Here is a 72,089-nt window from a genome sequence, read left to right as displayed (position 1 = left end):
CCAGGAGATGAGGCCACAGATGTAGTAAGAACAGACACCATTTTGAGAAATTTGGTTATGGAAAGGAGGAGAGAGAGAAATAGATGGAGTGGGGCGGGGAACTCTTTGATTTTGTGTTTGTTTTTAATGAGAGAAGACAGAAGGGAGAGGCAGAGATTGAAGACACAGGAAGGAGAAGGGATGGGGCTCTCACTCATTGAAGTACTTGTTAAGGTACAGGATCTGAAGCACACATAGAGTTAGCCTTCGGTGAAGGGGAACGCTCCTCTATTGTAAATCCTGACCAGATTATGGAGAGGGGATGGGATTCTGAGGTTTTCCTAGAATACCCCAGAAGAAATGGGTTCCCTAGATGCCAGTGATGAATTGCATGGTCTGCGTGACTCACCAAACCAACCAAAACCTGTGAGATTATGTCAGAGAGCCTCTGAGTCCACACTGTATAGAATGTTGGGAAATATCCATGTGATACTCTGAGAAGCTGGAATCTTGGTTGACATAGTTTTTCTTCTACAGAACATATAATGTTTTGTTAGTTACCAGTCTCAACTAGTCTGGAGACTAATATGTTGTGGGCAAAGAATTTGCATTAGTTTCTTCAGTAAGATATAGTTATTGATTATCCAGTCTTAAGCCAATGGGACTGTCAAAACTCAGGTAACTTGTAAGAGAGGACTTCAACCTAGAGACTACAGGTCTATATCCTGTGATGAGTTGAAGAAGGTGTACTGAGTTTCAAAGATCATCTTTCTGCCAACTTCCTCATTTCTACTGGATGTTCCTAATGACCTCCTCCCCCACCCCCCCACCGATTTTCCTTTTCCCAGGGATGCTCCTTCCGGCTTTTGGATACAAGTCTCTGTTGGATCCTACTTGTCCATATGCTTGGGCTAATAAATTTAATCTCAATTCATCTTATTCTTAGATTTAGCCCAGTCTGTGCTAAGGTATTCAAAGACTTTTCAGTGAACTGAATAATCCTGTCTACCATTACTATTAGTTACAAAATGTTAGGGAGGCAAAATTTTCTTTGTCAGCAGAAACCTTCCAAAAGATCTCACAAAGCTTTAGCAACATCTGCATCTCTTATAGAGTGTATGTTTTCTATAGTGATTCAGTTACCAAGAGTGGATTGGCAGCAGGATTTTGTCAGTGGCTGGGTGATGCTGAAGATCATCTCTGACCAGTCCTTGGAAGGCTTCATCGGTCTTCCAAATGTTTTCTTAACTCTCTCCACAGACTCCTTTAATCATGGCTGAGGTCTGGATGTTATGAGATTTATCAGGGACTGGATGTGAAATCCTGCACCAGGCACACAGTTAATATAATTTCTTTTACTTAGAATTCTGCTGTCTGTCCAATCTGGTTATCAATTCTCTTTTTCAAGACTGAGGATTAACAATAGAAAGAACAAGTTCAGATGTCCCCCTTCTCTGAATGATTCATATTGTGTTTACAAAGGAAACAGTTTTTCCATTTCTTTCAATAAACCTCCAAATATTTTGACAACAGGTTCCTCAATAGGATACCAAAATTACATGAATAAATGAATACAATTCACAGTCACCGAATATATACCAGGTACCACAGGTTTTAATATAATATACCTTAGCACAGACTCAAAAGGATTAGTACTAGGACTGAGCACCAAATTTAGGTTTCTTCTGTGCTACAGTAATTAACAAATGACCGTGAACGTCAGCCACCTGGATATCCCAGTCTCTATGCTGCTTTCCTTTTCATAGTGCAAGACAGCATTGGCTTGTTACAAAGAAATTTATTATAGCTATTTTAAACAACAGTCTTTCCAGTTGTTTCTTCTTATAATCACAGAAGAAAAATGAAATATCTATAAACACCGTCGGACTACATTTAAATGTAGAGGCTTAAAAAAAATGTTTTTAAGCATTAGGCAGTCCAAAAGAGTTCAGATTTTTCCTTCTATGCTTCCCCTGCCCTGATTCACTTTTTAAGTTAAAATATAGGGGCGCCTGGGTGGCTCAGTCAATTAAGTGTCTGCCTTCGGCTCGGGTCATGATCCCAGGGTCCTGAGATCAAGTCACGCATCAGGCTCCCTGCTCTGCTTCTCCCTCTGCCTGCAGCTCCCCTGGCTTGTGCTCTCTCTCCCTCTGTCAAATGAATAAACAAAGTCTTAAAAAAAATCAAAGTATAATTTACATATTATAAAATTCACCCATTTTAAGGGCATAGTTTGGGTCTTTATATTTTAACAAAAATAAAAATAAGTTAAAAAGTAAAACCACTTATTAGCTTTTTTTTAATTGCACAAAACATGAATATGGAATAAATTGAGAAATATTCCTCCAAAGACTCTAAACTTGGGATTGATTTATAGGTGTACTGATTCCTACTTTCCAGGATCAATTTATTCCCAGGTTATAGAAATGAATTTGGAGTAGAGAAAAATATTAAATATTGTTCACTTCATTTTATGAAATAAACACAATCCCAATATCAAATAGATACAGACAAGATGCCATAGCCAATCTTACTTTATGTGAAAATTTATAAACAAAGGATCTAATAAAATTTAGTAGTATGTAAGATAATAACCTATCAGGTGCAATGGAGTTTATTTTAGGAAAACAATGGCAGTTAAATCTAATATTAGGAATTACTGAAATAACCTGAATGAGTAAGTTAAGAATGGAATATGTTCATCTCAAAGAAGGTTATATAAGTATTTGAGAGAATCCTCTTATTTTTTATTTAAATAAAATAAAACTAAACTCTTTGTGATGTAAAAATGGAAAGAACATTCCTTAATGTGATAAGGCATATCAATTTGAAATCAATAACCTAGAGCCCATTTATTGCTGAAATTCAAACACATTCCCTTTAAAGTTAGAAATACATTAGGTGATCCTGTATCAATATTATTATTTAATAACAGTCTAGAATTTCTAGGCAGTGCTATTGGATATAAAACTGGATTAATAGAAAGATATTAGAAAGGAAGTCTCAACATGATTATTTTTGGATGACATTATCATACACTTATCATATATCATCATACATAGACAACTCAAGAGACTTGACAGAAAAATTCTAAGAATTAATTGAAGTTCAATGAAGTGGCAGGATACCCGACAACTACACCAAAAGTCAACATTTAAGCCAAAAAATGAGTTTAAATGTAATGAAAAAAGAAGAGGCACTCACAATTGCAACCACTATTTAAACTACACACCAAATACTTTAATAGAAAATGATCAATTATAGGATTCATAATATTCATGAAATAATCTCAGAGAAATAGTTTAGGACAAGTATAGACCTGTCCTAGTAATGAGCCCTAAGAGAGGAATGGATGTGTACGGAGTGCACAACTTCCTTAACATGAATTTATAAGAAGTGCAAAAGCAAAATTTTTTTAGGGGTCTCTTTGAGTATTCATCAAGGCATTCCAAAGTTATAACCATGCCTAAACGTAATTTGGTGAAAGCAGTCTAAGGGCTAATAATATATCTCAGAAGTATGGTTATCTGATGGTCTGGCTTGATTCAAAGACAGATTAAGATGAAAGCAGCACAGAATTGTCCTGGGACTAACGGCTGTTGGGATTGGGTGATGTGTACATTTAGGTTCATTATACTATTCTGCTTATTCTGGTCTATTCTTGTGTGTTTGAGATTCTCTATAAGAAAAGGTTAAAAAGCAAACTTAAAACAGCAGCTTTTAATATATGCTCAACTGATCCAGAGAGGGATTTCAGTGGCTCAATCACCTTCCTGGACTTATATACAAAATGTTGTCTATATGAATGAATGCGAATTTTTTTTTTTTTCTAGGGAGGAGGTCCAAAACTCTGATCACATTCCTAGGAGTCTATTTACTAAAATAAGAGCAATTGGAGTAAATGGCTTTCCTAACTTTTGGCCAACCCTCTGTGAGGATTATTTCTTTTGACTATTGTTTTTACTAGAAATTAAGAAATAGAGATTGAGGGCACCTGGGTGGCTCAGTTGGTTAAGCATCCAACTCTTGGTTTTGGCTCATGTCGTGATCTCAGAGTCATGGGATCGAGCCCCGAGTCAGGCTCTGCACTCAGCATAGAGTCTGCTTGTCCCTCTCCCTCTGCCTCCCCACCCTCTCCACTCACTCTTTCTCGCTCTAAAATAATTTTTTTAAAAATTAAAAAAAAAGAAATAGAGATTGTAAGGTTATGATCTCTTGCACAAACCCTGAGGTACAAATGGGACTTGCTGTGAGGGTTCTTGGAATCTTTGTGGAGGAAGAATTTATGATTGAGGAACCTAAGACTTGAAGGGAAAACAGAGTTGGGGGCGGGGGACTGAGGATGCACGTGAAGTCCTGAAAGCTGTTATAATAGGCTCTTAACCTATTAAAACAACATAAATGGGGCAACATGTTAAATAAAGCAAGCAAAAGTGACATTTCATAAGTCCTAAAAGAGTTAATTATGGGCATTATAAAATTAATTCCCATTTACCATTTCTAACTCTGCAGAACTTATTCATCATCCTCTATTGAGCTGCTTTCAAATTCATTTTGCTTTGCTGCTGATAATATGTATTCTAAAAAGCCCTCCTCCTCCCTGCCTCCCACTGCCTAGTTAGTTTCATTCTTGATCCCAATGTTCAAGACCTTTTAAGTTTTGTCACTAGAAGATGTTGATTCCCACCTCCCAGGCCCACGATGTTCTAGAGGCAAATAAAGTGAAATAGCACCTCTTAAGAATGTTCCAGGGCGCCTGGGTGGCTCAGTTGGTTAAGCGACTGCCTTCGGCTCAGGTCATGATCCTGGAGTCCCGGGATCGAGTCCCACATCGGGCTCCCTGCTCAGCAGGGAGTCTGCTTCTCCCTCTGACCCTCCTCCCTCTCCTGCTCTCTGTCTCTCGTTCTCTCTCTCTCAAATAAATAAATAAAATCTTAAAAAAAAAAAAAAGAATGTTCCAGTGCCCTCTTTTAGAAAAGACTCAGTCCTGTGATGATTTTTTTTCTCAACTTCCAAATTCTCACATACATAGAAAACTCCTACTCTGTCATCTGCTTTGTCTCCTTTCCTTTTATAAGTAAATGGTTTTTAATCAATGAATAAAATATGAAAGTCCAGCTGTGATGGTGGTGATGGTGATGGTGATGGTGATGATGATGATGATGATGATGATGATGATGATGATGATGGTAACTGATGATTACTCTGGGCCAGGCACTTTTCTCTGTGCTTTGCACGTATTAACACATGCAATTCTCACATCAACCCTACAAGGTAGTGTCAGAAACATTATCTGAAACCTAGTAATAGGGAAGAGCTAAGTTGGTGTCTTTCCAGGGCATGGCCAGGCTTGCAACTTGTCTTGATTTTTCTATTGCCTGAACAGACTATTTTGCAACTCTGCCCAGGCAGAGGTTAACTTGTAGATTTGTGTTGAGACACAGAGAATTTCTCTTGGGTTGGTGGGCCAGTGGAGGGGGGATGCGGTAATCCCAAAGGTTACGGTTCATTGCCCTCTTGGACATTAACCTATTTTTGTTTCTAACCCTGCAATCTTTTCTGAACATTTGTTTATTACACTGCCTATAAATGCGTATCTTCTCAAATGCTCTTTGGGCCAGTTTTACCATCTTACTGTTCCCTCATTAACTAATGATTTAAATAAAATCCATGACACAATCACTTTTTTAACCATTTGAAAATCATACTCTCAACACTAGGTGTGTTGCCTTATAACTTCTTAATGATTGTGTACTAGTCTATTGTGAGGACTTCAATCAATTTACTCAACTGATTTCCTCATTGTAGGGTACTGAGGTTACTTCCAATATTTTTCCTTTTAAGAAAAAATTGCTATATGAAATATTTAGTGTTCAGTTGTTCAATTATAACCATACAAATGGAAAAGTTTGTACCAGTTTATATTTCAACAGAACATGAGAATACTCACTTTCACATTTCACATCTCTCTTCCCTGAATGATTCTCAACAAGAGTGACTCATACACATAAATTAAAAAGGAGGGATTGATGAAAATGCATAACTAAAATTTTGAGGAAAGAGAATTTAGAATTGGGGACAATTTACTGCACTATGTATTAAGGGCAAATTCTATGATTTAAGAATGAACTGAGAAGGTTTGACAAGTTATTTTCTAACTAATCTTTTTTTTCTTTTAAAGATTTTGCTTTTTTTTTTGAGAGAGACAGACAGCCAGAGATAGCGACAGAGATCACGAGCAAGTGGGGAGGAGAAGGAAAAGCAGGCTTCCTGTGGGACTTGATCCCAGGACCCTGAGATCATGACCTGAGCTGAAAGCAGATGCTTAACTGACTGAGCCACCCAGGTGCCCCTTTTCTAACTAATCTAACATTTGTGCCTGGATGGCTGCCTACAGATAGGGCAGTGGATTATTCATAGAGAGAATCAACTTCTTTTCCTCCCTCATTTTTTTCCCTTCCTTCTTTCCCTCTCTCTCTCCTTCCCTCCCTTCCTTCCTTTTTTTTTCCGAAACACGTATCTAGATGCTTTACAAAAAATGGCTAATAAAAGCCACAAATTTTTATGTCATCAAGGAGGACAACAGTAATTTCAGTGTGGAAAATACAATATTTATTATGAACACCTAACTATGTATGGACTTGCACAAATAACCTAGAGAATACCTAATTTTTAAGAAGATTTTATTTATTTTGAGAGAGAGAATAGGGGTGGAGGGGCAGAGGTAGAGAATCTCAAGCAGACTTCCTGCTGAGCATGGAACCCACAGGGGGCCGGATCGCATGACCCGGAGATCATGACCTGAGCTGAAATCAAGAGTCAGATGCTTAACTAACTGAGTCACCCAGGCACCCTGAGAAAACCTAATTTTAAGCCATATTGTTTCGTTCACATCACCATAGTCTGTTTTATAGTGGAAGTTAAAACTTATTTCTTAAAGTTAAATAAAAAGGAAGAAAAAAGATAAGTGAATTTTAAAAGATTTTAGTAAATACATGTTTTGAAGTACATAGAACATGGCAATTTCCACTATCTTATCTATCTAGAACTTAATTCTATTTTCAAGGCATCAGAAATGTAAATTCTTGAAGCTTGTGGTTTCTTAAAGTCAACCGTGAAAGCAAGTCCCAAAACATTGCTATCACTACTGCTCGTTCTACAATCTTTTAGTGCTTTACAAGTATTTGTTTTAATATTTAGTGAGTGATGTCACTAAGCCCAGACAAAGAGTGCGTTACTGGAAATGTATTCAGGGCTCAAAGAACTAAGAGGAGGAAGAGAGGCAGATGCAAGGAAGAGAAACCAGTGCTCCCAGAAACAAGCGGAATGTGTTGTGTTCTTGCTACCGAAGAATTTCTAATAGAGTGAAAGCATTGACAATTTGTCTTGAACACCTTACAGCTTCCCTTTTAGTTCCAGAGTGATCTGGAGTTGGGAGGGAAATATATGTATATTAACTAATTTAAACTCGTTGATGACTTAATCTTGAACATGAACAAACTTAAGGGTCTGAAGGTAAATTAGGCAAACTTTGCCCCCATCTCTGAGATTCCCCAGGGAGGTGAGAACCATGCAGAGAAAGGAGAAGACAAGCAGTTGATTGCTGAAGAATCAGAAATTGTGGGAAGTAGTGCTCACATCTCACCAAATTGCTAACCTGGCATCAGACCTGAGTTTGAAAAAAAACACTCTTGGCATGCTATGCCAGGAACTTCATGTTGTTCTTCTCTTGTGTGTTTACTGAATTTCCGCTAAAAGCACTTAGCTCCTTCTGGTCCTTAAACACGGTCCAGGTTTTCATAACCATTAAGGTGAACAACAACAAGAAGGTTGCCAAAGTCGTTAAGCTCAGTGATCAAATATCCAGATGTTGGGGGATGTTTACCAGAAATTTTCCCTAATGAGCCAGACCATTTGGCACAGGTTACGGGTGTTGCTAGAAAGGCTTCCTTGGAAATTAGTTCAAGAATATCCTCTTTGACAAAAGGGCCGGACCCCAGGCCTGAGAAATTAAAGATTTATTTCTAATTGAGTCATTTTCAAGATTAAAAGACAAACTAAATTGAGTCTGGAGCAAGGGTGGAGTTTGAAGGGTTGAGTTTTTCTGCCAGCTCTAGAATATAGTTTTAGGACACATAAGTGGAGTTTTAATGCGTTGAACAGACTAGGTAAGTGAATAAATATGCATTGGTCTCTAGAATTCATACTTTCTCCAGCACGGGAATTAAAAGTACTTTGCATACCTATAGTCCCATGAAAAATATTTTAGCTGAAGAAAGGGGGGGGGAGGTATAGTATAATGATTTTTCCAAGCTTCTCTGTTTGATTTCCTTGAGGAAATCTGTGTTCTCTGAAGTTTGGTATTCACCAGACTCTGCCTGATGCAACACTCCTCATGTCTCCATGCCCAAAGCCCAGCCCAGGGTTCCAGCCCAGGTACGACAGGCCCTGGGGCGCCCACGGAAATCCTAGAGCTGCCACAGTTTGGGATCTCCTGGGTGTTGCCCTTGTAGTACTAGGCTGAAGAAGGATTGTAAGAGAGCCATAAGAAGAGATACTCTAGGGGAGACGCTGGGCCAATCCAGACGCCTGAAGGCTTTTTCTGAATGGGATTATATATAATGTGTTTGTACCCCGTAGGTATTGGATATGTAGTTATTTGTCCTGGGATGGGGTAAGAGTAGGATTTGCCTCTGTGAGAGAGGAGGTAAAAGTTGAGATGGCTTGTCTCAAAACAAGGATCTGAGTATGTTTTCTCCTAGGTCAGACTTTGGGTTTAACTTTACAGTCAGACAGTTCTTTACTTTCAGGGTTGCATTATACCTTCCTGCCTTTCGGATAACAGAGAAAACAAGCGTGAGGGTGGTAAATGGAAGCTAAGTGGCGCTTCTCCAACTGGGGAGCTGGAGAGAGGACTGGGGTTGCGGGGTGTGGTCAGGGTCGCTCGGGAGTCACAGAAGAGCCCTCCAGGTCAGTGTCGGCAGGGGAACGTGTCCCTGCTCCACACCCAGGGGAGGTAGCGACGCATCTCCTCCAGGAACACCAACTGGAGACAGACCTTCCATCTCCCGGCCCTTCCCAAAAGTCTTCTCTTCAACCTTCCACGATCTGATGTGAGACTCAGAAGAAAAGGCCAAAGATGTTTTCTTGTGAGCGGAGGGCTGGATCCAGGGGACACTTCGGGACATCCTTGGAAAAATGTAAAATAAAAAAGTCTGAGACCCACTGTGTCCAAATCATGTAACTTTGGATCCTGTAAGGTGAGCTCTGAAATGACAAGGCTCAGGGTGGGAGTGGCTTTCCCAACGGAAGTACCCTGCCTTTGGAGAAGCTCATCACCGAACCTAATTTGATTTTTCCGCATATTCCCTGTGTTCTTTTCATTTCTCGGAAACCAATTTCAGAGGTAAATAGCTGCCTGTCAACTTCACAAATTAAACAAATGTCATATAATTGTATAATTCTTCACTATTTCCCAATTCTTCTTCTTCTGATGCCTCAGACTGCTGAAGGAGTGCATTTATCCACATTAGCTTGTTAATCTAAATCCTAGGCAACCTAGTTTCCAAAGAAATTGACATTTATATTCTTTTAATGTGATATGGCAAATGGAAGGCTAGTATTTATTGTGGAAATAAGTATTTCAAGCACATGGGTTTATTTCCAATTTCCTTTCTTCTCATTATTTCTTATTTTTATTCTGATGTCTCCAGATTATTGCAGACTTTTTAAAAAAACTCTTTTTAGATTTAAGTATTTTCTGTGATGATTTCTAGTCCTGATCAGAAACACCAGATGAAATAGATAGATTTCAGGCCTTGTTTGGCATCGTATGTAAATATGAAGACCAATGGACATATCTTTTTATACCAGTTCCAAACAAATACTAATAAAGTTAGCTTAAAATGTATATTATTAGTTATAAACTCCTCAGGTTTGAAAAAAGCTGTTGAAATTGTTAGGTGGATTGCACAGCTGAATGCCAACAATAACAATAAAAGTTCTAAGTTGAAATAAGCTCTTTGCATGCATTCTTTCATTTAATCCTCACAATGCATCATGAAGTGGGTGTTTCAAATAAGGAAACTGATGTTTAGAAATTAAGTAACTTATCTCAATCACTCAGCTAATAGGGAGCAGATTCAAAGTTTGAATTCAGGTTTTTGGTACCAATGCTTTATACTCCTAGAAAGTCTCCCTAGCCAGAGTTAGAATAATTCATGTAGAAATATAGTCATACCTTTCCTTAAGATTCACTAGATCTCCTTCTTTGGTTTTCAAAGATTTTGATTCTTAATTTAAAATTTTGTCTATATGAATTACCATATATTTAGTATCAAGGAAATAGGCTGATAGATGGTGTGAGTATTCAACCTGATATCCAAAACTGTTTAAAGAAATTCATAAAGGGGCGCCTAGTTGGCTCAGTTGGAAGAGCACATAATTCTTTTTTTTAATTTAATTTTATTATGTTATGTTAGTCACCATACAATACATCATTAGTTTTTGATGTAGTGATCCATGCTTCATTGTTTTTGTAGAACACCCAGTGCTCCATGCAGTACGTGCCCTCCTTAATACTCATCACCAGGCTAACCCATCCCCTCACCCCCCTCCCCTCTGTAACCCTCAGTTTGTTTCTCGGAGTCCATAGTCTCTCGTGGTTCATCTCTCCCTCCAATTCCCCACCCCCTCATTTTTCCCTTCCTTCTCCTAGTGTCCTCCATGCTATTCCTTATATTCCACAAATAAGTGAAACCATATGATAATTGACTTTCTCTGCTTGACTTATTTCACTTAGCATAATCTCCTCCAGTCCCATCCATGTTGATGTAAAAGTTGGGTATTCATCCTTTGTGATGGCTGAGTAATATTCCATTGCATATATGGACCACATCTTCTTTATCCATTCATCTGTTGAAGGTCATCTTGGCTCTTTCCACAGTTTGGAAGAGCACATAATTCTTGATCTCAGAGTCGTGAGTTCAAGCCCCATGTTGGGTGCAGCTTTAAAAAAAGATTTTAAAGAAGTTCATAAAATTTGTCTTTGCAATATACCTAAGTTCTAATGTGTGGTTGTAATAGCATGATTAGAAACTGAAGCTACACTGTGTCTACCTACCATCTAACTATTTTTTTCTAATTCTGTATTTCCAGATGGTGTACATTTCTTTGTCTTATGCCTGACTTTTCCTGGGTAATTTTATGCAAAGGCCCAGGCATTTTTCATGTCTTTGAAATCAAATCTAGTTCAAAGTCCCTCTGACCTTAATGGCTTATTCAGTGAATGGCACACCCCGACCACTTGCAGAAACATGCTCTCTAGGTAACATGCCTCCTGAATTCATGGCTGGCACAGACGATGGTAACACAGCTTTCTTACTCTTTTCTTTTCACCTCATTGTATTATTCCATTCTGGATGCGTACGTATCTTCTTTGGCATTAAAAATTTGGTTGTGCCATTATTTATTTTTATTTATCAGCAGCTGAACAATCTCATTTATGACAAATCAGGATTCTAATTAGTTAATGGGATAGTATCAGATTCCAAGTGTATGTATTTTTATTCCTAATTTTGGTCCAGAAATAGAATTTAATGTTCAGAAGAATAAAATTACCTCAACGAATGTTCAGTACACAACACATTGACCATTATAGTTTCTTTGGCTGCTTTGAAGTTCTTTGGATATACATATTTGATTTTGCTTTCACATCTGCCACCAAGATCTGGTCTCATTCTGTTGGATCAAATAACCATTGTAGAAATTTAAAAGATGACCCTTTGACTTCTTATTGTATTTTGTATTATTGTTGTGCAATAAAGTTTATTTAAAAGAAAAGCTAATATAGAAAAGAACTCACGGGGGAGTATATCAGAATTAAATCTCATGTTCTTTGCAACTTCCCCAAGGCTAGTTTCCAACCTGCATTGTTTTCACAATAAAGCAGCTGATTTCACATAACATCTGTCGCTATGGTGACAAGAGGACAATGATAGCTGGAAAAGCTAATAGTGTTTTTCTAACTTGCCTTCTGGAATGTGTAGCAGACATGAAAGCAGGAGCAAAGGGATTCCTGCAGGGTGAGGTCAGTGATGAGCCCATCCAGTGAGGCATTGTCTCTCCTCCGAATCAAGAAGGACAAGAGCCTTTGCCAACCAATCCTTTCGCGTTTCTGCTTAAGTGTCCAGCATTTCACCTGTTTGACTGCCTGAATTTCTTGAGAAGAAATCAAAAGAGTAACTAACAATAAGCATTGCTAGGAAGAGCATGATGGAAGGAAAGAAAGAGGGATGGAGAGATGAAAACATAAGTGCTACTTGTCATGGCTCCAAATGATCTGAACCCGGGAAAGGGAGAGAAGGGGAGAGCGATTGCATCAAAGGGTAAATGGGGAGGAAGAGAAGAAGGCATGGAGGTGTGACTTGCCATCAGCAGCAGTAGTTACAACCCGTGTGACTAACAAGTTTAAAAGCATAGCTTTTTATATGGTAATCTACACGTGCCTCTGGCTGTGTAGCGTTATTGGAGCACAGATGGAAATATGGAAGGATACATGGATACATGTAAGCAGTTAGCATGGGTTACCTTGGAGATGGGGTGTATGTGGGGGGGAGGAGAGGAGAGAGGCAAATGGGTGCCAAGAAAAAATAAGATGAAGCATGTATGTGATCACAGTGTTGAAGTTCTCTAAAATTATAAAAAGATGTAGAAAGAAAGGAACTCTCCTTCAGACTTTGGAGGGACTTAGCACAGACAATCCCATGGCACTTGGTGAAGCGTGTTTTGCTCGGGCATGTCAAGGGAGGGGCTGATATGGCCTGAAGGACAGTATGTAGGCTGTTCTAATGCTGCCCCAATACTTAGTTGTAGATTCTTTTCCCACAATTTTCTTATGCTTTTTTCTGGGGAGTTGGGGTGGGGCTTGATGGTAAGATAGGGAAACCTTGGTGAGGTAATTTTCTGGAAAGGTAGCCGGCCAGCATTATAGCTAAAGGTGAAAACAAACAAACAAACAAACAAACACCACTGAGTGATTTGAAGAACGTATAAAAGCTCTCTGTTTAAAAAGATCTTACTTAGAGAGGCTGCTGGGAAGATGGCGGAGTAGAATGTCCCTGGGCTCACCTCTTGCATGTGGTCATCTAGAGAGTACCCATGTCAGCATAAATAACCCAGAAAGCAGTCCGAAAACTGGCAGAACAGACTCTCTGCAGCCCGCATAGACAAGAGGCCACAGTGAAGCAGATGCACCCCCTCCGATCGCTCTTGGCAAGATCTCATCAAAGCCGTGCCACAAGCCTGGCAGTGTGCATGTGGCCCAGACAAGGGTCAGCACCACTCCAATGTGAGTCCTGCCCCAGGGAGAGGGGAAGATAACCACACACCAATCTGACTGTGACCCCAGCAGTGGGCTAGGGGCAGGCAGCAGGCCCCACCCACCAACAAAAGCTTCTCCGGGGACAACACAGGGACAGTGCCTGCAGTCTGGTGCTACTGCATCTCTGGCAAACGCCTGGTCTGACTCAACTCAAGCCCAAGGCAGCCCCGAACCAGCCCACTAACACCACGGGCACCAGACTCTGCCCACAACAGGCAGAGAGTCATCACAGACAAGACTGAAGGCAAACACATCCCAGCCACAACGGTAGGACACCCCTGGAGCAACACACATAGGAGACCCCCCTGAGCACCAGGTTCTGGGGAACAGACATTGCACTGCAGGACCTCTTCTTCATAAAGCCACTACTTTCAAGTGCAGGAGACGTAGCTGACTTTCCTAACACAGAAAAACAGACAACGCAAGAGACAGAATGAGGAGACAGAGGAATGTGTCCCAAATCAAAGAACAGGACAAAATCAGAGCAGGAGACCTAAGTGAAACGGAGATAAGTAATATGTCTGATAGCGAATTTAAAGTAATGCTCATAAAGATACTCGCTAGAATTGAGGAAGGAGTGCAGGACCTCCATGAGACCCTCCACCAAGAGACAGAAGAGGTAAAAAAGAACCAATTAGAGCTATTGGACTCACTAAATGGAAATAAAAATAGACCATCTGGAATAAATTGCAAGCAAGAGGAAGTAGAAGAAAGGATCAGCCACCTGGAGGACAGAGTCGTGGAAAGTAATCAAACCAAGCAGATGAGAGGGGGAAAAAATACACAAAATGAGAATAGACCCAGGGAACTCAGCAACACTGTCAAGCATAACAGTCACATGATAGGGATCCCAGAAGGAGAAGAGCGAGAAAAGGGGGCAGAAGATTTGTCTGAAGAAATAATAGCTGAAAACTTCCTGAATCTGGGGAAGGAAAGAGAAATCCAGATCCAGGAGGCACAGAGAGACCCCAACACAACCAACCCAAAGAGGACCTGCGCCAAGACACAAAGTAAATAAGATGGCCAAAAGTAGTGATAGAGAATTTTAAAAGCAGCAAGAGAAAGGAAAGCAGGTACATACAAGGGAAACCCCATATGGCTATCAATGGGTTTTTCAGCAGAAACTCTGCAGGCCAGAAGAAAGTGGCATGATAAATTCCAACTGTTAAAAGGAAAAAATCTATAGCCAAGAATACTCGATCCAGCAAGGCTTTCATTTGGAATAGAGGGAGAGATCAAGTTTCCCAGAAAAACAAAAATTAAAAGCAAAACTGGCCACGTCCCTGTCACATATGATGCCATCAGCCTGTGGGTCCCAAATTCACAGCCCAGCCACCCTCCAGCCAGAGTCAGCATGCACAGCCTGCCACCTGCTCAATGCCAAGTCAACGCGCCTTGACCGCAGACTGACAAGGACTCAAACTGACACTCTTCCCCTCAAATTCCAGCCCCTGTGCTCAAGTTTGTGCACAAAAGTGGGCATAATTATAACAGCAGAATGAAGCAACCCAAACATCTAACTATTTCTGTGGAACATAGAATGGATAAAAGGAGTTGCTAGGCTGAGAACATCTCCAACAAGCACATCAAAGAACAATCCATACAGCATGATTCTGGTTAGTTAAAAAAAAAAAAACTGGGAAGAATAAAACAAGATGAAACCAGAGAGGGAGACAAACCAGAAGAGGCTCTTAAGCACAGGAAAGAAACTGAGGGTTGCTGGAGGGGAGGTGGTGGCAGGGGGAATGGGGTAACTGGGTGGTGGGCATGAAGGAGGGCACGTGCTGGAATGAGCACTTTGTTTTTTATGCAACTGATGAATCACTGAACTCTACCTCTGAAACTAATAATACACTGTATGTTAATTAATTGAACTTAAATTAAAAAAATAGGAACCCCCCCCCCAAATATCTTACTTATAAATGCCTAAAATTTCACTTACAGTTAGTAAATAGGTTTCAATTCATGGGCATCTCCATTCCATTGGTTGTCTCTGTCTAGTATGCCATTATAATTATGTATTGTTGTCTATCAAATCATCCCAGAACTCAGTGGCTTAAAACAACAATAGACATTTTATTATGACTTGACTTCTGTAGGTCAGGAATTTAGGAAGGGCTCATGTGAATGTCTCCCATGAAGGACACTCAGACAGTGATTAGGGCAGTGGGCGTCGGGAGCAGTTGGGGATTGACACGGCATCTCTCTCTCTCTTTTTATAGATCTATCTACGTCTATTGATTGATCAACTAATTTATCCATAGATAGTCTCTCTGCAAGGCTTCCTCATAGCATGGTGGCCTCAGGGTGATTGAATGGCTGAAGACTTCAAGGACATGTACTTCACCTTTAAGAGAGAGCATTTCTGCTAGGAAGGCAGAAGCTGCATCATCTTCTATGACTTAACCTTAGAAGGCCACCAGAGTTGCTTCTGCTACATTCTGCTGGTTACAAGTGAGCCACAAATCCGCCCAGACTCAAGAGGAGAGGAATTAGACTCCACCTCTTGGCTGGGAGGCAACAAGGTGCTGGAAAGCTCGTGGGAAGCTATGGCCATCTTTGAGAAGCACCATCTGCTAAAGGTGCTTTATTGAGAAGGGTTTCAGGCCACACCCATGGTGCATGGGAGCGCGGGAGCACTGGAGTGTTGTAGCGTGCGGTGGGAGGTGTGTGTCACAGGCACTGACGAGCCAATGCAGCCTGTGTTATGTATTTGCCCTCCTTGCATTATGCACTTTCTTCTCTCTAGCCCTTTTGTCAAACAAGTGCCCTTGCTAATAATATTCCCATGTTATTTTCTTCTTTGACAAAACAGATTAAGTCTGCAAACAAAAAAGACAAGAACAAAACAAACTCCCCCCAAATCCAGGGTGACTTAGAGGATGCAGCATGGCAAGAGAGTAGGTAGAAAGAGTTTGGGAAAAAAATAGCCAAAGGCTGGCTCTGGAAGATGTCATAGGAACCTACTGTTGTAAAGCTGTGGAATGCGGAGAATATCTGTAGATTTTTCGGGTACAGATTGCAGTGGGGTATACTTCTTAGACAGGAAAAAAAGAATAAGTAACAAAATTTGAGAGAACTTTATACAGAAATTAAGAGCTTCAGTATGACAAAAGAAAACATTAAAAAGTCAGAAGACAATCAGATAGGTTGGAGAAAAAATGTTTGCAATACACATAACAAAGGATTATATTTCAAAGAGCTTCCAGCAAATGTGCAGGCAAATGATAAACAGCCCAATAAAAATATGACCTAAGGATATCAACAGGCAGTCCACAGAAAAGAAAGGGAAAATGTCCAATAAATATATGAAACTTCGTGATCTGGAAATACAAATTAAAAGAAAAGTGAGCTACCATTTTTAACCATTAGGTTCCAATATTAAAAATAATGACAATATTGGGGCACCTGGGTGGCTCAGTCAGTTGAGCTTCCAATTTTGATTTCATCTTGGGTTGTCGTCTCAGGGTCATGGGATCGAGCCCTGCGTCTGGCTCAGAGCAGAGCCTGCTGGAGATTCTCTCTCTCATCTCCCTCTGTCCCCTCCCCCCCGCTCACTCTCTCTCTCTCAAATAAATAAATAAATAAAATCTTTTAAAAAAATCATGACAATATCAAGTGCTGGCTAGGGTATGAGGAACTCACTAACATTGTTGGTGTGATTGTAAATTGCCAGAATTTACACAAAAGTAATCTGATATTTTTATTAAAATTGAAAATGTATATGTCTTTAATGCCACAATGTACACGTTTGAGAATATATTCAGCAGAAAAAATTATTTGCTTATAAATTTAATGCATATATTAAAGAATGTTTATTATGACAATTTTCTTATTTACAAAAACCAGAAAAAAATTAAAGGCTTGTCAAGAAGGTAGTGATTGAATTTTTTAAATTATGGAATTTTAGTCTATAGAATACTATGTAGCCAAGTAAAATATCGAGGTGTATCTCTACATATGTCTTAAACATATATCGATACAGAATAAAGTTAAAAAGTTACAGAGTAATATGTATGTGTAGATTCTATAGTTTATAATATGCATAACAAAGAAAATGATAAATATATGTGCATATGATTAGTTAAATAAAGGAACTATAGAGGGACTCACTTGAAATTGTTAGTGGGATTAACAAAGGGTTGTTAATGCCTACTTGGGGAGACAGGAAGGGAAACAACTTTCCTTTATAAACATCTTTATCTTTGGAAATATTTCTGGAAGCATGTATTGCTGTTTAATCCAAAAGACTAAAGAAAAGGAATGGCTAGCTTAGCTCCAGTGCAAATAAATACCTATTGAATGAATAAACGAATTTCTTGGATCCATCCCCTCACTTATATAAGTCTGTTTTCTGCTTAGAGGGAGTCTGGGATCTCTACACTGAAATCCCCCCCACTTTTTTTTTAATCATAGTGATCAGGGGCGGCTGTGTGTCTCATTCGGTTAAGCGTCTGCCTTCGGCTCAGGTCATGATCTCCGGGTCCTGAGATCGAGCCCTGCATTGGGCTCTCTGCTCAGCAGGGAGTCTGCTTCTCCCTCTGCATCTCCCTCTGTGCTCGCTCTCTCAAATAAATAAACAAACAAACAAATAAATAAATAAAATCTTTAAAAAAAATAATACATCATAGGGATAATACTTCTTGTTCTTCCCATGAGGAAGGTTATTCCAGTAAATCAGGTTTCTATTTTGATAATTCAAGCCTACATAGGATTGTCAAAATAATTCTAGCAAAACAAAAAACACATGAAACAAATGTAAATGGCTCTGCTTTTTCTGTATGTAGAGGATCAAAGATTTGCGGCATAGATTTTTCCAACCTGATTCAGTTCTTTGCCCAAATTAACTAGAAAATGCTCATTTCATGCAATTACAGATCTTTATTGCTTTTCATTATAGAATGTTTTCCTTAAGGAATAGACCGTTTTTGAGGAAGCCTAATTTTCTGCAGTGATTAAAAAAATTATAACACTTCATCTTTTCGAAAATTGAATTTGAACAAAATCCAAGAACAGTTTAAAATTCAATTTCCTGCCTTGGAGACTCCGTCAATACCTACCACCTACCCAGTAAAAGTCTATGTTTCTTCTCATTGTGTTTTGATCATCTGATTATAACAATGGCTTAGTTTTTGATGGAAAATCTTGTTTTTTCTACCCACACGATTATCTCTATGTGAACCTAGTGGTCACTAACTACATTCATTCTTTAAGGGGGGCGGGGCAGGGTGCCTCCTTCAATGTTCTTGCCTCTTCCTTAGTTCCTATTACTAATGTCACCAGCTTGGGAGTTCTTTATCACTCACCCAGCAAGGAGCAGGGTCTTCGCTGCAGATAATATATGCACCTGCACCTCACCTCCTAGGCTGCTCCGTGAAGGCAGAACACCCTCCAGACAGAGAAGCGTCCCATAAGCTTCTGCTTTCCCAATTTCTAGGTACCTGGTCTGGAGGCACTACAGAAAGGCTGTGCCCCTTCAGGGAGGGAGAGTTCACTTTATTCTCCCACCTGCAGACAGGGTGTAACTCAGGTGGCTTTGAGAGTGTTCGGTGGCAGGAAATGTGCTAAAAATGCAAGGTTTTTTAATTATTTTATTTTTTTATGTGTGTGTGTAGGGAATTTTTCCAGGGAGAGGGGCTTAATTTAGAAGGTCTTCACAACTGCCAGATTGAGGAGACACGCAGCCCTCCCGTGACAGTGATAGGCAGCCCGTAGGAGGCTCAGAGCCAAGGGGCAGACTGCGAGCTGCACATTTTTCTCTGGGGACAGACATTTCTCAGAGAGATCGCGACTCAGAGGGAACTACTCTAATTCTGTGTAATTAAGGAGTGAGATGGAGCACAGAAATCCAACTGATGCCGTTTCAGTGTATAAGATCCAGATTTGGAACAAGTACGGGAAGCCTGAAAATGTTGGGATGCTGGCATCAAGTGTCATCTAATGAGGAAATGACCATTCCGATGAGACCAGCCTGAAAGAGAAGATGAACAGGGCACTAGGCAGGTGCCCGGCAGAGAAAAACAATTCAGATCAGACCAGAAAAACGATAATTCCTTGAACCGTATCTGACTAATGATTTTCCTGATTCCAAATGAGAAGGGATTGAAAGTTAATAGAAAAACCCCAGGATATTTAAACTGTAGTTTTAATATATTAACATATATCTTCACGCCTGAATTACCTTTAAAAATAAGCTTTATGTAATTCTCCATTTTGTGTGTGTGTGGAATTATGCATTCGCATCTCCCTCCTCAGGGGTAGGTCAAACGGAAGCTGTCTCGGTCAAGAATGTCCTGCGGGTACTGAACTCATAGAGAAATCACAGCATCATGCACATTGGTGCTGCAACAGACTGCCGGTCTCACCCACACTGGGCCCTCAGCGCTGCCTAGTGTTCCTCTCAGATGGGGTCACTATGAAGCCCCCTCGCCCATTCTTGACCTACATGCATGGGCCAGAGAATGTAGGGAAGTGATGAAATCACAGTTATTAGCCAGACCATACTGGCTGATCAACTGAGGAAATAAGTCATAAAATTCAGTTCGAATCGCATGTATACATTCTCTAAGGCCAGATCTTAAAGACCCACACTTGTTACTTACAGATTCCCATTCAGTAGTAGGTCTGCAGTGGGAACCAGAAATTAGCCTTTTACATAAGAATCTCAGGTGAGGGCGCCTGGGTGGCTCAGTTGGTTGGGTGACTGCCTTCGGCTCAGGTCATGATCCTGGAGTCCTGCATTGGGCTCCCTGCTCGGCAGGGAGTCTGCTTCTCCCTCTGACCCTCCCCCCTCTCATGTGCTCTCTCTCAAATAAATAAATAAAATCTTTAAAAAAAAAGAAAAAGAATCTCAGGTGAATCCAATACAAGTGGTCCATGGCCCATCATTTGAGAAATGTTGCCTAAAAGAAACTCTGGTTCCTGAGCTAAGCAATTTGCAGACTTATTAGTGAGTGAGCAATTGAAATTTCATGGTAGCTATTTCCAGTCTATGTGTGTAGAAATGAGCTGAGATACAGGTGTTGTCAAGAAGCAGAGTTTTTTGGGCCCAGTTGGCCTGTCACTCTCCAGGCTGCCGTAAGCATTTCCCATGCCCTATATTGTTTTCCTTCTTGGATTTGCTAAATCAGACTGCTATAAATATGGAAAAGAAAAAAAAAAAGGAAGATTTTTCATGCACATTAAAAATAATGCCCCAAGGGGCGCCTGGGTGGCTCAGTTGGTTAAGCGACTGCCTTCGGCTCAGGTCATGATCCTGGAGTCCCGGGATCGAGTCCTGCATCGGGCTTCCTGCTCAGCAGGGAGTCTGCTTCTCCCTCTGACCCTCCTCCCTCTCATATGCTCTCTCTCTCATTCTCACTCTCTCAAATAAATAAAATCTTAAAAATAATAATAATAATAATAATGCCCCAAGTTTACTCTCCCCACCAAACCAAGTAAACCAATGAAAATAAAATCTACAGTAGGCAGAAAAGGGTGCCACCATACAGTAAAAAGAGGTAATGGGAATAATGATAATGTCAGCAAAAATGCACTGTAGAAAAAGAAGGGTCAGCCTTCAGGGCCCAGTGATAACAGGACTCTGTTTTCTCTATGGGTAAATGCCCGTTTAGCCACTCAAGTTAACACCATATATAAGTACTTGTGTGTTAATTTTCTCCTGAGTATATACTTAAAATTGACAAAAAATTTCTTTAGTGTGTTTGCAGAAACATGAAATCCTCGCTCTTCTGAAGAGAAGATAAACGGACCAGAGGCAGGATACTTTTTGGAGCTCACACTTCTGGAGCCTCCCTACAAAGCGAATCAAGGAGATTTATTCTTCTTGGCCTCTAGGTTTAGGACAAATGTTTTTCAATTGGCATGTCCCTAAAACGAGGTAATTTAAAAAGCTGATTTTAAAACTCTTCTCCCATCTTCTAATTTTGTTAGAGTAGGCAGTTAGACATGAGCAGGAGGGGAGAAAGGAGGGTAACACAGGGACATTTGCCAGCGACTACCCACCCTCGGCCCAGAGACCCATCTCCCTTGGACCAGCCCCTTTTGCTATTTAGCGCACACTGATAAGCACAGGCTACGTGCTCCAGGGACTTGCCCAACTTTGGAGCATGCGCACTTAAGAAAGACTATGTCTGCTAGAAACCCCAGGGATATTGTAATATCATTTTCACTGTGGTTTGGGCTCCTCTGTGGGTTGTGCTTAGGCGCTCATGGGAAGATGACTATCACAGACTTGCGCACAGGGCTGGAGGAGAGGAAACCAAGGCCGACACAAGGGTGGAGTGATAATGACAAGATGGGAGGGAGGAGACCCAATCACTTATGGGGAAGTTTCCTTCCCCATAAAATGGAAACAATGTCTACTTTGATGTTTGCCCTAGGATCACACGAAAGAGAGTTGCCAGATTTAGCAAATAAAAATAATGCCAAGAGGCGCCTGGGTGGTGCAGTTGGTTAAGCATCCAACTCTTGGTTTTGGCTCAGGTCCTGATCTTAGGGCTTTGAAATTGAGCCCTGTGTCGGGCTCTTCTGCACTCAGTGGGGAGTCTGTTTGAGATCCTCTCCCTCTCCCTCCACCTCTCACCCTCCCCACTAAAATAAATAAATAAATCTTAAAAAAATACAATGCCAGTATAAGTGAACCCCATGCAATATTTAGACTATACTAATATTAAAAAAAAATGTTACTTATCTGAAATTAAAATTCACCTGGAATCCTTTATTTTTCTGTCATTCTTAGAAATAGTATGTGATAATAGCAGCCGTTTGTTCAGTGCCCTTCATGTGCCGGGCACTGCTAGGTACTTGGATTGCTCCGGCTCTATGGTAATAGCAGTCAAAGGTAGTTATTTCTAACCCCATTTTGCATCTAGGGTGGAAGTTTTCCAAAATCAAATAGTCAGTAAATAGCAGAGTTGAGGTTCAAATCCACCATTTCCTGCTGTTTCTTTAGTTGATGAAAGCATTTTGAAATTGGAGAATACCCAAGTGTTTATTATTACAAATGGTCTCTGGTCATCACTCCTATCCTGGGTACAGCAGAAGGCACTGGAGAGAGTAATGGGAATATGGAGATTAAGAGGTGCCACCGAGTGTAGGAAAAAGCCTGTATTTTCTTCTCAACTTCCAGGGTGATGGTCTTGTGCCAGGAAATCTGTGTTTCTAGGGATACCGAGGCAAGGGCGTCGGGGCTCTCTAACAACATCACAGTGTGTGATGCAACACATGGGATGTAATGTATCTACTGTCAAGCCCATGCCAGGGCAGAGATTTGTTGACTAACTAGACTTAAAATAAATTGTTATGCAAGCCACCATATTGACATTTTTACCTTCTCAGTGACCTTACATATAACCAGAATACCCTAAATAACAGCTACCTTTGTCTATTGCAAATGACAACTAAACAAAGATGCCATCAGGGATTTTTCTCATTCCTCCCTTACCCTCCCCCACCAAACCCATAACTTCCAATCTTTTGAGTACACTCAGAACTTCATTCATTCATTCATTCATTCAGCACTTATATAGCACTTTCCAGATACTGTTCCAAGCACTTTACCAATATTACCCCATTTAATTCTCATGTAAGGTAGGTATTGTTATTACCCCCATTGAAATTTGGAATGGCACCCCAGGTTCCTGCTAGGATCTTGTGGTGACCAAAACCTCTCCCTCAAGATGTCTCTGCCTCAATCTCTGGAGGCTCTGAACGTGTTATGTTGCGTGTCAAAAGGTCTTTTTACACGTAATTAAGATTATAGACTTTAAAATCGGGAGTCTATCCTGGATTTTTGAGGTGAGTCCAATCTAATCCTATCAGCCCTTAAAGCAAAGAACCTTCTCTGACTGGAGGCAAATAGATGCAGAAGGAGACATCAGGGATGAGAAGCATGAGAGGGACTTGATACACTGTTGCTGGTCCTAAGATGGAGGTCGCTGCATGATGAGTAGGGCAGCTGGCCTTAGGTGGCTGAGAGGGGCTCCCCACTGACAACTGGTGAGGAAACTAGAAACTCAGACCTGCACCCACGAGGAACAGAAAGGTGCCAACTACCTGAGTGAGATGGAAAGCAGCTTCTCCTAGATAAGGGAGCTTCAGGTGAGAGCTTCAGATGAGTGCTCAGGCTGGCCTTCTGAGACACAGAGCAGAGAAACCTGTTGAGCTCCTGTGACCTGGCCTAAGGAAGGGGTGGGATAACACATTCGCATTGCTTAAGCCACTAAGTTCGTCGTAATTTCTACAGCAGCGAAGAAAACTAATATAGAGGTATCAGTTTAGGGTACTGTTTTTTACATTTTAACATTTTACATTTTACATTTAATTTAATTTAATACATTTTTTACATTTTTACATTTTAATACATTTAATACATTTAATATTTTACATTTTTACATTTTTACATTTTAATTTTAATACAATTTACATTTTAAATTTTACATTTTAATATGATATGTGGCCATATCACCCTCAGCTGACCAGAGTATTTAATTAAGTAGAATATTTCACTTTGTAATGATTGTGTTAATGAAGTGCTCTTTGTATTGTGCAGTTGAAGAGGCTTGGTTTACAGTTCCTCAGATAATGGATTCCTACCCATTTCTCGGACTCATTCCCTACATTATTGACTTGCTTGGAAGGGGAATCGAGCTCAGAGAAAACTCTACAGAATGGAAGAGGGAACGTTCTTGCAATGTTGAATCAGGCATGACAGCAGAGTGAGGGAATTAAGAGCACAGATTCTCAGCCTGAGTCTGGCTTTAAACTCGGGCTTGATTACCTACTAGCTATGTGACCTTGGGGAAGTTACCTAACATCTCTGTGTTTGGGTTTATCTTCCAAATGTGAGCAACAAGAAGAGTACCTAGGGTTGGTGTCACGATTTAATGAGTTAACATATAGAGAGAGCTCTTGAAATATGGCCTCAGAATATGCACAGATGATCTAGGTTTAGCTGTATCATGAATCTTTGTTGCAGAAGGCGAGGTGGAGATGGCAGTACACCAGATAAGGAAAAGCTCACAAAGATTTGTAACCAGAGAACTGGAAATCAAAATAACAGGGAGATACCACTTTAAACAAATTAGACAAGCACAAGTGAGAGAGCTGGATAGCGCCAGTGTTGGGGAGGATGTGGAACATGGCTACCACCCTCAGTACTGCTGCTAGGAGTGAGATGTGTGCAGTCATTCTGGTAAGCAACCAGCTACTACTTAGTCAAGGTAAATAAATACACCCCCTATGCCTTAGCTGGGATTCTTCCAGAAACAGACCCCAAGATGAGGATTTGAAGGGAGGTGATTTATTTGAGAGACGAGCCCAGGAGACCCTGGTAGGGGAGAGGAGACGTAAGATAGAGAAGGAAAGGCACTCAATAAAGGGTATGTTTTCAAGCATGTCACCACTGTGGGTTCATGGAGCTTGACTGGGGGATTCCAGGAGCCAGTGTAGAATAAGAGCCTCAGAGTTTGCTCACTGGAGGGATTTCACTTGGTTGAGGGCTGCTGAGAAAGCCCACAGGCAAGGAGATGCAGATCCTGGCAGTGGGCAGTTGAGGAGGCCTGTGTGCTCATGCGTGCGTGTACGTGCACGCAGTGGGGAGACCAAGCAGATGTGGGTATGGCACTCATAGAGACTGCCATGAGGTTGGCTCAGAATTCCACTCCTGAGTATAAGCTTAAAGGAATGATTACCAAGTTCCATATGGGATATGTATGAGGATGTTCTTTGCAGCATTACCTGTGGTGTCAGAAAGTTCTAGGCAAACTGAGTGATCATCACTGGGAGAGTAAATAGACACAATGTGGAGAATGGGCACAGGGAGTATTATGCAGTAGTTAAAAATAACAGATTGGATTATACATAGCGACATAATGAATCTTAAAAATGATCTGAGGTGAGAAGATAAATAGAATGAGATCTGTAACACACACACACACACCAATGAACATTTTATAGCAACACAATCAAAAAAAATACACATAGACATGTTAAAATTGTTTTCTACAGGGGAGTCGAGGAAATGGAATTGGCTATGAGAACAAGATAGTAAATAAATTATTGATTTAATTAATTTTTTTTACAACACAAAAGGGGAACCTTGTATAGATGGTTGATGATAATGTGCTACGGACCAAGGAATATGAAGAATTCAACAACCTGACACCCGAGAGATAGAATGTACATTAGTGATTTCTGATCATCTCCATTTCTCTAATCCAATGTGCCTGTGTGTTGGGCTCCCGGACTTGTGTCTCCTCAGTGGTGAGTCCATGGCATGAGGAGGGGGACCTGGGAGAGGACAGCAGAGGCTGCAGGACTGAGGGGAAAGGGCAGGGAATTCTCACACGGACCAAGGTGAAGTTGGGGTAGAGGGGTTGCCTGCATATCCCTACCTGAGGGCTAGAATGCAAGCCAGGTTAAGCATAAAGTAGCCAGAGGATAGGAGTGGGGGAATGCAAAGTGGGGGAGAGAACCAGGAATGAGAAGGCCCAGCCGAGGGTGATACGTAGGCGCCATGTTCACAAAGCGGAGTCCTAAGGTAGCATCAGGTGGAAGACATCTCAGAGGCAACCTTTATGTGCTTATATCTGCCACTGCCAGCTACTGGGACAGATTGTCTTCCCTAATGAAATGGTTAGGAGTATTGGAAGTTATGTAAAATCTTAAATACGATTTGAAGGGGCTTATACGAAGGATGGTTCTGATTCTGATTTTAATATAGTCTGTATACAAACAGTGGGCTTGACTTCCAAAAAGGGAATATATTTTTCACTTTAAAAAATCTGTTTGTATGTTTGTACTAGTCGAGAACAACTACCTTCCCTCTTGTGATTTCCAGCAATCACGGTGCAAATATTTAATAAGTACGTATTATGGAGTAGACTGTTTTGCACAGGATGCATGAGAAATTTTGGACTTTAATTTGAAACCATAATGAATTTGAGGTGTCATTCCCAATACAGTTGTGTAGATAAAGATGAAAAAGTCATGGTCTATAAATTTCATCTGTCTTAGAGGTACATTATACTGTTGTAAGTCAGTGTTCTAGAAAGAGACTAATCAAATTTCCAAGAAGGTGGGTATTTTTTTTTTTATCACATTTTGGAAGAAGTTTAGAAATAGGGCTTTTGCTCTAAGTGCTTAGAAAAAAATTATTTGACCAAAGACTTGGAAAAATTAACAGTGGGGGCGCCTGGGTGGCTCAGTTGTTAAGCGTCTGCCTTCGGCTCAGGTCATGATCCCAGGGTCCTGGGATGGAGCCCCACATCGGGCTCCTTGCTCAGCGGGGAGCCTGCTTCTCCCTCTCCCTCTGCCTGCCGCTCTGCCTACCTGTGCTCTCTCTCTCTCTGTCAAATAAATAAATAAAATCTTAAAAAAAAAAAAAAAGAAAAATTAACAGTGTTTTCGGTTGGTACAGGGGCCTTATCTTCTATCATGCTTTGCTTAGAACTCCGGAGTTGAATTCATAAAGCGTTCTGGCTGACTTAGCTGGATTGGGTGGTTAGATTATTTCTGCCTTCTTAGCCACGTGACAGTGACTCTGATCGATTGAAATGGTCCACTCTTGGTGGAATACCTTCTTGTTGCCAAAATGCAAAGAATCCCATTTAATGGTAAATTGTAAAATCTCTGCATGGCTCCCAGCTGAAATAGTTTGTATTCTCTGTAATAAATGCTTCCTTTGAAGCAGCTGCTCTTTCAGAGGAGATTGTAGGCATTTAAAAAATCTGGGTCACTCCTCATGCATTACAGAAAGGAATCTGTGATAGACTAAGGCCTAAGGACCCATCTGTAGTTATGTGGGAACTCTGTGAGGTTGTAAATAAATCTGGTGTGGGGCCCAGAGCAGCTTTCAAACCTTGACCCTCACACCTGAGACGGCCAAATACTGAAATCTGTGGATGAGAAAAAAAAAAAAAAAGGAAAAACGGAGTCTTTATGTAAATACATAATTAGGATGCTAATCATATTTGCATTAATGATGAAGATTTTAATATTGAGGAAGGGATGACAAAGGAATGAGGTTATAAGGGAGAATCACCGAAACTCCGCCCATAATGATTTCTCTTTCCTGACCGTTGACCACTCTTTTTTTTTTTTTTAAAGATTTTTATTTATTTATTTGAGAGAGAGAGAGAGGGAGCATGAGGGGGGGAGGGTCAGAGGGAGAAGCAGACTCCCCGCCAAGCAGGGAGCCCGATGCGGGGCTCGATCCCAGGACCCTGGGATCATGACCTGAGCCGAAGGCAGTCGCTTAACCAACTGAGCCACCCAGGCACCCCCGTTGACCACTCTTAAAAGGAATAGTCACGTTAACCTCTTTTTGGTTTAAAAAAAAAACAGTCACATTGATATTTGTTAGGGCCAAAGATCGACCTCTGATTGGTGGAGAGTTCAAGTGGCAGAAGGTAGGAGGTTTACTTTCCAGTTTACCAAGGTCACACAAGCATACACATCCAGTACTCTTAGTACTTTGCACTTTTAAAAATGTTTTCTCAATATTTTATAAATATCTTGTGATTGACTCATCGTATGGTAGGGCAATGTGGAATAATGGGTAAGAGCGCAGATATTGGAGCTAGACTCATAGTTTTAAGTCTGCCAGTTACTGGCTCTGTGACCTGGGGAAAACTATCTTGCCTCTCTGTGCCTCATCTATTTATCTGCACAAGGGGTTTTATGTTAAGGATATAATTAGAATGCTGTTTATAGTCACATTAACAATGCATACTTTAATATTTTAATATTGATAGGGTTGTTGGTGAGCAGTAAGCGAGTTTAATATAGCAAAGTAACAGCATCTAACGTGTTAAGACCGTCAGTAGGTATTGGCTATTGTTAATTCTTGCTTAATAACTTAAAAAGAAAGTTGCACTCTCTGTATCAGAAATTTTAGTATTGCTTAGTGATTATGAGTATCAGTGAGCTTTGCTAAACTCATTTCTCTCATTTCACAGTTTCTAGAAGATTATTTCCTTACCAACATGGGTAATACCTCCAGAGTTTACTGAGCCCTTACGCTTTGCCTCACAAGCTCACAGGCCAGGTACAACTGGGGCATGCTGAGGATGCTCTGAACTTTGATGTTGCTCATTTAGATGTGTGTTTGTTTGCTAGGACTGCCATAACGAAGTATCCAGACGGGTGGTTTAAGCAACAGAAACTTATCTCCTCGTGATTCTGGAGGCCAGAAGCCCAAGGTCAAGGTGTCCAGAGGGTTGGTTTCTTCTGAGGGTTTTTTTCCTTGGCTTGTAGATGGATGTCTTTTGATGTCTTCACATGGTTTACTCTGTATACCCGTCTGTCTGTGACCTAATTTCTTCTTTCAATTCTGTTGGATTAGGGCTTACCCATATGACCTCATTTTACCTTAATTACCACTTTGAAGGCCTTATCTCCAAATACAGTCACATTCTGAGGTACTGGGGATTAGGTCTTCAACATATGAATTTCCAGGGTAGGGAGCACAGTTCAGCTCATAACAAGGAGTTCTGCTTTCTAGTTAGGAGATGGAAGAGAAGGATTAGGGAATTGCAGCTGCCTGCCAGACTCAGCTCAACCTTGCCTCAAGATTTGGCATCAATCCTGTTCTCCCTCAGAGGCTTTGATGAAGTTCTAGTTCAATAGCTCAAGTGATGACTGACATCATATCACTCTTGCTGTAAGTCATTTTCTAGCTTTCTAATTCAGTGCTCATAATAATAACAGCTACTTGTATAGAGTACTTACTGAAGGCCAGGAACTATGCCAAGTCTTTTACTTGTATTTTCATTTCCTTCTTAATGAGTCTATGATCCACTAGACCCAGTCTGGTAGTATATATACATATACATATAATATGTATATGTAATATTACACTCCAGCAATGTAATCAGGGCTCTGACATTGCCTCCCTTAGTGGGTCTCTCCATCTGCCAGTCATGATTTGTTTTATAATTGGAAGTATTTACCTCTTAACCCTCTTCATGTATTTCACCCATCCTCTCCGCCCCCCTTCCTCTCTGGCAATCACCAGTTTGTCCTCTGTAATTATGAGTCTGTTTCTGTTTATTTGTTCATTTATTTTGATTTTAGATTCCACATATAAGTGAAATCATACGGTATTTGTCTTTCTCTGTCTGATTTATTTCACTCAGCATAACACCCTCTAGGTCCATCCCAAAGTCATTGCAAACGGCCAGATATCATTCTTTTTTATGGCTGAGTAATATCCCATTGTTCATCTTACACAACCTTCTTTATCCAATTCATCTGTCAATGGACACTTAGGTTGCTTCCTTATCTTGGCCATTGTATCTTGGCCTTATCTTGGCTGCAGTAGACAGGGGGTGCCTATATCTTTTTGAATTAGTGTTTTCATTTTCTTTGAGTAAATACCCAACAGTGGAATTACCTGATCATAATGCTATTTCTATTTTTAGGGTTTTGAGGAATGAGGTAGGTAGTTTTATCCCTGATGAATTTTGCGTCAGCTGACTGGTCATGGGACCCCTGATTAAACATTATTTCTGGGTGTGTCTGTGAGGGTGTTTCTCGACAAGATTAGCATTTGGATTGGTGGACTCAGTAAAGCAGATGCCCCTCCCCCATGTGGATGGGCATTATCCAATTTGTTGAGGTCTTGAATAGAACAAAAGGTGGAGGAAGGAAGAATTTGCCCCATTTTTTATTCCTGCCTGTTTGCTTGAGCTGGGACATTGGTATTCTCCTGCCCTTGCACTAGGATTTGCACCATCAGCAGCTCTGGTTCTCAGGCCTTTGGACTTGGATTGTATTAGACCACTAGCTTTTCTGGGACTCCAGCTTGTAGCTGGCAGGTGATGGGACTTTTTGTTTTCCATAACCATGTGAGCCAATGCCTCATAATCTCTGCCTCTCATCTATCAATTTATCTATATATCTATGTATCTGTGTATCTATCTATTTATCTATCTATCTATCTATCTATCTATCATCTATCTATCTATCATCATCTTACTGGTTCTCTTTTTCTGGAGAACCCTGGCTAATATAATCCCAATTTGACAGATGAGGAAGCTCAGAGAGATTCAGTTACATGTGACCTTGTCGAAGGTCACATCGGTGGCAAATGGTAGAGCTGGGATTCATGTGCAGATGTTCCAGCTCTCATGGTCTTAAAAGGATGTTGCAGACATTGTCAGTGGCCCTCCCACATCCCTTGGATCTTCCAGTGAAGTTTGGCCAACTTCTACCTGCTAGTACCTGCAACTCTGTGTCTTAAACCATGGAATCTGGTCCGCTTATGCCTGTAGCAGGCCAGGAGGATATCCTTGACCAATGACTTTTGGAAATTAGCATTTAGATGGGAGGATCCCGGGTGCTGTGTTTTGTGCTTTTACCCAGACTTTCCTGGTCACCCCCCAACTTGGGTAACTGGCTGCTACTCTCTCTTTAAGTGGCTACCTTCCCTTGCCTGAACCCCTTCCTGCTTTCCCTACTACTGTTTCCTGCATTTCCCAAATAATCTATTTGTATCCAAGTGCCTGCCTTCAGGTCTGTTTCTGGCAGAACCTACCCTACGACAAGTAGCAACTGTACTTGCAGGTCACTAATCAGTGTCTCCAGCCCAGACTTCTCTCCTGAGCTCCCGATTCATACAACCAACTTTCTGATTGAATGTACATTTAAATGCTTCCAAACAGTCCAACCTGAACAGGGGATATTAGAGTGCTGGGAATCTTTTTAATTGTTTCTCTCCGAGTTCTTCCAAGTGTATCTTATGATGTGGAGTATAACATACAAGTCCTTGCTGTGGTTTGAAGAGTCCTTGTCATCTCAGCTGCTTGCCTCTCTGGACCATCTTTTTTTTTTTTTTCTTTTTTTTTTTTTTTTTTTTTACTCCCACTCTGCTCCCTGGGCTCTAGGGCACTGGTATCGCTCAGGTTGCCAAACAGGTCGTGCTTGTTCTCTCCAGAGGCCCTGCACTTTGCCCCTCCCTCTGCCTGGAAGTGTTCTCACACCCTCCAGGCCGGGGCTTAGAAGCCGCCTCCTCTAAGAGGCCTTCCCTGGACCCCCTCTTTGAAGGTGCTTCTCTCCTTCTAGTTGTGCTCCAAAACATCACTCTTTTATTTTCTTTGTAGTCCTTAGCACCCCCTGAGATGATCTTGCTTATTTGTTTATATGTGTATCTTCAGTCTTCCCCGCGATCAGAGCAGGAACTGGCTGTCCTGTCCCCAGTCACTTCGCAGAAGTGATACTGGGCTGGCACGGCGTAGACGGGCTGTGCAGGAATACCTGTTTGCACTTGTTGGAATGAGATTTTTAAACATATAACATCCAGAATTTCTGCAAGTATATTTCAATTCTTATTACATTTTCTTCACTTTCAACATCGACCCATCTTTATGGGAAATTTAATTGAAATGCTTTACATTTTTACCTCAACTGTTTGTTTGGTTTTTTTAAAGATTTTATTTATTTATTTGACAGAGAGAGACAGCAAGAGAGGGAACACAAGCAGGGAGAGTGGGAGAGGGAGAAGCAGGCTTCCCACCGAGCAGGGAGCCCGATGCGGGACTCGATCCCAGGACCCCGGGACCATGACCTGAGCCGAAGGCAGACGCTTAATGACTGAGCCACCCAGGAGCCCCTTACCTCAACTGTTTTTAAAGAGATTTTTTTTTGTTTGTTCGTTTGTTTGTTTTCCACCTGTTTTTTTTTTTAAACTCTCATTTGATTTTTTCCTGTAAGAATTCCAAAGTGTTTTTCTTATGAAAGTGCCCAAATGTGAGGACTTGAATATAGATTTTTTTAGTTTCACCAAACACATCTTTCTGAATTTGTTATTTTTAAAATAAGATAACCCTTGTGGTACACACAAATGATGGAGAATTATTATACTGTATGTGTATATATATATATATATATACATATATATATATATATATATACAATTCAGAAGATTAGACTGTAGATTTAATTATTGTTATCCTAGATTCTCCACTTTAAATTTTAGAGTAAAAATATATTAAATATGTTACAAATAAATTAAAAGGTACTAATAGCCATTATTTTCAGTAGCAAGATGTATTATTGAAGATTTCAAAGTTTAATCCATTAGTTCAATTATAGTACTTAAGCAAAGAAGGCATTGAGCACAAATCTGAAGCCCGTTACCTCATTCTGTTGCTACTTTTCCAAAGATGACTTTGAGTGGCTGATCTTTTAAAAGCGTACAGTGGCTTCTTCTAAACTGGACACAATGTAGAAGATAATATGAAATGAGTCTGAAATAATCATAATCTGTGACTTAGGGTCACTTAATAAACAACAGGATAATAATATTTCAGCAGCCTTCCCTCTGCTCAGGGTAAAGGAAGATTTTACCTGGACACAGTCTGCAGATCTGGGTGCAGCACACCAGAGATTTCGGGGAAGGGTGGGCAAGATAGTTTGTTGGGTTTTCTCTAACTGAAAAGGGGAAAGGGAGAGAGAAATCCAAAAAGATGGTGTTAGGCTGAGACTAAATTATGTGAAAATGCCCACCAAGGGGTTGAAAATGTGTGGTAACTATTCTTCAACTTAAGGTTATTTATAAAATCGTTTGCAAATCAGCTTTTCGAATGCTCAAAATGGGTCAAAGCTTTTGCTTCCAAGAGGATGGAATACACACATTTCCCCCCATTCCTCCTGATCAGTGCACCTAAAAGCTCTGGACATTATCTATAAAACAAACCTAAGCAGACCCCGAGAGGCGAAGAGAAGGAAGCAGACTTCCTCGAGATCTCAGAACATAAGGAATGATATGTACAGTGGTGAGTTCTTGGAGTTTTCTTTTAGCTTAATATACCCCAGACCAGGAGCTGAAGAAGCCATCGCCCCAGAATGGCCATGAATATAGACCAAAAAAAAAAAAACAACCCACCCAACCCCCCCCAACAAAACACACAACAACAACTACAAAACCCTGACAAAAGCCTGCCCTCTCTAGCCAAAGAACCAGGAAAGGAGCAGGCCAGCAAAACAGAAAACTTGTAGGCAATAATTGCTGTGTTACGGCATCACCCCCACCCATCCAACAGTTGGAGTGGGGAGTCTAGACTCCCACCTTTATTGGGCTCGACACCCCAAACCCCCACCAAGGTGGTGTCAGAAAATGCTGATCAGGGCACCAGAGCGTCCATCCCCACTGGGCGGTAGCAAGAACCGCTCCTCCCCTGGTATCTGTGAAGACCATGTGAGAGCCCAATCTTCCACCCCGAACTAGCAGAGAAGAGGCATCCCATACTCTTCCCATGAGACTGACGGCAGAAGAGGGCCTAGGAAGAAGCAGGCCTTTATCACCACCCAGTGATAACAAGACCACCCCTTCCCCTGTGGTACAGTAAAGCCACCTGGGGAGCAGTAACAAGGCACTCTGACCCTGCCAACTAGGGAAGACCTAGTGGAGACCTAGGGGGCAGCTGGATCTCCCGGCCCTGGCCGGGAGTAGAGAAGAGCCTCCTCAGGTGTCCGTGGAGGCCAAATGGATAACTTGGACTTGCCCCCCAGCTGGCGGGAACGAGGTGATGCTGCAGTGGTGTCTCATGAAGGCCAGCTCAAACAGAAAGTCTAAGTAGGGCCTAGAGTCTCCTAACAGAATATCTAAAATGTGTATGGTTTAATCGCTATTCACGTATTATACCAAGAACCAGGGAGATCTCAGACTTAATGAAAAAAGACAATAGATGCTGTATTAGTTTGGTAGTGCTGTCATGACAAAATGCCGGAGAGGGGGGGGCGGAGGGGGCTCACACAACCAGAATTCATTTCTCAAGGTTCTGGAGGCTGATGATGGGCAGTTTTGGTTTTTCCTGAGGCTTCTCTCCTTGGCCTGCAGGTGGATACCTTCTCACTTGTCCTCATACAGCCTTTCCTCTGTGCATGCACATCCCTACTAGCTCTTCCTCCTCTTATCAGGACACCATATATTGGATTAGGGCCCCATCCTATCGGTCTTATTTTGACTTAATCACCGCTTTGAAGGCTCCATGTCTAAAGAGTCACGTAGTTCAGAGCCCACTCATATGACCCCATTTAACCTTAATTACCCCCTGAAAGGTTCTGTTTCCAAATACAGTTACTTTCTGAAGTTTTGGAGGTTGGAACCTCCACAAATGAATTCGAGGGGGACACAATTTGCCCCGTTATAAATGCCAACATCAAGGTGTCAGGAATTTTAGAATTATTGACAAAAACTGTAATGTAGCATCATAAAAATGTTTCAGTGGAAGATTATGAATACACTTGAAACAAATGAAAAAAAATAAAGTCTCAGCAAAGATATAAAAGGGCTCAGCAAAGCATGAGAAGGTATAAAGAAGAAGCAGCTGGCAACTATAGAACTGAGAACTATAATCAACAAAACAAAAAAACTCAGCAGATGACTTCATCAGAGGAGGGGACAGAGGAAAGAATCATATGAACTGGAAGACAGAAGAATAGAAATTACCTAATCTGAGCAACAGAGAAAAAACAGCCTGGAAAAAAACAAATAAAATATCCCGCGGGGACCTGTGGGACTCTAACAAAAGACTTAACATTTGTTCCCTTGGAAGTCTGGAAGAAGAGGAGAAAGAGTAAGGTCAGAAAAGTACTCAGAGAAATAATGGCTGAAATGTCCCCAAATTTGGCAAAAGACATAAATCCATCGATTCCAGAAGCTGAGTAAACTTCAGACAGGCTAAAGAAATCCACACCAAGTCGTAGTCAGACTTCTGAATTTACCACAACTAGGAAATGGTGGACTGTGCCCTTTTGCACACTTTGTTTATAGGAGGGTGGCGATGTAGTGTTTAGAGAATGTGTAAACAAAAGTCAGAGGGACTTGGGTTTGAACCTGGAATCTGCTACTCCAACACATTCATCCTGGAGCAAATTATGGAATCTCCTTTGAATTTCAGATTTCTCATCTGAGAAATGGGGTAATAATATGCCTCCCCCAGCCCCAGGAAATTATCATCAGGATTTAATGAGAAAATATATATATAAAGCACTTAGCACACAGCAAGCGCTCAGTATATGTTATCCTCTTTCTTCTTCCGTACCCCTGACCCGTCTCAACCAATGAGAATCCCATGAGCACTACAGCCTGGAATGCAAAAGCCTTTGGATAAGATTAGTGGAGTTTGACCCCAAACACCAGAAGATCCATTAAATGTTCTAATTTCTTTGCACTTAAAATGTGTATTTTCCCTTCAGTTGATTTTTCAGCAGATACTGTTTTTTTCTTTCTAGGGAGATGGTTTTAGCATCATGGTTAAGAGGCTAATTTCTGGAGTCAGGCAGCATAGGTCTAGACCCTGGGTCCACAATTAGGTGGCCATTTACTTGGGTTCCTTGAGGCTCACTTTCCTCATCTGTGTTATCCAATCACCCCATTAGGGTTGCTGTCCTGATGGATGATTTATTATATGTAAAGACCTTAGAACTGTGTCTGGCCTTGGAAAAGTACTCAGCAAGGACTGTAACTGTTTGTTGAGCGTAGATGTATGGATTACCTTGTTGCCTGTGGGCTGTACCTAGGAGCTACTTCTTCTCAAGAAAATTCACCTTGGTCCGTGATCCTCAAGCGGAGTTGCTGCTTTCAAATCTTGCCTTCTCCACCCTGTACCCCACACTCCTCCACTGGTATAGGGTCTGCCTTAACGTCCCAGCAGGTAGGCACTCTTTGAGTATTAGTTCAAATTGAACTGGGTAGAGTTATAGTGTATCTAGGGTTCTCCAGAGAAACAGAACCAAAAGGATGCACACATATACCGTGTATGTGTGTGTGTGTATGTATATAAATATATATATCTCTCTCTCTCTCACAGCACTTCACATATATATGCACACATTATATATATATATACACACATTATATCTACATACACATTATATTTATACATTATATATAAAACACATTATATATATGGATATTTATATATAATCACATATATAAATATCCATATATATATGGGAAGGAGAGAGAGAGATCAGGGAGAGAGAGATTTATTTTCAGGAATCGGCTAGTGCTAATGTGGAAGCTGACACGTCTGAAATCTGCAAAGCCAGCCGGCATGTTGGAAATTCACAGAGTTGGGATTGCAGTCTCGAGTCTAAAATCTGCAGGCTGGAAACTCAGTCAGGGTTCTAAGCAATTCTTCCAAACCAGGCAACTACCTGGGGGCATAGTAAATTGCCCCCAATTGGAATATGAATACAAGTGCTTCATTTCCATGAATGGTACAACATCGCATACTATTATCTTTTAGAAGTTCAGCCATCTAGCTCGGCTGACCTCACTTACCTGTCGGCGGGCTGGCTTGGTGTGATGGTGGGGCCCACGGTGTGTCTCGGATACCGTTCAAAAATACTGGGTGTGTGATTTTCCTTTTCCTCACATAAATGCATTGTCCACTTCAGTCCTGACGGAGCCGATTTTCACTTCGTCAGGTATTCAGGGAGGGATGTGTGGAGGCTGAGGTGATTGGCACTGCGTATTTAAATGGATTCTGTGATGATTTAAGGTCATTTATAGATCAGTATCCTGGGCAGCTCCCAAACTAACGTGGCCGGCAGCGTGACTCTGTTACAATATACTAGGTGGGCAAGTCTGGCTAAAATCCAGGGGAAAAGGTGACTACTGCCTGAGGGATTGCTTGTGCAATCCTCGTCTGAGGAGGAGCACCTCTGAACTCGAGCCACATCTGATCCATTTCACACACATCTCAGCTCCTGGCCTAGGCAGAGGGAAATGCCTTTAGAGAATTCAGAAGGAGATTTTGAGAAACAATACTTTGTTTTCCTCTCAGATATAGGAAAAAACCTTGAACAAATCTGCATTAGTTAATTTTGGCAAAAATTGACAGTGAAAAAATTATGAGAAAAGCAAATCATAAAATAATACAAATGAATCAATTTTATGTGGCACACATCAGAGTGTTTTTCACCGTTAATTAATAGACTTGGGAGCATGTCAGAGTCACCTAACCTGGTCTCTTTGTTCTTAGATGATGAAGCCAAGCCTAGAAAGGGTATTGCGTTTGCCAGTTAATTCATTAATTGCCAGACAGTGGCCAAATCAAGACGAAAACCAAGCATCATGGCTTCCTGCCCGGGACTCTTTCTACCACACACCATGTAAAATTATTCTTCAATACTTTCAGCTTTTTTCTTTATTCCTTTAAGAATTCCCTTTATAAAAATTCAGCTTTGCTTCAAATTATAAAACTGGTGACGGAGGGCAGGAACGTACCAACAGAACTCAGATGCTTGTATTTGTACATTACTGCTTTTCTCCAAATGTTTTTATTCTTGTGGTGGTCTGGGAGCTCCCATTGGATCCCTAGACCCTGTTAGTGCACACTGAGCCTCTGAGGCCCAGTCCCCAAACTCATTCAACCATCAAGGCCCCTACGCTGTGCCAGGCAGTATGCCAGATACTGGGACTACAGAGATAAATAAGAAATGATTTTTTCCTGAAGGGGGTTTCATTTAGTTGGAGAAAAGCACATGTAATCAAACACAATACAAAGATGAGGCAGTGAGTGTTGGAATACAGGGCCCTGGACTCTCAGGGAAAAACCTGTATCTTCAAGAGTTCAAGAGTCTCTTGAAAAGGTACCATTTGAAATAGTCTATGAGGATGAGAGTAGTTTATCAGGCAATGAAAGGAGAGGCCTCAAAGGATGAGGAAGGGCCCACGGGAGGTATGCAGGGCACGATGGGTCAGGAGACGAGAAGAAGATGAGGTGAGAGAAGAGGGTAGAGAGGAAGGCTGGGGTCAGCTCGGGAGGGATCTTAGGCCACATGCTGAGGAGTGCTTCTACCATGGAGGATTTCACTGCAAAGGTCAAAGTACACGTAATACAATGTCCCATCACAGAGACTTACAAAAAGAGAGAATGGGGTTTGACAGATTTATTTTTCTGAGAGAGAATGCTGATCCTCATTTACTTCACCTAGGAATGAGATGAAATATTCCTGATATGATGTGTGCTGTAGGAATCACATAGTGCGTGTGAAAGCACCTGGTAAATTGTGCAGCAAGGTGTGGGGGTGAAATAATTTATTAATGTCACATGATAATAACATCAGATGGTGAAGCTCTTGTGACGGTGAATGCTGGGTGGACAGCGCACTTCTGAGCATCAGGGTCATCCTGAGATTGAATCCTGATGTTTTTTCCAGCAGATTCTACAGCATGGACTTCAGCACCAAGGCCTCTCTCCAAATCACGTTGGCGAAATTGCACACTCATGCTCTACACTTGGCTTTAAGTGAGGGTCCCTACAAGAAGCAGCATCGAAACTGCTTCAGCATTTGCTGGGAAACCCTCTTCAAGAACTTTGGTCGTTAAATATCTCAATGTTTTCCACGAGTCAATTAATGAATTCATTATCTTACATCACAATCATAATTTTTAAGTTATGAGTTAATTAATTAATGCCAACTAAGGAAATAAAAGAGGGTGCACACAAAGATTTATATACTAGAATGTTCACTGAAGTGTTATCTATAATAAGAAAAATCAGAAATGACTTTAAATGTCTCTCAAAGGTGGGGAAAAGCAAATAAACTATGGTCTGCCTCCAGGGTGGGATATTTTGTAACCATCAAAAATGATTTCAAAAATCATGGTGTGAAGAAGTGTTCATAATATTAAGTGAAAAAAATTGTAGGGCATACCATTTGTTCCCTATTTGGGGATGGAAAAAAATTGTAGTCCCTCCCAAAAAGATTGAAAATGATAGATCAAATTGTAATACTTATTTTTTTCTGCATGAAATTATTACAAAAGATTTTTCTTTTCTTTTCTTTCTTTTTTTAAAAAAAAGATTTGACTTATTTATTTGAGAAGAGAGGGCATGTGTGTGCGTGCACGTGAGAGAAGGAGAGGGAGAGGTGAGGGAGAGGGAGAAGGAGAAGCAGATTCCCTGGACTCCCTCAGCAGGGAGCCTGGACTCCCGGCTCAATCCTAGGACCCTGAGATCATGACCTGAGTCAAAGGCAGACGCTTAAGCTTAAGAGGTGCCTCTCTTTTCTTTTTAAACTGATTTCCAGAACTTAAAAGAATTGTTACTAACTCTATAATGAGGAAAACTAATGTTAAAAAAAATGTATATTGAGTAATCTTGTGCTAAGAAATTATTATCCTGTGGTTTAAGCTTTTATATTTTTGATGGAATCTCTGCTCCAACTATTGGTACCAGTCTGGGAGATTTTATTCTAATAACTGGAAGTTTCTGAGTTCTTCAACCCCCTTTTCTTCAAGAGCAATAAAAAACCACTCTACTTTCTCACCGCTCTATTTTCAATTGCTTTATTAATAATAAAAAAAAAATTTCAAAAACATTTCCATCTGGCCAACCGAAATATTCTGAGTGATATAAACCAAACATGCTGAGGACACAAAAGAAGTTTAAAGTCTTATTTCTGTACAGAAAGAGCTTATGATTTATGTGGGAGGATGAGACAAATGCAGGGAACAACTAAGACATAAGAATCATAGTGATTTCATAAGAGCAACAGTGATTTTCCAAGATTAGTCCATCACTTTGACTTGATAGATGACTTGAAGATAAAGAAGCTAAGAGACAACTGGTTTTTCTAATATCACATAAGGCTCCAGGAATCCTGGTTCCACTGTACTGAAAAAATGCAGGATAATACTTGAAATCCAAGAGGAAACCAAGGTCAGCAGCCTCCACGAAAGAGTTAAAGAAAGAAGAGATGGGGGGGGGCGGGTAGTTAATAACCATGCCCTGGGCTTTGACTCTTCTTCAACAGGCATTGAGTCTGTGGGCCCTCAACCATTGAGATTATCTCACTGATGATATCCTATTGAGTGAAGGTTCAGTTTTCTCCCCTTATCCATGGGGGATACATTCCAAGACCCCCAGTGGATGCCTGAAACTGCAGATAGTACCAAACCCTATATACACTATGTTTTTTCTGATACATACATACCTATGATAAAGTTTAATTTGTAAATTAAGCACAGTAAGAGATTAATAATAACTCATAATAAATAGAACAACTATAGCAATAAAAAAAAAAGTTATGTGAATGTGGTCTCTCTCTCAAAATATCTTATTGTTCTGTACTCACCCTTCCTCTTCTTGTGATGATGTAAGATGATAAAATGTCTACATGATGCAGGCAGCGGTAAGTAGTGTTAGGCTACTGCTGACCTTATGACGATAAGTCTTCCATTGACCATAGGTATCTGAAAGTAGAAAGTGAAATCATGGATAGAGGGGACTAGTATATGTCTGTGGCATCAGACACTAGACTTATGATGTGCTTCACTTTCACAGAGATAAACATCAAATGTTCAGTTGGGCTGCAAATTAGGATGCCTTTAATTGCAAGTGACAGACACCCAACTCAAACCATAACAAAATAAATAAATTAGAGGTAGAGGAGGAATTTATTGAAACATAACTGGGACGTAGCAGGCTTTAAGACTGGCCAGGTTTCGAGTTCAGATATTGTCAGGGCTCTTGTTCACTCTTTCTATCTCACTATGTCTCTGTTTGGATTCATTCCTTGGCAGGTGTTCCCCAGATCATTGGCAAGATGGCTGCCAGAAATCAAGGCTCACACCTACTGTTTAGGAACCCCCTGAAGATGTTTCCCTGGAAAGCTCTTGCAGAAAAGTCCTTGGGAAGACCCTTATTCCCCAGGCTCTGCCATGTGCCTGTCCCTGAGCCAGTCACTGTTGTGAGGGGATCTGGTTTGTTGGAGATTCAGTCCCATCCTAACCACCTGAACAGCACTCCCCTTAGTGAAGAAGTGTCCTATTAACTGTTGAAGTGTTGGCAGAAGGGGAGGGGGGGCTCATCACGTGTCCACTGTGGGAGGTAGAGCCAATGACCTGAGTATTAACTGTGTAGCATACATGATAAATACAGAAGGAGAGAAAGGAATAATAATGAGATTACTAGCACAGTTTTCCCAGAGAAGATGGGTGATGACATGCGCTAGGATAATATACAATTCTGTTAATAATAGACTAAATCAAGCCTAATTGGAAAGTAAACCTCCTCTAAAGAAAACTCACACTATACTCACAAATACATTTTCATGAAATATGCTTTTAGGAGTAATTGCAGGGACTAAACCAGTCCAAACTGCAGCTCTTGGGAATGAGATTATGCTTTTGAACAAACACTTAGTCTGGAATCTAAAAGGTAGAGATGTAATAGTAATATCTCTTTAGATAATGATTTCAGAGATTAATCACTCATACAGCTGATGGAGCTGTTCATTAGGCAGCCTAATTTCTGAAAACAATGGAGGAACAGAACCCCAGCATCACCTGTGTGCGAGAGTGAACTCTCATCACCAACGTGGTGGGTGCAGCATTTATCACAATAATTCCAACTGACATTTGTCTCCGGCATTATACTGCCGTATATTGACTCCGTTGATCTTTGTAACGTTCCCGGGAAAGAGGTACTATTGTCATCACCAGCATTTTATAGATAAGGAAACTGAGGCACAAAGAAATCACAGAGCTAATGAGAGGTGGACTCGGAGTCTCCCGCTGTGTTTTTCCATAGCTCTTAGCTGCGAGACAACTGAGTTTGAATCCTGCCTCCACCACCCACTAACTCTGTAACTATGTCCTTTTGACCCTCGTTTTCTCAGTTGTAAAGAAGCAATGTCATCTATCATCTAATGGTATAATGCTAAAGATTGTCTCTCTTCTTAAGTTCTCGTATGGGGTCCCTCTCCTGCTCTCCAGACATCATTCTCTTTAGCCTTCAGGTTGGAGCAGGGAAGAAAAGGGAAGGGCCACAGCCTATTTTCCGGGCCACCAGCCTAGTAAAGGAAGAACCTACCCACAAGACAGGGAAGTAAAAATGCAGACAGAAACTTCTGGCCTGAGGGGTAAACACAGGGAATGAAAGGGGAGGAAAAGGGCAGGAGCAGAGTTTTAGTTTTCTTCTTTCACCTTCTCAGGTGTAAATTCAAGGGGAAGGGATATGGGCGGGCCCAACAACAGAAGGTCTTCTGCCTCCATTTGTGTTTAGATGGGAAGGCAGATTTCCCTTCACACCCCAGCTCACCCAGCCCTGTCCTGAGTAGTTCTATCAAAACCTTGGTGCATGGTGGCAGGCTTAAGCAGAGGGAGGGGCCTAATTTAGCAATCCTGAGTGCCTTGGTTGCCCCTGGCAGGGTGGGGCCTGGCTGGGAATTTGCTAATCCCAAGACAGGGCTCCAGATGGACAGAAGTACCCAGAAGATACACAGGGGGTCAGGTGGAGTTGGAGATTTAGATTTGGAAGTTGTAAGGCTAACTGAATGCTTTTGCTTTTCCCTGTGAAAATACATTTAGTGTATAGAAAATACAAATAGTGAATTTAGTGAGGGTTTTCTTCTACAATGTATTTTGAGGTCATTATCTCTTCACTCTGAAAGCAAGGCATTTCATAGTGTTCTTCAGAAGTATTAACCAGCATGGAACAAATACTAGGTTATAAGCCAGAATAAAGCATACCTGTTCTTAAGACAGATATTGTATTATCTCATTTAAACGTGCAATCTAAAAAAACCAGACTCATATAAACAGATAACAGATTGGTGGTTGCCAGAGGTGGGGGGTGGGCGGGCGAAATGGTTGGAAGTGGTCAAAAGGTACCAACTTCCAGTTATAAGGTAAGTTAGTCCGGGCGCCTGGGTGGCTCAGTTGGTTAAGCGACTGCCTTCGGCTCAGGTCATGGTCCCAGAGTCCCGGGATCGAGTCCCACATCCGGCTCCCTGCTCAGCGGGGAGCCTGCTTCTCCCTCTGACCCTCTCCCCTCTCATGCTGTTTCTCTCTCTCTCTCTCTCAAATAAATAAATAAATAAAATCTTTAAAAAATAATAATAATAAGGTAAGTTAGTCCTGGAGATACAGTGTACAACAAGGAGACTAGAGTTAACAATACTGTTATGTACAGTCGAAAGTTGTTAAGAGAGTAGATTTTACAAGTTCTCGCCACAAGGGAAGGAAGTGTGTAACTATGTGTGGTGACGGATGTTAACTAGACTATGTACACTGTGGTGGCCATTCTGCAGTATACACAGATATCAAATCAGCACGTTCTATACCTTCAACCACCACAATATGTCAATTATATCTCCGTAAAACTGGGAAAAACAGAACACATGCCTTTTACAACCAGCTTTAGTGTCTATTGGCCTGTGAATGGCGAAGGCCTGCAGTTTCAAACAAATCCCACCACTACCGCGTGCTCCTGAGGCTCTGAGGGCGGATGTGCCCCGGTCCTGGCGGAAGTGGTCTGCGGGGCTGTCAGAGTCACCGGCACAGAGGTCCAAACCGTTACCGGCAGCATTAGCCTCGACACGCTGTGTGAGCACCTGCTCGCAGACTACGTTGCACATGCGTATTTCTTTCTTCTTCTTTTTTTTTAATGTTTTTTTTTTATTTATTTATTCATGAGAGTCAGAGAGAGAGAGGCAGAGGCAGAGGGAGAAGCAGGCTCCCTGCCTAGCAGGGAGCCCGATGCGGGACTCGATCCCGGGACTCCAGGATCATGACCTGAGCTGAAGGCAGTCGCTTAACCAACTGAGCCACCCAGGCGCCCGCACATGCGTATTTCTTTGCAGACTTCCTCTTAACGCGGCATGGTCTCTGGCCAGACATGGTCATTCACAGAAACAGAACATTCTCCCTCTGTTGGACATCCCTCTCCGCTCACTACGTGTTGAGGGAGGGCAGAGTTTCTCAACCTTTTATGAGGGCCATTTGTACTAGATGATTTTTCCTTGTGGGGAGCTCGTCTATACGTGGTAGGATGTCTAATAGCCACTCTGGCCTTACTCACTAGAACTGGCAACAGTCGAAATATCTCCAGACATTGCCACACGTCCCCTGGCCTGGGTTGGGGGGCGGAAGGAACAAAATCACTTCTGGGTGAGAATCATGATGTACAGTGTGACACCTACGGGCTTTTGGTCTACATGTAGTTCATTGGCTATCGTCTCTGCTGGGGGACCCACCCCCAGCCCACCGGGCCCGGCTGCAAGCCCCAGTGCAGATTCAGCCAGTAATTCAGGAGAGCTTGGCTAGTGGTGGTTGTGGGTGTAGATACCCGTGAGAGGGTAGGTGGGGAAGTGGGTAGCTCCCTAGCTTCCAGCAAAGTCTATATTTGCTTCATTTTCTGCAGAATTCAGTTAATTATTAGTAAAATTACCATGATAATCAGGAACTTTCTTTTTACTTCAGTTACCCTTAAAACACGACCCCATCTGTTTATTAATGTGTGCTGTGCAAAGACCATCATTGTTAATGTGTGCCGTGACATAAACAAGTTTGGGAAAGCGCTGTGATAGCGATTTAGAAGAATGTCCCTAAAAACACAGAAGCTACCCTCAGGGGTTTCTCTACATCATTTCTAGTGGACCACTTGCTCAAGAGAAGAAGGAAAATCATTTCCTAATTCCTCCTCAGTCAGCTGGAGGGCTTCATTATTTCCCGATTAAAATCCCAAAGATGGAGACTCCTACCCAGAAATGACGTTTTGGTTACTTGACTGAATTTTCCCCCCAAAATCAATGGAGGGAAATCAATGGAGGCTGTATCCATCTGCAGCCCTCTTCCCCCATGAAGATCAATGTGCTTGACTCGACTAGTTAAAAATGAGAACTGAAACAAACAGCTGGATTCATTTAAGATGCTTCCTTTTCATTTCAACTTGAAATAAACTTTTCAGCAGATTGCCTTTGTGGCAGTTGAAGGCCAACATAAATTTAAACAGCAGGTCGCTTGGCTTTAAGAGACCAAGATTCCCTGGTGCTTTGGCCAACAAAGCCTTGGCTGGGAGTTGGCAAGCAGCCTCGAGGCACCAGGCTGTCAGCTTCTCATGCAGAAAGGGGCACCTGCTCTCGGGGAAGATGGGATCAATTCAAATACGACCTGGCAGGGGGACCCTGAGGATGGGCTCACAAGTTGTCAACTGATATCATATCCTGCTACTCAATAGGGTCCCCTGCCCAGTTCCCGGTTGATTCCCTCCCTGGCATCCCTCCTGCTCGCGCAAGAGGAGATTGCTAATTTTCCAAAAGGGGAAAAAGTGATAGCATGCTGTGAAAATCTCTGTTGACTGTGCGGAAGTAGTGTTTGTCCTCATTTCTCCAGCCTCGGCTTTTGTTCAAGTTGATCATTTTCTCAGAGGGAACAGAGGCTGCTGATTACCTAAGGATTTTGCTCTGCGTTGACTGCAGGTCTGCTGGGAGTGTACGTATTGATACCACCTAGCAAAGCGGGATGAGACAGTACGGATGGACAAGGTTCAGAGTTTCAGTTGTTAACTCATTCAACAAATAAGTCTACTGAATACCAGTTACGTGCCATACTCTGTGTTGGATGCTGGAGACACAACAGCAAACAGACTTCGTCTCCATCTTCATTGGGCTCATCGACATTATTTAGATAATCATTCAAATAGATATGAAAGCACAGGTGTGAGGGGGCCTGGAAAGGAGGGGGAGGCCTTTTCAGGGATTTGGCCAGAAAAGGGCTCAGACCACGGAAGTTCACGTTCAGTGTTAGGTCTTTGTCTGTGAGCAATGAGCATATCATCGATGGGTGTACTAGGTGTGTGATACAGCCAAGTTTGTTTTAGAGCACTCTGTGCTTATGACCCGAAACCCAGGTCGACTTCATGGCATGCTATTTGACACACGTTTGAATGCAGAAGGTATTCTCATCAGTGCTATAATTAATTTACTTTCTGGACTTGAGAAAGTCCAGAAAAGGGCATTTTTAAAAATAAAAATCAGAAATACTGACAGCCAATAAGTTGAATTCTCTTGTTAATCTCAGCTGATGAATGAACTGAAGTTGCTAACTCAGATTCAGGAAATTACTTGGATCTTGGTTTATGTATGTTTATACTCGACATGCAATCATAACTAAATTCACAAGCTAACGAAGTTGTTTCATGGGTTGTGGAGGGTTGAGGAGTGTCCTCCCAGCATTCACGTCTACCCAGCCCCTCAGAATGTGACCTTATCGGAAAGAGGATCTTTGCAGATGTAATTAGCTAAGGATCTCCAGATGAAATCATCCTGGGTTTAAGGTGGACCTTAAATCCAGGGATTGGGGTCTTTTAAGAGGAAGGAAGGGAGATTCGAACACAGAGACACAAACAGAAGAGCATGTGAAGACAGAGGCAGAGATTAGGTTGCCACAAGCCAGGAAACGCCAGAAGGTACCAGAAGCTGAAGGAGGTCAGGAAAGAGCCTCCCCTAGAGCTTTTCTGCTGACACCTTGATTTCAAACTTCTGGACTCCAGAACTGTGAGAGAATACATTTCTGCTGTTTTAAGCCACCAAGTCTGTGGTAATTTGTTATGACAGCCTTAGGAAACTAATACATGGGTGCAAACAGGATTCTTACACTCCCAAATTACACGGTAATTATTGAAAAATTATAAGCTGGCCCTGACACATGACGAAATTGCTTTGTTGCACCAATTTTTGAACTTGTTTTTCTTTTCTCATTTTTAAAAAAAGGTAAACCAATGGTAAATTTCTCATGGTTCTTACTGCCTGCTTTAGCAGCATAAAAAACATAGGTTTTAATCTATTATAATAGATTTTTAAAAACAAAATAACTTGTTTATTTATTGTAAACTTAAGTTATGGACAACTTTTGGTTCAAATTTGCCAAGTTAAAATAATACCCTTTGCCAAGGGTAAGTTAAAATAAATTTCATTGCATTAAATGACATGAATGTTTTTTTGAAAGCATGGTTATATTGATGTAAATTTTAGTAAAGAGCAAACACACAATGGACAAAAACAACAGAAGTCATTTGGGCCACAGTGGGGAGAACAGATTGGAAGGAGCCAAGACTGGAGAGGCAATTCTTCACTGGAAGGGGAAGAGGGTTTCGTGTGTGTGCAGGTTTGGGGGGTACTCTGGTTCTGTGTGCAGGGAGGACCCCAGATGAGGAGGCCTGGGTCCTGAGCACTGAGTCCTCAGCCTGTCTGGGTACTTGAACAAGATCCTCATGGCCAGGGCCTGGAGGGAGCAGGGCTGCCCCCATGTAAATGGACCAGTGGGCTAGGACAGAAAGCTTCCTCATGGGGCCATGGCAGCCTGGAGACCAGAAAGTCTTTTTTGAGTTTTGTCAAGCATTCTGTGAAGAGGGGTCTTGTGACAACGACAGATCTCAGGTATCATCCTCTAGGCTCAAAGGTCAATTTAATTTAGTTTAGAAAAAGAAAATAATATGATTGGCACATACCCAACATTATAGAGCAAAATCATCCTGGTTACCTCAAGTTTCTTTGCAAAGTTTACACTTTTTGGATTAGATTCTGCATGAAATTTGTAGTCCAGATGTACCTCTAAGAGGATCCAAATCATGCTTTGAGTCTCAGCGACATTGTCCACTAGCTATTTCACCCCTGTCAGAATTACTTCTGTTTTTTTTTTCTGTCCATGACAGAATTCCTTCTGCTTGCCCCCACTTCACTTTCTCCAGGCTCCCCGGGGCTTTGTTGTCTATCTGCTGTTCCTCCAGATGGCCAGTTCCCCAAGGGCACGTTCTAGCAGAGCTGATCACTGTCCTGGCAGTCACCTTTCTAAACCTGGAGACTGCTAACAAGTTAAACTTGCACTGCATAAACACACAGTGCACCCTAGAAGGGTACCCGAACAATGGCAGCCTTGTGTCTGGAGCCATCTCACTGGCCAGAGACTAGGGGAAAGTGCATGGTTCTCTTCACTCTGCCTCTTTCTGAATATTTAAAATTTTTCAATGGATTTCTGTTGCTATTACCCCAGAAAAAAAGTTTTATTAAGCAAATAAAATGACCATTTAAATATAGAAATTAATTCCATGCTTCAATGAAGTGTTCCAAATTCCTGTACCTTTTCCATAAAGCATCATTTCCCAACCATTTTATATACATCCATTCCTTTAGCCCTTACAGCAACCCCATATGGTAAGTGTTATTTTTATGCTGGGTTTACAGATGAGGAAACTGAGGCATAGAAATGTCACCTGATTTGCTGAAGGCTGCAGAGCTATTTACAGCACCTCAGGATCAGAGCTCAGACAGCCGAGTCTAGAGCCCAAGCTCCCAGCCCACACATTGCCACGCCTATTACTGCTGTGGGTGGTATGCCCTTGTCCCATGGCTTTCCTTTCTCCCACCATTCCATCCTTGGGAATGTCTACATAAGCCTGGTGGAGTGGAATCTTTGAGAGTGTAATTTACTGGAAGGACCACAGGTCCTCTTGAGAAAGAACACACAGTAGGGGAAGAAAGAGCCGAGCCGGTTCAAGGACAGCCTGATGTCTCTCTCATCTGTCTTCCAGGCCAGCCCCTATGGCACCAAGCCTGAGACCTAGGGTGAGCAGGGAGAAGGGTTGTAAGAGAGAAAGCCCCAGTCGCAGGAGATGGTGACAGGTTAGGGAGATGGTGCCCTCAAGGCAGGAGTTTCCCTGCTCGGCGCTGGCCCGGATTGCTTTGACTGGGGGAGGGTGGGCACCAGCAGAAGACCTGGTATCAACGGCTGAGTGCAACTCTTCCTGTCAACAGTGGCAAGACCCCTCTCTGTTATGAAGAGAGACAGGCAGGAGGAAAGTGACAACTGTCATTGCTAAGAGAATTTAGCTTGGGAAACATATGAGATACTCCTGGAACTTTCTGGAAATATTTGGAAGGAATGTCAGGAGGACTGAAACGACCGCAGAACAAGCTGCCGTGCAATCAGAAAAACTCTCTTTTGGGTCTGACTTACTCCCAGGCTGGTGTGGCCTGATTTACACAGGTTCAACAGTCCACATTGTCTAGTGTCTGCATATGAACAACGGGGCAGCCTTCTTCACGGATCGGAAAGTAGAAGTGCAAAATTAGGCGGAGGGCCTCGGAAGAGGCTGTGGCCAGTGGTTTCACGAGTTTTCATACCTTCTCTTCTGTGGGGGTGGGAAGAATCAATAATATCCACATCTATCACACGTTATGCATTTCTCAACTTGCTTCACCCAGCTATGACTTTTTAAAGGATCTCATTCTAAGAAAGAAACAATATACAAGAAAGCACAAATGAGTTAAAGTTGCAAAGGGTGATCTCTGCCATGAAGCTCTGGTGTGTCGATTAATGGAAAGGATTATTAGCTTAACTGCCACCCCCAATAGAATTGTGTCTCTAATATCTTTCAATTGGAAGTATAGATCTACTCTGCTAAGTAGCAGATTGAAGGTCAGGCCAAAAGAAAACCAATTATCAAGTGTGAAATGCATTGCTGCTTAACACCTTTGTAGACACAAAGCAAACTCCTCCTGAAAAGACACATTTACAGTATGAAAAAGCACTTAAAAAGATGACTCTCTGTGGGTGCCATAGAGTTTAGCTTTCATCTCTCCTTGAAGAATCCAAAGTTGAAGAATCTATCCATCGAGCAAAGGAGAACATAAGGGCCAAGAATTCCATTTTGGTAACTCTAGATGCCACGGTAAGGGTGATGACATGGACTGTTCGTAATTGCCAATTTAAATGTGTCTTTGATCAGATTTGTGTAAAAAAGAGAAACTGCCAAACCTAATTTCAATATTTTTTCCTAAGTAGCAGCTCCTCAATATTGCAATTAAATATTTATCTCTCAAAGTCTGGTTTCATCCTTTTAACTAATCTAGAGAGAATACAAGCTAAGTTTCTGCTTAGGTTCTGTTTTTGGACTCCTTGCGATCTTGTCTTCATTCTTGTTGCCTCAGTAATTTCTACTACCCTGCCACCTGACTTAAACTCCTTTGGAAGCTCCTCATCAAAGACAGAACATGGTATGAATCTTAGAATGGCATGTAAGGACTTCCACATGGGGCCCTGACTTCCTATGCAAACCCCCTCCCTCTGACAATCCCCTTGGAACTCCACCCATCCTTTTGCTGAATGACCCACATACAGCTCCCCTGGCCCTCCAGCAGACTGCTCCCTGGAGCCCAGAATGCCCTTTCCCAGATCCTGGTAAACAATTGCTTTCCTTGTAGACTCAGCTCCTGTGACACTTTCTCTGAAGCTTTTTCAGATGAGTGATCAGATTGTCTCTGTGTTCCCTCTCTCCCATGGACCTCCACCCAAACACACTGAACTCTTCAGAGAATTGTTTACTGCCAATCTTTCCCTTCTGGTCTAGAAACTCAAAGGCAGAGGAGATCTAAGACCATGCCTTAGATCACATTCCTTTTTGCATTATTTGGTGCTGGGTACGTAGTGCGCGCTTAATAAACATTTGAGGAATCATTAAATTGGGTGATGGGCATTAAGAAGGGCACGTGATGGGCCTTAAGGAGGGCACGTGATGTGATGAGCGCTGGGTATTGTACGCAACTGGTATATTATTGAACACTACATCTGAAACTAATGATGTGCTATATGTTGGCTAATTGAATTTAAATAAAATATTTTTTAAAAAAAGAAATGGAGCAGAACTTTGAAATGAACTGTATCTCCCTCCAAATATCCAGATATCCTTCTTTCAGGTGTCTGCTTAAATGCCACCTTATGTAAAATTACACCTGTCCTCCCGGCTTCTGGCACTTTCACACCCTGCTTTATTTTTCTCCGTAACAGGCCATCTGTGCTTGTTTCCTTATGGATTGTCTCTGTGTGCCTCAGCTCATCACCAGGATGTAAATACTCTGAGATAAAACCCAACCCAACCCAACCCAACCCAACAACAGTTCCCGGTTTCCAGAGCTGCCTGCGCTCCTTGGCTCATGGCCCACTTTCTCAATTTCAAAGTCAGCTACATTGAGTCCTTCCCAGGTTTTGCTTCTCTGACTTCCACTTCTGCTTTACCTCTCCTGTCTCTTCTGTTGCTCAAGTGATTAGCTTGGCCCTCACTTCTGTAATCCAAGATAACCTCCTTATTTTAGGCCCCATGACCTTAATTCCCTCTGCCGTGTCCATTTTGCTGTGTAATGAAACATATTCACAGATACAGGGGGTGAAGATCATGGGGGTCAAAATCCTGCTTGCCACAGTTACCTGTGGCCTTAGAAAACAAGGACATATACACATATTTGAAGAATATAAAAAATGATATATGTGGTTAGCTACAGTTGGTGGTTGTGGTGATAAAAAGGCATGGATTATTAAGATTTCCCAGTGTAAAGCATTTGATATCATTTCGATTTTTGAACCAAGTGAATATATTACCTGGTTTAAAAATAAAGATCCTTAAACAAAAACAGAATTACCATATTGGTCCAGCAATTCTATTTGGGGGTACATAGCTAAAGTAATGGAGAGCAGCGTCTCAACCCATGTTCATAGCATTATTCACAGGGGCCAACAGGGGGAAACCACATAAATGCCCATCAATGGATGAATAGATAAACAAAATGTGGTGTTTACATACAAGAGAATATTCTTTAGCTTTAAAGGAAGGAAATTCTGACACATGCTACCACCACCTTGAGGATATTATGCTAAGTCAAATAAGACAGTTGCAAAAAGATGAATACTGTCCAATTCCACTTCCATGAGGTACCCAGAGTAGTCATATTCCTATAGACAGACAGCAGAACGGTGGTTGCTAGGGGCTGAGGGGACAGGAGGATGGGGAGTTGTTTAATGGGTACAGAGTTTCAGTTTTGCAAGATAAAAAGAACCTGAGGCTTGGTTGCACACAAATGTGAATGTACTTAATACTACTGAATTGCACACCTAAAAATGGTTACAATAGTACATTTTAGGTTGTATGATTTTATCACAATTAAACATTAAAAAAAGAAAAAAAATAATAAACTGTTGCCTTGTAAAGTGGATGAAAATCAAGCAATGGGCTTGGCGTTCCTGTGGTCCAAGACCCCTCACCCCTGCCTGCCCCAAGCCAGCAACTGGGCAAATGTGGGTGGTGAATATTAATCCCACTGGTTAAATGGAAGCTGCCACTAAGCCCTATTGACCAGTGGCATAACCAGCAAAAATGCTACATGGCTTTGTCCTTGTAGCAGGGGCTGACTTACCCCAGCACTGAGAGTATGGCGAATCTGTCTATGTCTTGGACATCAGACCCATTTCTCTTGAGACTCTCCTAATCTATGGTTTGCTTCCCTGAGTTCTATTCCTGTTCTACAAAAAGCACATCTCCAGATGACTGACAGTGAGAATGTTCAATCTCTTCAGGTGAACCCCCTAACTTTGCCCATAGCAACATCTTCTTGCTCAACAGAATTACTTCAGAATACAGTGATATAACATCAGTACATTTTGGTCACTAATAACATCACCATTTATTGGATGGGAATATCAATTATATTTCTCATTGTTTAGATGGAGATGCCAGGAGTGTAGTCCAATCCATTTGTGTTTTTTTTCTTCCTACATATACCAGGTGATGTTAAGGGCTGAATTGTGTCTCCCAAAATTCCTGTCTTGTCCTAACCCCCAGTACCTTAGAATGTGACTGTATTTGGAGATAGAGCTTTTAGAGAGGAAATTAATTTAAAATGAAGTCATGAAGATGGGCCCTAATTCCAATATGACTTGTGTCCTTATAAAAAAAGGAAATTAGGGGGGCACCTGGGTGGCTCAGTTGGTGAAGCATCTGACTCTTGATCTCAGCTCAGGTCTTGATCTCTGGGTTGTGATCTCAAGCCCTGCTTTGGGCTCCATGCTGGGCGTGGAATCTACTTAATTAAAAAAAAAAAAGGCAATAGGACACAGACACACAGAAAGGAAAGACTGTATGAAAACAGAGGAAGGAAGCGACCATCTGTAAGCCAACAGAGAGGCCTCAAAAGAAATCACTCTGCCAATACAGTAATCCTCCCTTATCAGTGGGCAATACGTTCCAAGACCCCCAGTGGATGTCTACAGCAATGAATAGCACTGAACCCTATATATACTGTTTTTTTCCTATACGTACATACCTCTGATAAAGTTTAATTTAGAAATTAGGCACAGTAAAAGATTAACAATAACTAATAATAAAATAGAATGATTATAACAATATGCCATAATAAAAAAATGAATGTGGTCTCTCTCTCTCAAAATAACTTATTGTGCAGCACTCACCTCTCTTCCGTTTGTGAGGGTGCGCGATGATAAAACGCCTTCACAAGTCGGTGAGGTGGACTGAGCTGAATGACGTAGGCGCTGTGCTGTAACTTTAGGCTACTGCTCACCTCACGGCAGAGGATCATCTGCTTCTGTGGTTTGACCTCGGCTAACTGAAACCACAGGAAGTGAAACTGTGGACAAGGGGGTGCATGTGGGTGGAGGGGACTAGGTACCGTGATCTTGAATTTCTAGCCTCCAGAACTGTAAGAAAATAAATTTCTGTTGTTTAAACCACCCAGTCTGCGATGCTATGTTACGGCAGCCCCAGCAAAGTAATACAAGTGAACAACTGAATCTCCCCAGGAATGAGCAATAATTCCACACAGAGAAAACAATTATGTTCCCGGAGAAGCAGAACACAAAATCTGCTGAGAATTCGCTCTGGCCACACAAATACACAAATTTACTTCACCAAAACGAATACTTCCTTTTCAGGTGATAACATCTGTTCTTCTAGTTGTTTAACAATTTTCTTGAAGACCCGTGTGCCCTACTTTAAATTTGTTTAATTAAAGGGGTGGGGTATGGGGGGGAGCAGGAAGGAACCCCCCCCCCCCGGCACACTGGGGAAAGGGGTTGCTCCAGCTGTTGTTCCAGCTAAAGCCTGTTGGGCCTCAGCCTTGGCCAATGGCCTCTTAAGCCCATAACATGGGGCTTCTGGAATCCTCCATGGGACCCAAAGTATTTCTCAGCAGACTCTGAACTCAATTCATCGCCATCCTTTATTCTGCCTTCCTTTTCATGCTGCCTCCCACTCCCAACCCTCTAAACAACATGTGTGTGCACACACACGTGGAGGCTTAAATCACTCCTGAGGTTGTGCAAAGGGAAAGGCTACATTGCCAACAGCTACAAAAACATACCTGCTCCAAGAGCTTAGGGAAAGAAAGGAGGATGGCATGGCTTCCTGGAATAGCACCATTTTCCCGGTGAAACTCAACGCACAGAAGCGATGTTTAATATTGCATTGTATATATATTATGCAGCCATCAAAAAAAAAAATGAAATCTTGCCATTTGCAAAGACATGGATGGAACTAGAAGGTATTATGCTAAGTGAAATAAGTCAATCAGAGAAAGACAAGTATCATATGATCTCACTGATAAGAGGAATTTGAGAAACAAGACAGAGGATCATAAGGGGAAGGGAGGGAAAAATGAAACAAAACGAAACCAGAGAGGGAGACAAACCATAAGAGACTCTTAATCTCAGGAAACAAACTGAGGGTTGCTGGAGTGGAGGGGGGTGGGAGGGATGGGGTGGCTGGGTGATGGACATTGGGCAGGGTATGTGCTATGGTGAGCACTGTGAATTGTGTTAAGACTGATGAATCACAGACCTGTACCCCTGAAACAAATAATACATTATATGTTAATAAAAAAAAAGAAGTGATGTTTAAGGTCCTCTTTAACTTTGAAATATTATGTTTCTGCATAACTGTGGGACTATTCGTTTTGCTTTGCTCCCCTCCTCACTGGTAGGCAGTGAGAACGAACCAGGAGGATGGCAGGTCAGGAAACCAGGAGATACTCTCACTGTTGTTGCTGGAAGGGGAGAAGGGTACTGATGCCCCAAGCGGACGGGCAGACTGCTAATCCTGAGCGGCAAGGACGTAGAGGGCAGTGAGGCCCGCGCGCGGCTGCCCTCCTTGAACTTGCGCATGAACTTAGGGAATGGGGGCGTGGCTGCGCCAGACCCGCTTGTTGGGTTCTCCGTGGTGTGTCCACTCCCAGGCGGCGGCAATTGCTGTGGCACAAAGGCAAGCTGTGCTAATGGTCTCTTTATAAACGTGTTTAGATACAGATAAAAGGCTGAATACGGAACAGGGTATAAAATGGCTGATTTTCTTTCCAGCTATAGCAGCTTTTGCTACAGTTTCCTCCGCTGAGCTGAAAAGGGAGCAGGAAGCCTGAGGATTTATTTCTGAACACACACACACACACACACACCACGGCTCAAATTTATTTATAAATATGCAGGCTTTGTGACATACCGCTGAAGAACTTCGAGTCCTCTTCTCGTGCTCGGAGCTGAAAAACAAGCCTAAGTTATTTTGAGTGTAAACTCTTTGATTTTTCATAGAACAAGAGCCTTTCAGGGGCGCCTAGGTGGCTCAGTCGTTAAGCGTCTGCCTTCGGCTCAGGTCATGATCTCAGGGTCCTGGGATTGAGCCCCGCATCGGGCTCCCTGCGCAGCGGGAAGCCTGCTTCTCCCTCTCCCCCCTGCTTGTGTTCCCTCTCTCGCTGTCTCTCTCTCTCTCAAATAAATAAATAAAATCTTAAAAAAAAAAAAAAAGAACAAGAGCCTTTCCATTTGACTTCATTGATCAAAAAGCCAAATGTTATTAAACAGTGATTGTAGATAATGTAAACCAGAAGGTAAAAGTATAGAGAATTGCCAAGTGTTAAAAAAAAATATGAATCACTTTGTAACAAAAAAAAAAAAACCATTGATAAAACCCAGAAAACCGGAATTGTCAAAGTCATTGAGATCCGCTGGACCAGAGAATGACTGTGAATTAAAACAGGTGAATCCCAAGACCTCCAAGGCGTGTTTCAGCCCCAAAGAGACACACCTAATAAAAGGAAACAGGTCACTTGTTTGGTCAGCTTGGGTCTGGGACAGTTTTGTCTGCTTATACAGATACAACAGGAGGTCTGAAGCTCACATTTCAAACACTGAATTGTTAACCATATAAAGTGACCCTACGAAGGAGGACTGTGTAGCCAGCCTGTGTGGACTAGGAAAGGCGCGCAGCATCCAGCGCCGGCCCGGCCCACTGCTCCGCCTCCAGGATGTGTCACATCATTGCAGAGCTGAAGCTGCCTGTCACCCAGGGAGTTGGAAAATCAGAGAAGCTAAACTCTGGGGGCCTCAGGTTCTTATGTGTAAAATAAGGAAATTGGAACAGATGGGTATTTCCTAAACTGAGAGCCAGAAAAATTGGATTCTATGGATAAGTTTAGAAAAGTCTGGGCTCAGTAAGTTAAAGAGGATTCTTGATTTAATACATTTAGACTTATTTAATATATTAAATCTTATTTCTTAGATTTAATATATTAATGATATTGTGAATCCCCCCTAAATGGGGATAAGATAAATGATAACTTTTCAAAGGTGCTTGAACACAGAATCCTTTGGGAAATGCTGAACTAGCAGGTCTAATTCTCCATAATTCCAGGGAAGGAATGAGGCCATGAGATAGGAGTGGGGAAAGAGACACTTGACTCCTGCTTCCAGGATCCCCTCATGCCTACCCAAAAATGGAAAGAGCTTGGTAGGCCCCTTGGAGTACTCATGGCGATGTCAGGGATTATAATTTTGCAAAAATAAATGACATCAGCTCTTTCTAATTAAGATGAAACGTGTTTAGGCAGAGTATGCCCTGACCTGTGATGTGTTGGCTTAGGTGCTGAAAAGTTAACTCCATCCTCAAAACTCTTGAGCCACCAGTAATGAATTCCTTAATTCCAGTCATGTTCTCTGTGTTATGTTAAAATGCCACCGCCCCAGGAGAGAGACCCTTAAGCCTCATATGTCATAAATGTGTATGAGGCTGAAGCTGTCAGATCTTTTTCTGAGGGAAGATTTTGATTTTAAAAAAAAGAAGAAAATGTGAAAAATGTGAATATTGCCGGCAGAGAGGAAAAGGACATAAAGGGGATTGAGGAAATGACGTAAGAGAGTCTCATTTTATCTAGTTGCACTGTCTTAGGTCGGTTTTCTGAGAAGTAGAGCCTCCGCCAAGATTCTTGTGGAAGAGGTTTGTTGAAGGAATGCTCTCTGGAGAAAGAAAGTTGGGAAAGCAAGATGTCTGACTGAGGAGAAAAGCTAAGCAACGATGAGCTGTAGCCTGGCTTCAGCCAGGCCCCACAGGGGACACTCTGGGCCACAACTGTGCCACAGAATTTGTCTCCCCCCAGGAGAGGCCAGCCTTTTGTACCTCTGTGGTCAGGTATTCCCTGGGGCAGGGCGTGACCTTGCAGGCAGGAGACTCTCATACAGCTGAGGGCGCTGCGCTTGCGACAGGGGCAGGTGTGAACCATCAGAGGCCAACACTCCTACCAGCTGGGGCATGGTCCCTGCAGCCAGATGACAGGGATCTGGGGGATGGGGGGGCACCGGCTGCACCCATAACCCACATGTTTAGAATTGGCTCAGTTTGCCTGACAAAACTTTAAGTAACTGGAATAGCTTATGAAATTCCTCATGTCCCTCCATACCTTGGAGTCCTAGATGTTGATAAAAGACTTCTCTGATGAGAGTTTGACATTTCCTTGGGGGAATGTTAACCATACTCTAAGCTCCTCTCTCAGTTCCAGTAATTATTAAGAGTTAAAGGAATTCTGTTGATTTCCTGTCTGTCTAGATTATTTTTTTCTTTCTATCAAAAGGATTTTGTAAAGGCCACCTGACATGCCCATATCCTTTTGAGCGATACCAAAGTTCTATATTGAAAAAAAAAAAAGGGTGGGGTAGGGGAGGATCTATCTTTTGAAAAGAAATAGCTGGTTTCATAGCATTAATTTTTTTTTTTTACAAATCTGCCAGGAAGGAAGAAAGAAAGAAAGAAAGAAGAAAGAAAGAAAGAAAGAAAGAAAGAAAGAAAGAAAGAAAGAAAGAGAGAGAGAGAGAAAGAAAGAAGAAAGAAGACCCGCCTTTCAGGTATTCTTTATCATAAAGCAATTCTAGACCAATGTCAAGGAGATTTCGAGGTAATCCTCTGCAGTTCTTAGTGTAAAGTAAGAATAGTGTGCTTCCTACTGTAAAGGTAATTTAATTTGCCTAAGAATTATTATTTAGCTATAAAGTCTTTTCTAGGGTGTGCCTTGGAGAACTGTTAAGGCCTTAGATTTTCTCTTTTAAAAGCCTCCAGGTCTCTTTTCTAAGGGTTCATCAAATGATGGGGGGAGAGGGAGGGAATCTGCTTAATCCATTCCCCTATTTCTGCTGGTGTTTGGTAGCTCATTTAGGTGACCTCAACGTCCTATGTATTTTGTAAAGTGGCATTTCTAGTCCTTTGGAAATTCATCAGGCAAAGGTCCACGAACATTTCTAGAAGATCTTATCAAAAGCTGTATGCTTTCTGGAAGCACAAGCACAAGAGCCAGGAATTGTGGCAAAGTCTAGGTCAGTATGAAGACAAAGAACAGTCTTCATGTGTCTCTGTCAAGAGGATTTGTCCATCACCTTCATCAGGTTATATGATCCTTTCTTAAAAGGAAATTTTCTTTTATTCTCCATGAGCCTTGTACAAAAGAGACACTTAAAGTAAATTACAAAATTCCACATCTTTCTGCCTGCTGGTCAGACTCTGTTCCTTTTGATGTGTTTTGTGGTGGGGCAGGGGGAGAGGGAGGGGGCGGCATGATGTCATATAGCAAAAGCAGCTATTTTGTAATCTTTCCCTTCTCTGTGGCTTATTTACAAAGTCTATGCTTTTAATTTTCCGAGCTTTGGCTCTATATTCAAAGTCAGCCCTAGAATTCTCAAAATAATACCCCCCCCCCCCCCCCCCCCCCCCCAAAACCCTCCTATTTTCTTTCTCAAACAAGTCTGGCTTATGTACATAAACCATTGCCATGGCTTTGCTTCTAAGCCATCAGGTCTGCTAGGAATTTACAAAATCCATGCAGCAATTCGTTTGACTTCAGGCTTCCTGCCCTGGAAAGCAGTGTGCCTCTGAAGATTCTCGTGAAAGCCAAACTTCCTCTTGAATTGTGGAAATGTGCAAGAAAGAACAGAGAACAGCAGCTTCCTAATGCGGTCAAACGCCAGTGCCAATACATTAGTACCTGTTTGTAGAACCCGATCAAATGCCGTGGGCATAGCTAGAGGTTTCCAGCAGGTATGGGGAACCGAAGCCATCCTGACCCGCTGACAGCACTTCCAGGCCTCCCTGGAAGACCACACAACACAGGGACTCATCCTTCATCCTTCTTGGGCGTCAGAGACGAAACAGAGGCCCTCAGAAAAAATTGCCATCAATCCCTGCCCACTCCCAAACTAAACTCAGTTGGTGCTCATATTTTTTCCCCTCCTGACTCAAAAGATGCATCGTTGCTATTTCCCTCTAATACCAGTTCTGGAAAATGTCTAATTGTCTGTTAGGACATGGAGTAAATGTCCCCTCTTCTGTGACTCCTTGACTGATTCAGCATCTGTCACATCTGTCACTCCCCGTTTGTGCTCCTCTATTTTGGCTCTGCGCTCTCTGTTCTGTGTCTCTAGATGCACATCTGTCTCCCACTGGATTGTGAGCTGCTCAAGCGTGGAGACTGTGCCTTATTTGTGTTTACCTTTGGAACATACTGCTTCCATGTGAATGTGCTCCTTATAAGGATGTAGAATGAGTGACAGAATGTCACATGCTTCAAGGAAATTAATGTGGGAACATTGCATAAAATGGGAGGAAGAATGAAAAAATTTGGTGATGGGGATGACTTTGAGAAAGCTATTATAATAAGCTAGTTGATAGGCAATGAGCACCTGACAAGCTAGGTAGAAGGGCTGTGTACAGACTAGTAAGGAGGAGATTGGAGTCAGAGAAGATTCCAGGTTTGCAAGCCATTGTTAAATCTTGGTAATATTCATTCATTCATTCATTCATTCATTCATTCATTCATTCATTCAGTATATAGTACCTCTTCTCATGCCAGGCACTAGTCTGGGGGCTGGAGATACAGAGAGAAATAAATCAAAACAAAACAAAAACATAGAAGAATCAGATTTAAGGGGGGGTTGAAAGTAATACAGTCAGTTGTATTTAGCTTGTCAAGTTTGACAGGTAGTGGGCAGTTGGAAATCTAGGACTGGAGCTTTGGAGAAAGTTCAGATATTTAGATAAATATTTGGGAAACATTATGCAAAGGGAATAGTTACTTAGGATTCCCAAGGGTAATGATTGCAGGAAGAATTATTGAGAAGATACAGTCTTGTGAGATCCTTGGAATATATATTTTGAAACCATTGAGAAAAAAATCCTACAAACATTTGAACAAGAGAAACAGAGGTTACCTCTTTCGAGGGAACACAGCCTAAGACACATTAAGGCAGAGGCTGAGAGAGTCATTAGGACTAGTCACACATATTCTTGTTTTCTCTTTCTTCTGGAAACGTAGTAAGATTATCTGTTCTTAATCCTCTTTGAATTAGATGAGAAGGTTGACTTGCATTGTGAGTGTGGTGTGCCTGACTTCCAGCTGGAAGCTTTAAGAGACAGAACACAGTTTGCCGAGTGCCCTTTCACCTGTGTGCTCATTAAAGAATATATTTAGATGAAGCCCTCAGTTAAGCTGGAACCCTGAGTGACTACATGAGCAGAGCCACCTTAATGACCTGTGCTGGACATGTAACATGAGTGAAAAATAAACCTTAGTTGTGTTAAACCACTAAGCTTTAAGGGTTGTTTGTTACTGCAGCATAACCCAGACAATGCTGATGGACACACAGACTAAACTGCTATAATTAAGAACTCAAATGTCTGTGCACCACATCGTCGTTTATGGTTACAGGTTCCTCCATTTTCCAGTCTTCCCATCCTCCTGGTGTATTTCCTCATTCACATGGTCAAAGGTTGTTCACCAGCCCCAGCCCTAAAGAAGGAACAAAGGGCAATCAACTTATTTTTAAGGAAGTGAAGTTAAAGTTGCACATATCACTCTTCCACACATTCTGTTCATGAAAGCTGGGTCACAGAGTCACACCTAATAGCAGGGGAGGCTGGTAAAAATAGTAACTAGGGAAAAAAAAATGTAGTAACTAGCAGTTATGTGTCCTACATAATCCAGAGTGAGATCAGTTCTATTACTAAAAAGAAGACAATGGATACTGGGGGAAATTTTCAGTGTCTGCCATAGGGTACCTAACATGTCCAAGGAACTAAATGTAATATAGCTATGGCTGGAGAATATAGAGAGACATGGAGGTTAGCTCAAGAAGAGGTGGCAGAGATGAGTGGGGTCAAAATCGAGGAGGGACTTCTAAGACTTATTTAAATGTAATGGAAATCCATTAAATAGTTTTTTTAAAGATTTTTTATTTATTCATTTGAGATAGAGAGAGCTAGAGTGAGCAAGAGAGAGAGCACAAGCGGAGGCAGGGAGGGGCAGAGGAGGAGGGAGAAGCAGACGCCACACTGAGCAGGGAGCCCATTGTGGGACTCAATCCCCGGACCCTGAGATCATGACCTTAGCCAAAGGCAGATGCTTAACTGACTGAGCCACCCAGGTGTCCCAATTGAAGAATTTTAAGTGGGGGAGCAATACAGTCAGATTTGCATTTAAAGGATTCTCCTGTTTGCAGGAGGGAAGATAGATCGAAAAAGATCAATTAGGCAGCCTTTGCAGGATCCAAGTGAGAGCTGGTAGTCACTTGTCTCCATAGCAGAGGCTCTGTAGATAGGGAGATGAAGATGAATTCCACCGTTATGTAGAATCTAGAATCAAGAATACTGAAAGATGTGGGTGAGTGATGTGGGGGCTGAGGGAAATGGGAGAGTTTAATATCTTCCCAGATTTTCTGGCTTTAGGTTTGAGGTGGATAGGGCTGTCACTTTCTGGAGGGAAAATTCTACGTTTCTTACTTACTGGGAAAAAAAAATGAGTGTTATTTTGAGTACATTGTGTTTAATGTGCCTGGGGGATATCAAATGGGGATATCTGGTAGTTAGTTAGATGTCTATGGGCTTGGGTTCAGGAGAGGGCTCTAGGATAGATCTAAAAGATTGGGAATTGTTAGTGTATGGATGATAATTAAATACAAGGAATGGGATGAAATGGCCTGGGGAAAGTGGGTTGGGAAGAAAAGGGGAGCTCTGAAGAGCACAACATTTGAGGAATGGGAAGAGAGGACAGCCAAACATCATAATTGAGAAGAAAGTGCCAGAGGGAAGACCAAAACTCAGGAGATACATGGCTTCATGGATGCTGAAGGAAGCAAGAGTTTCAAGGAGAAAGTGAACAAAAGTATAAAACTTAATGAGAAATAAAACAAAATAAGTGCAGAAAACATGTTTAGATAAGATACAGTCCATATAGTACAAGGCAGAAAGCAAATGAAGCTGCAAGTCATAAAAAAATAGGAAACATGCAATAAAAGGGTTGAAGTTAGATCAAAGAGAACAGCTATGTCATAAAAGGAAAAGGACAAAACAATGATTTTCAGATTCTTTTTAAAATCAAAATTCAAATATGTGTTGGTTACAAGATGCTTGGCAGAAACACAAGGTATCACTAATGGTTTTTTTTGGAAGACGCAAACACCACCTAGAAAATTTGAATGGTATGCTGAATAAATACAGAATGGCTAATTCCACAAAGAAGCCGTTCCAGGTTCAGGAAATCATACAATGATTAAGTTTGAAAGCCTGTAAGATGAAAAATGTTCTGAAAAAAATCACCAGGGTAAACTCAAAAGCAGTTAGAAATCAATAACAATAAACCAATCAGCACAGGTCGATGAGGCGGCTGTGGGGGAGGAGGCTGGGCAGGTGGGTGCGGGCTTGCTAGCAGGGATGGGTGGGCGGGAGGCGCTGCTGAGATCCTGCTAGAGGTGAACAACCACGTCATTGAGGGGACGCTCACACTCAAGTTCGAGAAAGCGGCTGCCGGTGACAAATCAGAAGTAGTCGAAGTAACGTGTGCAGATTTTGATGGTGTCCTCTATCATATTTCAAATCCTAATGGAGACAAAACAAAAGTGATGGTCAGTATTTCTTTGAAATTCAACAAGGAAGTTCAGGCACATGGTGCGGATGAGCTATTAAAGATAGTGTACTGGAGTTGCTTGGTAAATCCCAAATCAGGACACAATGTCTCTGCTATATGACCTTGAAAATCTGCCGACATCCATTGTGCACCAAGGCTGGCATGCTGAAACGAAATTGTTTTGCCTCTGTCTTTGAGAAAGACTTCCAATTCCAAGAAGAGGGCAGGGAAGGAGAGCACAGGGCAGTTATCCACTGGAGGGATGTATGTTGAGTCTAAAAAGGACAGAGTCACAGTAGTCTTCAGCACAGTGTTTAACGATGACGACGATGTGGTCATTGGAAAAGTGTTCATGCAAGAGTTCAAAGAAGGACGCAGAACCAGGCACAGAGCCCTACATGTCCTCTTTAGCCACAGGGAAGCTCCTGTGGAGCTGGAAGACATGGATGCTGCCATCCATGCTGTATTACCATCGTGCCATTCCCTCGCCACACCAGAGCCAGTGCTTGAGACAACACCATCAACCTGATCCACCCGTTCCAGGACAGTCTGCGCTAGCACATCAAGTGCTCTAAGGCTGATATTCACACACGTATGCGGGCAAAACCAGCCGAATTCCTCAAGGTGCTGAACCGTGCACACCCAGAGGTCGAGAAAAAAGAAATGAGAACAGTCACAGGGAAGATGCTTTCATCCCACTAACTCTTGGGAACAGGAAGAGAAGGCGGCTGGCAGCTGCAGGCTGGAACACTTGCTGCTGGGTATTCGTAGCTTTGAATGTTGTACCTCTTCATGTTCTTGAGGGATTTTCCATTTTGGTTCCATTTTGTACAACTTTGGAAAATAATCTACAGAAATGAGCTATGCTTGCAAGGACCTCATAGTTCTCAAAAATCAAAAAAAGAAAAAAAAATGGGGCACCTGGGTGGCTCAGTCGGTTAAGCCTCGGACTCTTGATTTAGGCTCAGGCCATGATCTCAGGGTTATGAGATCGAGCCCCACATTGGGCTCTGTACTGGGCATAGAGCCTACATAAGATTCTCTGTCTCCTTCTCCCCCTCCCCCCATCTCTAAAAATCCCCACAAAAAAGCAACAAAAAAAACCCCACTTTTGTGCATCAAAAAGTACAATCAAGAAGTAAAAAAAAAAACAAAAAAAAAACCAGTCCATGGAATGGGAGACAATATTTGTAAATCATATGTTTCATAAGGATTTAGTATCCACACTATATAAAGGATGCTTGCAACTTGACAATAAAAAGACAAATAACCCAATTTAAAAATGAACAAAAGGTTTGCACAGACATTTCTCCAAAGAATAAAGATAGCCCATAATACCATGAAAAGATGCTCAGTGTCATTAGTCATTAGGAAAATGCAAATGAAAAACACAATGAGATAACACTTCATACCCACATGGATGGTTAAAATCAGGGACTATAACAAGTTTTGACAAAGATGTGGAGAAGCCAGAATCCTCATATGTTGTTGGTGGGCTTGTAAAATGGTGCAGCTATTTGGAAAATAGTTTGGCAATTCTTCGAAAAGTTAAAGAGTTACCATATGACCTAGCAATTTTACTCCTAGGTGTATACCCAAGAAAGATACAAACATGTCCATACACAAAAACTTGTGCATAAATTTTCATAGCAGCATTATTTATTGTAGCCAAACAGTGGAAACTGTGATAAACACAGATGTCTATCAACTGATGAATGTATACACAAATATGGTATATCCATACAATGGAATATTATTTAGCTATAAAGAGGAATAAAGTACTGATAATGTGCTACAATGTGGATAAACCTTAAAAACATCCTAAGTGACAGAAGCCAGTCACAAAGGCACATATTTTATGACTTCATTTATGTTAAATGACAAGAATAGGCATAGAGACAGAAAGTATATTAGTGGTTCCCAAGGCCTGGGGGTAGGAGGGAATGGAGAGATTATTAATGGATATGGGTCTTTTTTTTAGGGCTGAAAATATTCTAAAATTCAATAGTGATGATAATTGCACAATTCTGAATATATTCAAAACCACTGAATTTGTACACTTTAAAAGATTAGATTATTTTGGTGTGTGAATCTAATTTCAATATTTTAATAAAAATGCATCATGCTTTTATAGTTACCTATGTAGTTACCTTTACTGATACTCTTTATTTCCTTGTGTGGATTCAAATTACTGTCTACTGTCCTTTCATTTCAGTCTCAGTGACTCCCTTTAAGAGTATTTTTGGAGGATAAGTCTGCTAAGTGACAAATTCCCTCAGTTTTGGTTTATCTGGAAATGTCTTTTCTTCTCCTTAGTTTTTTAAAAGATAGTTTTGACCAATAGTCTTTTTCTTTTAGCACTTTGAATATGTCATCCATGGCCTTCTGGCTTCCCTGGTTTCTGGTGAGAAGTCAGCTATAAACTTATTGTGGATTCCTTGTATGTGATGAGTCACATTTCTCTTGTTGCTGTCATATTCTTTCTTTGATTTGGCTTTTAACAATTTGACTACAATGTATCTATATGTGGATCTCTTTGTGTTTATCTTACTCATGGATCATTTAACTTCTTGGATGTGTAGATCAATGTTTTTCATTAACTTCAGATGGTTCTCAGCTACTAAGTTTTCAAATATTCTTTCTACTGCTTTCTTTCTCTCTCCTTTCCTTTTGGGACTCCTATTATGCATATGTTGGCAAACTTGGGTATGATGATATCCCACAGGTCTCTGAGGCTCTGTTCTTTTTTCTTCATTTTTTTTTTCCCTTTTGTACCTCAGGCTAGATCATCTGAATTGACCTATATTCAAGCCTACTGATTATTTATTCTGCTAATTCAAATTTGCTGTTGAGTCTCTCTAAGTGAATTTAATTTCTGTTATCGTTATTTTAAACTACAGAATTTCTAATTATTTGTTTTTATAATTCCTACCTACTAATATTGTATATTTGAGGAGACATCAGTCTCCTAATTACCTTTAATTTTTAGACATGGTTTCCTTTAGTTCTTTGAACATACTTATAATCGCTGATTTAAAGTCTTTGTCAAGTAAGTCCAACATCTTGTTTTCATCAGGAGAGTTTCCATTGACTACTTTTCTCCCCTGTGTTTTCCCAGGTGGGCCATGTTTTCATGCTTCTTTGCATGTTTCATACTTCTTTTGTTTCAAACAAAAACAGTACATTTAAAATAAATGAATAAAATGTGGGAACTCTGAAAATCAGGTCCCCCTCCCCCTAGCTTGGAGTTACTTTGTGACTGTTACGGTTGTTGTGACAGCTGATGTTTGTTTGTTTAGTCTTTCCTGGGTAACCCTGTAAAGTCTGTATTCTTGGTATGTATCCTCTGAAGTCTCTGCAGGTAGCTTTAGTGGCCAGGTAATGACTGGACAGAGATTTACTTAAATGCTTTGAACCAATAAGTCAACCAAGCTTTGCCAGGTGGTTCCATGTGTTTATTAAGGTGAGCCTCCAATGGTCTGGCAGGCACTTTACAATTTTGCTTTAACTTTTACTTCCTGCTCATGCAGAGCTTCAAGGTCAGCCTGAGGTGAGAGATTAGGGCCCTGTCAGTTCTTTTCTGGGCCTGCACACAGCCCTATGCATGCACAGAGCCTTTTAGATTTCTAGAAGTATGTTGAAGGTTTTTAAATCCCTTTATGAATATCTCATTCCCCATTCTTCCTTTTAAGTTTTTTTGTTTGTTTGTTTTGTTTTGTTTGGGTCAGCCTGGTGTAAGCCCCAATGTCATCATTGCTTCAGATAGTGGTGATGTTAAACAATTGCTTGTCATCCTTTTTGATAAGTTCTTTGGTTATATATTGCTTGCACAGAGCATGCTCTGAGTGAGGTCAAATAATGCTTCATTTTCAGAGCTTTTCCAAAGAGCTTCCAGATTGGTCAAGTGGTGAAAGTGCTCTGGAGATGGAGCATTTTGAGAAGCCCCAAACCCTTTCTTATCCCTCCAGGACCTGCTTGGCTGCTGATTTTCACAGCTACTGTGCTTACAAGACTATTGGCTTCCAAGGCTACCATAGAGTTAGGTAATGGGGGATGGGAACAGGGCAAGTTAAAACTGCAAAGGTCACTCTTACTGAAACTCAAGTGATTTTCTTGAAAAAACATCCTCAGATTGTTGTAAGCCTTTGATTAATTTCTAGAATTTTGAATTTTGATAATTTTTGCCACAATGTTCTCATTGCTTTTATGGAGGGGGAAATTTTGGGAAGTCTTCACTCCACCATTTTATAAGTACTTCTTCTAGGAAGCATTTTGAACTGAATAAAAATGAAAACAAAACATACTGAAGTTTGTGGGATGTTGCTAAAGAAATAATTAGGGGGAAATAACACTAAATATCTATATTAAAAAAGAAAAAAGATTCAAAGCCACAAACTTGACTTTCACTTTAGGAAACTAAAAAAAAAAAGCAAATGAAACACAAAGTATGCCAAAGAAAGGAAACAATAACAATCAGAGCAGAAATCAGTGAAATAGGAGACAGGAAACATATATAAAATGAATGTAATACAAAACTGGTACATTGGTGGGATTAATAAAATTGATATATCTCTAGATAGATTAATCAAGGGGGATGGAGGGAGAGAGAGAGAGTGGGGCAAGACACAAATATCCAACATTAGGAATGAGAGAAGAGTCATGACCACACATTTTGCACATATTAAAAGGATAATAAGGAAGTAGTATGAACAACTTCATGCCAATAAATTTGCAAACTTATGTGAAATGAATCACATGAAAAACAAACTATCAAATGTCACTCAAGAAAAGTAGATAAACTATATCTTCTAAAAAAATTGAATTTGTAGTAAAATTTTAACCATAAGGATTCTGATGAAAGAAACCAAAGATCTAAATAAACAGGGAGTTATTGTATAGACATAAATAGGAAAGTTCAATACTATTAAGATGCCAGTTCTTCCCAACTGGATCTAGAGGCTCAATGTAATGTAGATCAAAATCCTAGCAAGTTATTTTGTGGATATTGACAAACTGATTCAACAGTTTATATAGAAAGGTAAAAGACCCAGAATAGCCCACACAACATTAAAGAAGCAGAACAAACTCAGAAGACTGACACTACCCGACTTTAAGACATCATAAAGCTACAATAACCAATACAGTGTGGTATTGACAAAGGAATAGATAGATTGATAAAGCTGAATACAAAGCCCAAAAACAGACCCACATAAGTAAAATCTTGCCAAAGGAGAAAAGTCAATTCAGTGGAGAAATAGTTTTTTTCCATTAAATGGTGGTGGAACAATTGGGCATCCACATGCAAAATAATGACCTTAGACGGAGACCTTACACCTTACACCTTTCCCACTGGCTGCTCTGAAAAGCCATCTTTGCATTCCCAAGTGTGGCTTCCCCTTCGCTGCAGCCACCTCTGCTCGGCGCCTCCTCCACCACCGAGGACTCTGGCAGCTTTATCGCCAGAGTCCTGGAATCCTCGCTCTGTTTTGAATCCGAGGCATCGGATCAGAGAGTGCCCCACTAGATCGCCGCGGTGGACACCAGCTCCAAGGACTTAAAGGAGAAGAAGGAAGTGGTGGAGGAGGCGGAGGATGGAGGAGATGCACCTGCTAACAGGGACACTGAGATTGAGGAAGATGGGGAGCAGGAGGCTGACAATGAGGTGGAAGAAGAGGAAGACATAGGGAAGGAGGAGAAGGAAGGTGATGGTGAGGAAGAGAATGGAGAAGATGAGGAAGCCGAGGCAGCTGAAGATGAGGAGGAGGAGGATGCCGACACCAAGAAGCAGAAGACCAATGAGGATGACTACACAGCAAAAAAGGAAAAGTTACACTTAACAAAACTTAACCTATTCACGCTTCGCCTCCCGTCTCAGACTCTAAATGTGGTCACCCTCGAGGACACAGCCCGCCGGCCGCCCCATGTGGGCAGCGCCACCCTGCAGGTGACACACGCCCTCCACCAGCCAAAACCAGAGTGAGAATTTGCAACGGGAGGAAAGAAGAACCCAAACTTCCCAGGCCCTGCCTTTTTTCCTAAAAATACTTTAAAAAGGAAAATTTGTATTTTCTATATACATTTTATATTTCTGTACATATTGTTGGTGGTCAGCCATTTTCAGTGACCTCTGATGACCCAACCAGCTTTCAGAGCATTCTCTGTCCTACTTCTGACCTTACCTGTGGTGTGCCCGTGTTCATTCTAATCTCAAAAGGAGGAATAAAACCTTGTAAGAAAAAGCAAAAACAGCAACAAGACAATCTTATTCTGAGCATTCCAGTAACATTTTTTGTGTATGTACTCAGCTGTACTATAAGTCGTTGGCTTGTGTGACATGGTTAAAAAGGCCAAAGATAGGGGCGCCTGGGTGTTGCAGTGGGGTATAAGAGTGGGACTCTTGGTTTGGGCTCGGGTCATGATCTCAGGGTCCTGAGATCCAGCCACCTCAGACTGGGCTCAGCCCAGAGTCTGCTTGAAGATTCTCTCCCTCTGCTCCCCTCAACTTGCTCCCTGACTTGTTCTCTTTTTCTTAAATCTCTAAAAAAAAAAAAAAGAAAAGGCCAAAGATAAAAGGTTTCTTTTTTCCCCCTTTTTTGTCTATGAAGTTGCTGTTTATTTATTTATTTATTTTGGCCTAGGTGATGTTTGTGTGAAACAATGTTGTTTTAATAAACCAGAATTTTATTTTGCTGAGCTGTTCTAAAAAAAATTAACTCAAATGGACTATAGATTGAAATGTAAAATGTGAAACTATAAAACTTCTAAAAGGCAACATAGGAGATAATCTAAGTGATCTTGGGTTTGGCAATGAGGTTTTAGATATACCACCAAAAGCATAATCCATGAAAGAAAAAAATTAATAAGTCAGATTTTATTAAAATTAAAAACCTCTGCTCTGTGAAAGATGCTGACATTTTATTTTTTAAAAGATTTTTTATATATTTATTTGACAGAGAAAGACACAGCGAGAGAGGGAACACAAGCAGGGGGAGTAGGAGAGAGAGAAGCCGGCTTCCTGCTGAGCAAGGAGCCCGATGTGGGGCTCGATCCCAGGACTCTGGGATCATGACCTGAGCCGAAGGCAGACGCTTAACCGACTGAACCACCCAGGTGCCCCGCTTCCGTTATTGTGTGTGTGGAATGGAAACACCGATCTAATCACTTCCTCTCACATAGTCGGTCATATTCCATTGTATATATATATTGTATATTGTATATTGTATATTGTACATATTGTATATATATACCACATCTTCTTTATCCATTCATCTGTCAATGGACATCTTGGCTCTTTCCACAGTTTGGCTATTGTGGACATTGCTGCTATAAATATCGGGGTGCACGTACCCCTTCGGATCCCTACATTTGTATCTTTGGGGTAAATACCCAGTAGTGCAATTGCTGGATCGTATGGTAGCTCCTTTTTCAACTTTTTGAGGAACCTCCATACTGTTTTCCAGAGTGGCTGCACCAGCTTGCATTCCCACCAACAGTGTAGGAGGGTTCCCCTTTCTCTGCATCCCCGCGAACATCTGTCGTTTCCTGACTTGTTAATTTTAGCCATACTGACTGGTGTGAGGTGGTATCTCATTGAGGTTTTGATTTGGATTTCCCTGATGCCGAGCGATGTTGAGCACGTTTTCATGTGTCTGTTGGCCATTTGGAGGTCTTCTTTGGAAAAATGTCTGTTCATGTCTTCTGCCCATTTCTTGATTGGATCATTTGTTCTTTGGGTGTTGAGTTTAAGAAGTTCTTTATAGATTTTGGATACTAGCCCTTTATCTGATATGTCATTTGCAAATATCTTCTCCCATTCTGTTGGTTGTCTTTTGGTTTTGTTGACTGTTTCTTTTGCTGTGCAAAAGCTTTTTATCTTGATGAAGTCCCAATAGTTCATTTTTGCCCTTGCTTCCCTTGCCTTTGGCGATGTTTCTAGGAAGAAATTGCTGTGGCTGAGGTCGAAGAGGTTGTTGCCTGTGTTCTCCTTTAGGAGGATGCTGACATTTTAAAAAGGGGTCTACTCTATATATAACCTAAGATTGAGAAACACTGTCCCAGAGAACAACTATGACTTTTATCTTTAGAAAAGTTCAAAATCAGTGTTAACAGGTCTCATGCCATTAAAAAAATCCCCAACAAAGTACTTTCAGAGGCTAAAATTTAATTAATATAACTTCTTATTAGATACTTTTGGTACTTGTAAAATGTACCCTTAGTTAACTGAATGAATTGCATTCTCAAAACATTAAAAGTCATTTTCCAAAAATCATAGCTTTTACTTTGGAAACATTGAGCTTTAGCTTTTATTTCTAATTGTACTATAAATAGCAGGGCCAGACTCTGTTAAGATAATTACTGTTGTGTGACAATGAATCATGTTGCCTGCACATGGAAGAATGCTTACTGTTTTATTCTTTATGCATTCAGCTCATCAGAAAGTAATCTCAAATCCTTTGGGTCCAGGGGGCCAGGGCACACCCCTTATAATCCCAGTAAACATTGTTATCAGACACAGGTGAAGAATGTTCCCACAGGCCCTGACATTTGTACTGATAAGGAGCTAGTTCTCTATTAAAATCAATGACGGGCGTTATATTTGAATTCGAAGAGCTTAGTTCATAACAGTACTTGATAATCCATAACAGTACTTGATACCAGCCCCTGGCATCAAAGGCTGAGCAAAGATCCACAAAAACGAACAAACTTATTCCCTTAGCAGAGTTTTCTATAAGGTCCAACTAACAGAATAGCCACAGCTATTAGTTTAAGTACAGATTTACAATATATTAAGAAGGAAATTGATGTAGACTTTACCTGGAATGTCCAACGTGTTATTGGTTAAAATATGGAGGCAGTAGAGATTTACCTATTTTTTTTTAAAGGGCCTAGATTATACTATATTCAAACACATAATGGTGTTAGTCGATGTAGGTTCTTT

General features: G+C 41.4%; 1 protein-coding gene and 1 pseudogene across 1 annotated transcript; both read left to right on the top strand.

Annotated features, from left to right (window-relative positions):
- Positions 1-42,970: 42,970 nt before the first annotated feature.
- On the top strand, positions 42,971-63,853 carry LOC110583246 (annotated as a pseudogene).
- Positions 63,854-66,142: 2,289 nt separating this feature from the next.
- LOC123325509 (prothymosin alpha-like) lies at positions 66,143-69,131 on the top strand. The gene is made up of 3 exons (XM_044917543.1): positions 66,143-66,200; positions 66,682-66,701; positions 68,676-69,131. Exons 1-3 carry the CDS (start codon positions 66,143-66,145, stop codon positions 69,129-69,131), a joined length of 534 nt encoding a protein of 177 aa, XP_044773478.1.
- The last annotated feature ends 2,958 nt before the right edge of the window (positions 69,132-72,089 follow it).

This window comes from Neomonachus schauinslandi, chromosome 8 (genome assembly GCF_002201575.2).
Source record: "Neomonachus schauinslandi chromosome 8, ASM220157v2, whole genome shotgun sequence".
Lineage (NCBI taxonomy): Eukaryota > Metazoa > Chordata > Mammalia > Carnivora > Phocidae > Neomonachus > Neomonachus schauinslandi.
Note: the sequence above shows the minus strand (reverse complement) of the source record. Positions and strands in the feature narration are given on the sequence as shown.

Excerpts from the sequence above, each read along its gene's own strand:
- LOC123325509 (XM_044917543.1), top strand. The coding sequence starts at position 66,143 with ATGGTTTCCTTTAGTTCTTTGAACATACTTATAATCGCTGATTTAAAG. Across the intron at positions 66,201-66,681 it reads TGATTTAAAGTCTTTGTCAA|AGCTTCAAGGTCAGCCTGAG; the intron begins GTAAGTCCAACA and ends CTGCTCATGCAG. Across the intron at positions 66,702-68,675 it reads AGCTTCAAGGTCAGCCTGAG|ATCGCCGCGGTGGACACCAG; the intron begins GTGAGAGATTAG and ends GTGCCCCACTAG.